The sequence below is a fragment of the Squalius cephalus genome (assembly GCF_949319135.1).
Source record: "Squalius cephalus genome assembly, chromosome: 1".
NCBI classification, from domain to species: domain Eukaryota; kingdom Metazoa; phylum Chordata; class Actinopteri; order Cypriniformes; family Leuciscidae; genus Squalius; species Squalius cephalus.
The window spans coordinates 52782638-52854726 of NC_137122.1; the positions used below are offsets into that span (position 1 = coordinate 52782638).

General features: G+C 38.5%; 2 protein-coding genes and 1 long non-coding RNA gene across 3 annotated transcripts in view; 2 read left to right on the forward strand and 1 right to left on the reverse strand.

The window, feature by feature from the left end:
- Positions 1-23370: 23370 nt before the first annotated feature.
- LOC307159184 (tripartite motif-containing protein 16-like) lies at positions 23371-48210 on the forward strand (the record flags this gene model as incomplete). The annotated part of the gene is made up of 6 exons (XM_079872400.1): positions 23371-23943; positions 25300-25395; positions 25481-25714; positions 46770-46929; positions 47332-47373; positions 47600-48210. 6 exons carry the CDS (start codon positions 23371-23373, stop codon positions 48118-48120), a joined length of 1626 nt encoding a protein of 541 aa, XP_079728526.1. The 3' UTR covers positions 48121-48210.
- Positions 30348-36809, forward strand: LOC307161571. The gene is made up of 5 exons (XR_013821752.1): positions 30348-30571; positions 30818-30927; positions 31023-31066; positions 32655-32719; positions 36132-36809. It is a non-coding gene; the product is annotated as an uncharacterized lncRNA (long non-coding RNA).
- A 17856-nt stretch (positions 48211-66066) lies between the features above and the next one.
- Positions 66067-72089, reverse strand: part of LOC307158805 (tripartite motif-containing protein 16-like) — a 9950-nt gene continuing 3927 nt past the window's right edge. The window contains exons 4-6 of the mRNA XM_079871734.1: positions 71264-71423; positions 66959-67006; positions 66067-66742 (exon numbers count right to left, since the gene is read on the reverse strand). Of these exons, the coding sequence (XP_079727860.1) occupies positions 66225-66742; positions 66959-67006; positions 71264-71423 (726 nt within the window). The 3' untranslated portion in view covers positions 66067-66224. The remainder of the gene's footprint in view (positions 66743-66958; positions 67007-71263; positions 71424-72089) is intronic.

The following is a 72089-nucleotide window of genomic DNA, read 5'->3' on the forward strand; positions in this document are numbered from 1 at the left end:
TAGATACAGTAATTTTATGTTTTTTTTGTCCCCCCCCCCCCTTTTTTTTTGCTGTTGTTTTTTTGTTCACAATGCTCTTGTGAGTTTAATGGATATTTTGTTCACTGTAAGCAATACTGTAAAACTTTTTCTGTTCTATCAAACCATGTTTCTACTGTACCTCCTGTAGTAAACAGTAAAGGAATAAAAACTGATTTGCTTTTTACTGGAATGCTTATGAATGTGACTGTACTGTACATGTGGACATACAGTTCCCAACCAAGAAATTTAGTGTAAAACGGTGAATTGCACGTTTTGCATGCAAATACCTGTAAAACTGAAACATAAAAGTCTATGCAGTTTTAGTAATGTCAACAATAGCCAGGATTTTGAAACCTGGTGTACTTTGATTGACTGCATGAACCTTGTGAAGTGAAAACAAGTGTTATTCTTTGACAGAATAATTTCATTTTGAGTCAGATTTCCAGTGTTTTGGTAAAGTTAGTGTGTGCGCAGAGAAACATGTGTTCTGTTTTGAAATGAAGAGTTAGTATATATTTAACAAAATGTGTTTTTGAGAAGACAATTAACCATTTGGCCAATTGTGTTTTGTAGGTGTGAGTCTGTGTTAAGAGTTTAGAAAAAGTATCTGAAGTATGGGTAAGCGCTTGTTAGCGATTGAAAAAAACTGTAATATAAATCTTCTTTACTATCACTTTTTATCAATTTAACACATCCTTGCTGAATAAAAGTATTGATTTATTTCATCAAAAAGAAAGAAAAAAATTTACTGACCCCAAATTACTGACCAGTAGAGTATATTGTTGTTACAAAGATTTCTATTTTTAAAAAATGTGCTTCTTTTTTCTATTTTTATTTTTATTTTTTTACTTTTTATTCATCAAAGTATCCTAAAAAAGTATCACAGGTTATGATAAAATATTAAGCAGCAGAACTGTTTCCAACTTTGATAATGAATCATCATATTAGAATGATTTCTAAAGGATCATTTGATAGACTGGAGTAATGATCCTGAAAATTCAGCTTTGCATCACAGAAATAAATGATCATTTAAAGTATAATAAATTGAAAACCAATTATTTTAAATTGTAATAATATATCACAATATTACATTTTTTTCTATATTTTTCGATCAAATAAATGCAGGCTTGATGAGCAGAAGAAACTTCTTTCAAAAACATTAAAAATAGTAATGTTTCCAAACTTTTGACCTGTACTGTATATAAATCACAGCTGATTCCCATCTAGGAAACACACTCAGGAGTTGAGGTTCTTTCAGTCGCATGACCATATGGTATACTGTAACCGTACATTCTATAAAGCACTCTGAGATGGGTCTTTTTTTAATTGATTCAAAAGAAACTGCAGTGCAAAACACAATCTATGATCAATACAATATACTGTCTGTTGTATAATGGCATACCTGACATATAAAATAATGCAGTTTCTGTCATTTCAGCTGATGATAGTGTTTTTATGACATTGTGCTGTGATTGACTACAGTTTTTTACGATTGCTATGACAGATTTTTCAATACTTTTAACAATTTTCCAAAACTCTTAACACAGTTAGCACTACATCTGTCTGTGTAAGCTATACTATTAACACATTTCCTGTTGCTTTAACACAAAATGCATACAATTAACACAAATTTAAAATGCTTGAACTTATTTTACACACAAGCTCAAACAAGACCAAAACAATGGATTTTTACTGCCAAATTTACCAATGCTTTAACACTGTATGTCAGAACAGATAACAGCATGTTCTAAACCTAACCTTGCAGGCTAAAGTCAAGGTAAACCGCTGCTTATATTGTGAACTGAAACACAAATATATCCCCTGTATTTTATTCTATTGTTACTGAGACACAGCTGATTGAAGTTATGCAAATATGGGACAATGTGGCATTCCACCATTCCCGTCTATAGTCATAGTCTGGTTTGACGCCCATCAGAGGATGATGTCCATTTTCCTTGCCCCTTACTTCCCTTTCCTCAACCCCATTGAGGAGTTTTCTCAGCCTGGAGATGAAAGGTTTTTGACCATAGTTCACAGGACCAAATGTCCCTCCTGTATGCAAAAGATGCTGCATACCAAGACATCACAGCTGAACACTACCAGGATAAGGCAAGCCAAAAGATTCTTCCCAAGATGCCTTGCCAGGAAAGATATCAGGTGTGATGTGGATGAGAACATGTGGACAAATGCAGAAGACCGGGCAGATTAGAAGATGGCCTTTTCTGTTTGTATATTTTGTATTTTCACATACAGTAATACTGTAAATGGCAGCTATATGCATATTTTTGTTATCTTGCAGAAATGTCCTGTTGCAAATAAAGCCATTACTGCAGCAATTCTGTTTCTGTCTTCTTTTTTCATAAACCACACATTCTATAAAGCTACTCTAAGAAGGGGCATTTATTTTGTTGTATTGAATTTCTGCTGCAAAAAAAAAAAAAAAACAACAACAACAAAATGCATGCATTTACATTACAAACAAAACAAAAATGTAGAGAGACTTCAGAGTTTAATTTACAATGTGTGATTTTGAGCATGAAATTAACTGTTTTGCCAATTGTGTGTTGTAGGTGTGTTGGTGCGTTAAGAGTTTAGGAAATTTGTTAAAAGTATTGAAAAAATTGTCATAACGATTGTAAAAAACTGTAAGTACACAAATACATTTTATCATAATAATAAATTGATTAATATAAATTAATACACATTGATTTACAGTTTTTTACAATCGCTATGACAGTTTTTTCAATACATTTAACAAGTTTCCTAAACTCTTAACGCACCAACACACCTAAAACACACATTTGGCAAAACGGTTAATTTCATGCTCAAAATCACACATTGTAAATTAAACTCCAAAACTAATTTTCAAAATACAATAATACACTAACACAATACACTATGTCTAACAAAACACTGCAAACATGTTTCAAAATCAAATAATTATTCAAAACACTAACACATGTTCTCTTCCAACAGGAACATTTAGTCAATCATAACACAATGACAAAACAACACTATCATCAGCTGAAATTACAGAAACTGCATTATTTTACACGTGTCAGGTCTGCCCTTATACAACAGACAGTATATTGTATTGATCATAGATTGTGTTTTGCAGGGGCGTCATGCAAGCCAAAATTCTGGGGGGGGCACAATCTGAGACGTTGCAATTGTTTTCTGATGGGTGATATGGATCATGTTAGGAGGGGTCAGGGGGAAAATTTTGAAATTTTTTAAATTCTGGCTGCTAAACATACCATTTCAATGCAGTTTGGGAGGGACAGAAATACCTTAATGGAGCTAGCAGCAACCCTCCTCTATCTGAGGACTAAGTTAAAGTATCTATTTTGTAAGTTTATGTAAAAGACAGGTTGATGAAAGAACTGTAAGCTCAAATTCAAAAGCTTTTGAAGTCTACTTCATTAAAGCATGTTTACACACACACTTACTGTCTTAGGCCTACTACACATGATTTTAAAAACAGTACCATTGCAGTTTTTATGTTATGATTTTAAATTGGTATGTAACCTAAGAACGATCTTACATTAAAGGTACATAAAGGTGCTGAGGTCTGACTTTGTGGTGCTCTGAAATTAAGTTATTTTAATATTAATATGTGATGAAGGACTTTGAAAGAAGTTTGACAGATTTCAGTGCTGAATAAGGTTAACACTACCCTGTTTATTTGAAAATGGTTCATATTTGACAGAAATGTAAAAAAGTAATCAAATGAAATGTAATATATAACATTACTTTAGTAAAATCATTGAAATACTGTAGTTACACTGCTCATTATTATATTTTAAATAAGGAACAGATGTTTCAAAACCGATCAGATAACGTTACTATGGCTTTGTATGGCAGTAACGTTAGCCAACTAGTTTACGGTTAGACTAGGCTAGCTATCGATAACATTACACTGACACAACTTACAGTTTTTTACAATCGCTATGACAGATTTTTCAATACATTTAACAAGTTTCCTAAACTCTTAACGCACCAACACACCTAAAACACACAATTGGCAAAACGGTTAATTTCATGCTCAAAATCACACATTATAAACTAAACTGCAAAACTAATTTTCAAAATACAATAATACTCTAACACAATACACCATGTCTACCAAAACATTAACACATGTTCTCTTACACCAGGAACATTTAGTCAATCATAGCACAATGTCATAAAAAACACTAACATCAGATGGAATTACAGAAACTGCATTATTTTATATGTCAGGTCTGCCCTTATACAACAGACATATTATTCTATAGATATATTATACTATATCTATTATATCTATAGATATTGTATTGATCATAGATTGTGTTTTGCACTGCAGTTTCTTTTGAAGTCTCTCTACATTTTTGTTTTCTTTGTAATGTAAATGCATGCATTTTGTTGTTGTTTTTTTTGCAGCAGAAATTCAATACAACAAAATAAATGACCCTTCTTAGAGTAGCTTTATGGAATGTATGGTTTATGAAAAAAAGATGACAGAGACAGAATTACTGCTGTAACGGCTTTATTTGCAACAGGACATTTCTGCAAGATAACAAAAATATGCATATAGCTGCCATTTACAGTATTACTGTATGTGAAAATACAAAATATACAAACAGAAAAGGCCATCTTCTAATCTGCCCGGTCTTCTGCATTTGTCCACATGTTCTCATCCGCATCACACCTGATATCTTCCCTGGCAAGGCATCTTGGGAAGAATCTTTTACAGTAACATGCCTTATCCACCCCTGGTGTTCAGCTGTGATGTCTTGTATGCAGCATCTTTTGCATACAGGAGGGACATTTGGTCCTGTGGACTATGGTCAAAAACCTTTCATCTCCAGGCTGAGAATACTCCTCAATGGGGTTGAGGAAAGGGAAGTAAGGGGCAAGGAAAATGGACATCATCCTGGGCGTCAAACCAGGCTGTGACTATAGACGGGAATGGTGGAATGCCACATTGTCCCATATTTGCATAACTTCAATGAGCTGTTTCTCACTAGCAATGGAATAATTTGAAAATACAAAATATACGAACAGAAAAAGCACCAGAAGAATAAAAAAAAAGAAAAAAAAAAAGAGTCATCTTCTAATTATTTGCATAATTCAATCAGCTGTTTCTCAGTAAGAATAGAATAAAATACAGGGGATATTTGTGTTTCAATTCACAATATAAGCATGTTTACCTTGACATTAGCCTGTTTAGAACATGGTGTTATCTGTTCTGACATACAGTGTTAAAGCATTGGTAAATTTGGCAGTAAAAATCCATTGTTTTGGTCTTGTTTGATCTTGTGTGTAAAAGAAGTTCAAGCATTTTAAATTTGTGTTAATTGTATGCATTTTGTGTTAAAGCAACAAGAAATGTGTTAATAGTATAGCTTACACAGGCGGATGTAGTGCTAACTGTGTTAAGAGTTTTGGAAAATTGTTAAAAGTATTGAAAAATCTGTCATAGCAATCGTAAAAAACTGTAAGTTAATGCTCTGAATTGGCAGCTAATATCAAATCCATAACTTTTTGATCAAGTTAAAATTTCCAGGTCAACCACAAATAATCCCACTACCTTTTACAGTTTTTCTCGATTGTTTACACACATTTTCTGGTACTTGAGACACAATGACCACAACATGTAACTCATTCACCAACCCCCTGAGCCAATTCTGCTAAACTACAAGCACAATTCCTGCTTTACACTCAAATTGCACTTCTAAAACACACTTTTTTCAAAACACTACACACAATTCTCTGCTTTTGGCACAATTTTCATGCAGAAAATCTCTTATTTTCACAAGGAACACACTGCCATTCAGATACACACACCAACTCTTCACATGGGCAGACACCCGTCACACAGTTTTACAATTAGCAATCAGAGCTTTAGCATAAAAGGGCAAAAGGTCAGCTCTTCAATGGAGCAATGGATGCCAACATTGGATTTTTTTTTTATTACTGTAACTGTATACAGTAAATTCTTCTGTTGTTTTGTATGTAGACCACTGTATGTACAACTTTGTGTTGGTTGGGATGTACACTGTGTACATTGTTTTTGTGGGAAAAATAAAATATATTCGTTACCGTGTATTTGTGTGTTCTGAGTATAAAAACAATATTCTCAGATATTTTACAACACACTTATGTATGTACTGTCTGTAGAAAGTGTAACACTGAACAAAAAAAGGCCTAAATCATTATGATGAATGGAGAAGAAGTGTTTTCCATTCATTAGTGTTTTACATTGAGCACATCAGTGTTCAACTGGTTCTTATAAATGTCTATTCATATGATGGTTTGTGTGTGTCATTTGAAAACAAAATACCATTTTGAGAAGAAATAACATTGTTTTGAATGTAAAGTTTCATTTTGCAGGAGAATTGAGGGGTTTTGCCCATTGTGTGTGTGTTTTTGGATTTGTGTGTAGAGTTCTGAGAATATGAGGCATGCTTTCAGAAAATGTGTGTAAACAATCGAGAAAAACTGTAATATTATCCGATAACTAATTCAATGCCGATTTGTTGCTTTGCCCACTTACCACTTCAAGACCATCTGTAAAACATTGCCAGCTCAACGTGCGAGACGAGTGAGTTTCTTGAACATACACAGCAAAGATTCTAGAGCGCTCTAGATTTGATATACACAGACACCATATTAGGAAAAAGGGGCGGGCTGATGCTGACCAATTTATTACACATCCAGAAGAATACATTTGAGTCGTTATAGGCTCTGGTATACTATGGAGCATAATAGGAATAAAGTTGTGACAAAAAAATTATCAGGGAGGAAAAATCTGAGGGGGCACGTGCCCCCTCACTTTGAATGGGCATGACGCCACTGGTGTTTTGCACTGCAGTTTCTTTTTTTTCTTTTTTTGAAGTCTCTCTACATTTTTGTTTTGTTTGTAATGTAAATTCATGCATTTTGTTGTTGTTGTTTTTTTGCAGCAGAAATTCAATACAACAAAATAAATGCCCCTTCTTAGAGTAGCTTTATAGAATGTGGTTTATGAAAAAAGAAGACAGAGACAGAATTGCTGCAGTAACGGCTTTATTTGCAACAGGACATTTCTGCAAGATAACAAAAATATGCATATAGCTGCCATTTACAGTATTACTGTATGTGAAAATACAAAATATACAAACAGAAAAAGGCCATCTTCTAATCTGCGCAGTCTTCTGCTTTTGGGCACATGTTCTCATCCACATCACACCTGATATCTTCCCTGGCAAGGCATCTTGGGAAGAATCTTTTGGCTTGCCTTATCCTGGCAGTGTTCAGCTGTGATGTCTTGGTATGCAGCATCTTTTGCATACAGGAGGGACATTTGGTCCTGTGGACTATGGTCAAAAACCTTTCATCTCCAGGCTGAGAAAACTCCTCAATGGGGTTGAGGAAAGGGAAGTAAGGAAAATGGACAGCATCCTCTGATGGGCGGCAAACCAGGCTGTGACTACGGGAATGGTGGAATGCCATGTCCCATACGGTATTTGCATAACTTCAATCAGCTGTTTCTCAGTAGCAATGGAATAAAATACAGGGGATATATTTGTGTTTCAATTCACAATATAAGCAGCTGTTTACCTTGACTTTAGCCTGTAAGGTTAGGTTTAGAACATGGTGTTATCTGTTCTGACATACAGTGTTAAAGCATTGGTAAATTTGACAGCAAAAATCCATTGTTTTGGTCTTGTTTGAGCTTGTGTGTAAAAGAAGTTCAAGCATTTTAAATTTGTGTTAATTGTATGCATTTTGTGTTAAAGCAACAAGAAATGTGTTAATAGTATAGCTTACACAGATGGATGTAGTGCTAACTGTGTTAAGAGTTTTGGAAAATTGTTAAAAGTATTGAAAAATCTGTCATAACAATCGTAAAAAACTGTAAACAAGCAATTAACTAACTAAATAATTAAACAAAAACATTTGATTAAAATAAATAGCATTTACACATTTAGTACATTTATATTTTTAATTTTCCACAGTATTAATTGGGTCTTTATTGTACTTTATTATACTGTGTGTGTGTGTGTGTGTGTGTGTGTGTGTGTGTGTGTGTGTGTGTGTGTGTGTGTGTTTGTGTGTGCGTGTGTGTGTGTAAATTTATACTTATGTAAATCTACACATGTATATTTATATATAATTATAAATATGAACATAAAAAGAGAAAAGAGCACAAAAATATCACATGCATAAAAAGTAAAAAGCTCAATAAATCTAAAAATTGCATTCACTTTAAAAAACGGAGTGCAAAAACTTGTAAAAGAAAAGTAAACTTGCGAGTTTTTGCACTCAGCTTCTACGGTTTTTCAGTGCATTTTTGTGTTGTCGTTGTTTTTCTTGAAAGCAAGTACAGACTCTGTGTGAATGTTCAGATGTCTGCAATAACGACAATAAGCAGCAGATGTCAGCATTTATCTTTTGTTTCTGTCCGAGTGCACCTGTCAGAGAGGACCGCTCGTGACGTCCCACACCTCACCTTATCCGTCCCGCCCCTGACGTCGCACACACACACACACACACACACACATATTGTAATTACCAGTAGCTACAAGCTAGTTAGATTAACTATACCCAATATGCTCAATATTAAAGGAACACACCATCCTTTTGGGGACTTTAGCTTATTCACCGTATCCCTCAGAGTTAGATAAGTCCATACATTCCCTTTTCATCTCCGTGCCTGACGTAACTCTGTCTGACGCACCCACCGCTAGCCTAGCTTAGCACAAAGACTGAAGGTAAACAGCTCATGTGACCTTGTTATTTGTGCACAGTGTGACTATACAAATCACAACATGTAAATAGGAAAATGTTGGCATTATCAGAGTTCTCAAGTTTTATCAAAATCTTGGAGTGAGATCACATGCTGTTGGGGGAGGAGCCCTAATGGAGCCCCGCCCCCACCTGTCCCCGCCCCCCAATTTTACCCATTGTTCATAATTAACCAGCACAAATTGAAATTATAACAATTGGTAAATCTGATAAATGACAGAGCAATTAATCACATCAAATATACTCTTTAATGTTATATTTCAAAATTACAATTAAGTTACTAAAATTACAAAAATATAACAAATTGCTCCAAACAGTTTGGAAAAACAAATATTTTTGCATTTTGAATGTGTCTAGTCGAAATGGTATAATGATTTATTGTGTGGTGGGACATTGAGAACAAATGACATATTAGAGTATTATTAAGGTATGTGTGTGTGTTTGTGTGTGTGTGTGTGTGTGTGTGTGTACACAAGAGTACACACTCCAGCTTATGAAATGTGTTTTGTGTTGCAAGTGTTTGAAAAATACAAATGCAATGGCAATCAATGATTAATGTAATGTTATGTTTTGACAGGATATAAAATATTACCCAGAGCACTCTGCTTTAATACGTATGTAGCCTTAATGTAACTAGAAATACTATTAATACAGTATAATATATAATATAATTTAAAATAAAATAAATACATTTAAATTGATTTAAAATAAAATGAAGAAATACATCTTCATTCCTTCCCATACCCACTAACATTTCCCTTAGTTTCAGATAACGTAAGCTAGCCAAACTGAGCCAAAGCTTCTGGCCTGGTTGCAAAGTAGTTGTAGAGTTTTTGACTGCATCAATAATAATGTATACGATGGGTTATATATTAAATGTTCTAGCCTTAAAATGTTAGACGAGCTTTCTTCCAACTTACCTTCTCCAACATCACGACGTGTGTTCGCGCGATGTTGTTGGTTACCTAGTAACGAACGTACGGTGGCCGAGAATGTTCCGTCAACTTCCGTGTGTTCGCGCATCTACGTTGCCTATTAACGAATGCAATCTGGCCAAGATACGTGCTGGCGGCAGGAATCTTCACTTTGTGTGCCCGCGCCTCATATACAACGTTATATATAAAGCTTGTAGGACAACTTGGTTGGCATTGCCTTTTCAGCGTGAGAAATACACGGTGTGGCGTGTGAGCGTGTGAACTGGTTGAATTGCGTGTGTCTCACGGCCAATGCGTGAGACTTGAGAACCCTGGCGTTATTTTGTCACTTATTGGGAGCAGTATGCTAGCTGGAGCCGTTTACCTCCAGTCTTTGTGCTAAGCTAGGCTAGCGGTGGGTGCGTCAGACAGAGTTACGGCACGCACAGAAAGTCCCAAAAAGCTAAAGTCCCAAAAAGTCGGCGTTTTCCTTTAATATTGAGCCCCATTTTAGAACCAGGATGGCATGTAGATAAAGTGATGTGACCTTTACTGTCAAAAAAAAACACATTAATAAATCTAGACTGTGTCAACATATTATGAGTTCATGAGTGCATTTATGTCTTTATTTATACCAATCTATAAAAATAGATCTTCTCTGCACTTTCAGATTGACAAGTCTGTGCTCTCTGTCATGACTGATGAGCAAATGGCAAAGTATATTAATTCATATGGTGATCGACTGGCTGTCCTCTCCTTCTGTCAACAAACAGCGTCCGGCTCACATAAAGAATCTCTGTTACAGAATTTGAGAGAGAAAACTGAAGCAGGGAAACTGGGATCAAAGTCAGTTAAAACTTTGAATGTTAAACCATGTGTCTTCCCTAAGCAAAAAAAAAAAAAGAAAAAAAAGTGCCTACGAAGAAAACATCCCCCACACCATTACACCACCACCACCAGCCTGCACAGTGGTAACAAGGCATGATGGATCCATGTTCTCATTATGTTTACGCCAAATTCTGACTCTACCATCTGAATGTCTCAACAGAAATCGAGACTCATCAGACCAGGCAACATTTTTCCAGTCTTCAACTGTCCAATTTTGGTGAGCTTGTGCAAATTGTAGCCTCTTTTTCCTATTTGTAGTGGAGATGAGTGGTACCCGGTGGGGTCTTCTGCTGTTGTAGCCCATCCGCCTCAAGGTTGTGCGTGTTGTGGCTTCACAAATGCTTTGCTGCATACCTCGGTTGTAATGAGTGGTTATTTCAGTCAAAGTTGCTCTTCTATCAGCTTGAATCAGTCGGCCCATTCTCCTCTGACCTCTAGAATCAACAAGGCATTTTCGCCAACAGGACTGCCACATACTGGATGTTTTTCCCTTTTCACACCATTCTTTGTAAACCCTAGAAATGGTTGTGATTGAAAATCCCAGTAACTGAGCAGATTGTGAAATACTCAGACCGGCCCGTCTGGCACCAACAACCATGCCACGCTCAAAATTGCTTAAATCACCTTTCTTTCCCATTTCTGACATTCAGTTTGGAGTTCAGGAGATTGTCTTGACCAGGACCACACCCCTAAATGCATTGAAGTAACTGCCATGTGATTGGTTGATTAGATAATTGCATTGATGAGAAATTGAACAGGTGTTCCTAATAATCCTTTAGGTGAGTGTATATAATAAAATATTTATGTATGTTATAAAAACACTTTTATTTTATTATTTTATTAATGCAAGGTTTGCGTTCTCGAGCCGCCAGGGCTGTTGTTGTGTGGGTGAGCGGGCCGGAGCACGTTAAGGGTTTTCTGTGAGAACGGTGTCGTGTTAGCGGCCCTTAAGTTCATAACTAATGATCATTGCGATGGAAGTGAATCAAAACTAACTTTAGCTGGACAATAACTTTATTCTAGAGCTGCTGTAAAGCCAAAACAATCTCTGTTACTTTAATTTCCTATTATCACTGTAAAGCTGGAGGTGGTTGAGGAGATTCCCCCTTCCATGTAAAGCACTTTGAGTGCCCAGAAAAGCGCTATATAAATGTAACGAATTATCAGTTTTGATGAACAAGCCAACTTATTGTTTTGAGGGGAATAAAAAAAAATAAAAAAAAGCCTTGTTCTAGATGGGTAGCGAAACGCCTTCAGCTCCAGAAGATTTGCCATCGCATTCAAGAAACCATCTTTCTCCTACAATTTCATCTGGAAACTCAGCAAATCCAAAAGATGTGCATGCTTTAACACACAGGGTAAAGGTTGTAGAAGATCTTTTGGCTGTGTTCATGGATACAGATTCATGGGATTTGTAAATGAGAATGCTGTAGATGATGCTGGAGTGTCCAGAGAAGTTTACACTGCATTCTGGAATCAGTTCCTTGAACAGTGTGAAGGGGAAGATGAGCGTGTTCCTAGACTAAGACCAGACTTCTCTGAAGCTGAATGGGAGGCAGAAGGAAGGATCTGGGTAAAAGGATTACTTGACCTCTGTGAACTGCCAGTGAGGCTTTCCAGTGCTTTCATTTTAGCATGCATGGAATTGACTCAGTCAGTGATGATGTCCTGATGTCATCTTTCCACAACTACCTCTCTTCAACTGAACGATCTGCTGTTGCAAAGGCTCATCAGGGCACACTGGAGGAATGTGATGAAGAGGATTTGCTTGACCTCTTCACAAGAATGGGCTCTCATTGCATCCCTCCAACAAACACCATGGAAGTTGCCATACAAACAATGGCTCATAAAGCAATTCTTCAAGAGCCCAAATATATAATAGATTGCTTATCCAAAACCATGCCATTGGCACTGCTGAATGTACCAGACCAGGAAAGTCTCCTGTCTCTCTATGGCACACAGAAGGCCACTGGCACAAAAGTGGCACAGCTTCTTCAAACAACACAGGTGATTCGCTCTCAGAAAGAACAGATGGTGTTTAATCCTCTCCAACGTTATGTCAGAAATGCTGACCAAAGCAAAGCAGAAAAATGTCTACGCTTTTGTTCTGGTTCTTCTGTCATATGTGTTGATCAAATCAAGGTAAGCTTCAGTGTTGAATCTGGCCTCAGCAGAAGACCAGTTGCTCATACTGGAGCTACTCTTGATTTACCATATACTTACAGTTCTTACCCAGACCTCCGCACAGAGATTGATCACATTCTGTCCAGTGAATACTTTGAAATGGACATCCTGTGAATTTGATGCTGCTCAGGAATAGTTCATAGTCATAATAATCACTTTTTTGGAACTTGACAGTCTGTAGTTATTATAAACTTGTTGGTAACAATCTATGTGATTATTTTGTGTGTTCCATGGGGAAAAGAACAGCATGCCGTCTTTGGATAACATTCCATTTAAATGGCCGCTATATTATTAATATGTTTTACATTTGATTTTCATAACATTGAATTTACTTTTCAAATAAATTTGCTGTTTTCCAATAAGTGGTCAGGTTTTCTCATTTAAAGCACATCACCAGAGCTGTTAGTACAGTTTTTTTGTTATTTGTTAGAGTCTTATTGTTGCATGCGTTTTGTTTACACAAAAGAAAATACATTTTATTATAATATTTTGAAATGTTCTCTACAGCTGCAAAGATGGCTGATCTGTTTTTCATCTTATGCAATATCACTTTTGTTATTAGTACAGAAATACTTACTCTGTACAGAAAGATTACTCTGAACAATCAACTTTTGCTGTTAATGACAGTAAATTCAACCACAGACATAGTAAGTGATCAGGTTTTTCTTTGAAAGTACATCCATTAATACTGATAAATTGTTATTTGATTTGTATGTTATTCAAGTCTTATATGTATTGTGTTTACACAAGAAAAAAGTGTAAAAGTGTTAGTGTAATGTTTTAATTAAAAAATATACTGGAAATGTTAACAAATGGCTGTAATGTTTTCCATGTAATACCACTTTGATTGTTGGTAAGGAAAGTTCTCTGAACCTCTTTGTTTATTCCATAAAGTTTAAATACAAAGTTTACATGATGTTATAGGTTCAAATTTGTCTGAAATAAACAGATTTCATCAGTAGCTTTTTTGTCCATTTATAAACAACTTTGTAAACAATAAACAATTTTGCACATGTTGGTTTCATTTTTTATGACATTCATGTATTATGAAATTCATGTATTGTAGTTCTTTATCAAAAAAAAACTTTCTACAACATTTCAGGATGCCCCTGGGGACAGTATTGTCTACAGTGTAAGCTCAATGCAATACAATACAATGTAAGTCAGACTATATAAACACGTTTTGGATAAAAAAAGGACCTTGTAGTTTTTACAGTAATGCCCTGATCACATCTCTTAAATGCATGTATAAGTTCACAGCTTGATATGGGTCACTTGGAAGGTTCAAATGAGAGTCAGAAATTATGATGTTGCACAGTTCATTTACATCTGGACCGCATGGTATGGGGCGTCGGAAAGTGCACTCATTCTTGCAAAATGTAATACTTTCTGTGTCAGCAGAGGTGAGGAAGTCTCTGGTGAGGTCGAGTTCAGTCCATACCTCACACTGGGCCGACCACTGGGGTTGCTGATGTTCTTTGATGGCCTAATGGTGTGTGCATTACAAACCTGTGCAGTGTCATCCAGCTCATCCTGTAAAACATTACAATAATAATAAAAGAAATTAATAGAATTATTTACCTAAAAAAATTATATTATGCCCTCATTTAGCCAGTGTCTCATTGTTTCAAACATCCAGACATCTGAGGAAAACAAGATGGTGGATTTTGCACTGAATATTACACAAAAAAAAGTTTAGTCATACTGTCTGTATGCGTTGTATGTGCACTGTTTGGAACAATGTGACACGAGTAATGACAGAATTTGGGTTCGGGCCAAATTCCTCCCCCGGACAGCACGCAGAATACGCATAATCTTTACTCAGTTTTATGAAGTGTGAATTCATGAAACTATAATGGTCAGTTACCTGAGCATTCTTTTATTCTGAGAATTCTATATTTATTTTTTTTGTTTTAGTGGATCACTGAGGGGTGCTGGCTGGAACATGGGTGTGGTCCCTTTGGTGGAAACCCTCCGTTGGTGCTGCATGTATTCTGTGGTGTGCACATCTTTTCTCTGTGTGTGTGTGAGTGCGTGTGGTGTGTGTTTGTCTCTTCTTTTTTAGGCACGTTTACTGGTGAATTTTGCAGGGGAAATAGAGTGGGCTCACGCCAGTGACCGGTCAGTCCTCCTCGAGTGTCCGCTAGGTTTTTGGGGGTTTGTATTTTTTCTTGTAGTTGGTGTTCGGTTCTCTTTTTAAGATTACAGCCCCATGTGTGATTACCCAGATGAAGATTTAAGGCTTATAATTGGGTGTCATTTTCTGTATATCTGCTAATAATTTGTGAATTTTGTCATATCTGAGAAGCGCGTCTCTGTTCCTTCTGTTGGTAAGGTAGACATTGAATCTGTGTTTATAACTCCACTTAACTTTCCCTGAGAGATTCAGGGTGGCGTAGACAGGCTGTATTTGATTGGGCATATTGATTGCCCATAGGGTTTATTGTGCCCCCAACATCTACTTAGTGAGGGAGGAGCTTTGTTTTAGTTCTCAATATTAGCACTGATCATTTATTACAGACATGAACCATTTATTTTATTAACCGTCTGCCATTTCCTAGCTTGTTCATGTCATGAAACAGAAGGATTCAGTAAATGTAAATGAGTAAATGATCACAACGATGGAAGCAGATGAGTAACTGATGAATAAGTGTTCAGGATGGATATCTGGATGAGTCTTTCTCTTTGGCTCTCAACGAAGGCGGTCACATTTTCTTACCCTCCTCTCCCTTATCTCCCCTGCTTTGCTCCTCTCGTCTTGTCTAGTCTACTTTCTTGTACTTTGAGAGACTCTCTCCGCACTGCTCTCCAAACTAAGAAATTATGGATTTGATAAACTGGTCTCTCAACGCAATTGACACCATCTTCTCAACGAGAAGCTTGGGTTCGGGGGAACCTGACTGCCCTGCCGGGACGTTCGCAGCTGGCTACACGATGGACGCGTGGGAGAGGTGGCGGGTCGTGTGTCTGGCGGCTCTTTCCGTGGAGGACATTGAAGATATCTACCTATTCGGAACCATGATAACAGGTTTTCTGCTGTTTGGATTGGGCATTGCCCTGGTTTATCGAGGAATTAAGAAGACGGTGACAGCTGTCCAAAACCCCACAAGGCTGCCCGTCATGATTGAAGCAGTGGGCAGAGCTGTCAGCACTCAGACTGTGACTTTGGTGACTATGAACCAAAATATTGATAACATCTTGGAGAAGCTTACAGCTTTGCAAAGGCAAATGGATCGTGGAGACCCAAATGGACCAGGAGCTGTGTAAATTGGAATGCGGCTACTCGTTCCAAGACCAAACAATCCCTATCTTATCTGCTTTCGGCCCCCCTCTACCAGCACTGGCCTTGGCCTTGGCTGCTGCTGCAACAACAACTCCTCCAGTAGAGCACTGCTGTGAGACGCTCTTGCGTTCCTTACCCCACTCCACAATGACACCTGCTGATTGTTGACTCTGTCTGGGACCTGATCAAGGTTGACTCCATGGCAACTGCTGTGTATCGCTATGACATCCTGCGGACTGAGGCACCTAGATTAGGATGTCAGGCGTAGCGACTCTCGAGGCCTACACATACACGGACTCTTACATATATACAGATATGCAATCACCCGCCCCACCCCCCATCCCTCGCCTTCGACGCTTTGTACCCCCAGTCTGACAGGCGGGTCTGTGACCAGCGCCAAGAATGGCTGCAGGACCGGATGGCTGCTTGCCTGTGCTGGGTTACCTCCACCCCCCACTCCCCTCCCCGGTTGCAAGTCTTGTGTGTTCATGTTGTGTACTGATTATGTGCTAATGTTGCTGAGGTTTTTTTACTGTTCCCAAACTGTACTCCTTACAGGAGCATAGTCTGGGGGTTGCCTTTTTTTTTCTCCTCACCTCTCCTCATGTTATGCTGTATTTTTTTCCTCAATGCTCTGTCTTCCTGTTCTGTCTACCCCCTTGTCATATTGTATGTATGTTTGTATGGACAGGTTGATGGCGGAATTTCGCTGGTACCTGTGACTAGTGACCAATAAAGCTATACTACTACTAAAGGTCTTATCTGTTGTAGGTTCAGAAATGGAGATCTAAGCAGATGACTGAAGACAAATCATAGTAGTAGGTATGTGCAGGTAAGGAGTCAGGTTAATGTTCTTTGAGGGAACGACGAGACCAGACAATGGTGAACTGCAGTGGGAAGAGTTATATAGTGCTGGGTGAAGATCAGTGAAGATTGGTGACAGGTGACGGTGATTAGTACTCTGGTGACTGGGAACGAGTGATGGAGTGTAGAGGTCTGGTGCTGTCGATGTTGTTGACTGTGACAGTTTAAACATTTTAATTATTTACAGAGCATTTCAGACTACCTCAAAGACTCTTTAAAGAATAATGAGGTGGTACATGCCAGGGACAGATGCGGTTGAAATATCACAAAGTAACCTTTCTGTGACCTTTAATTGCCATTTATTTTCTCTGCTTTAAATTCAGTGACATTCTGTTTGGATGGACGGGTGGCTGGTTACAGACAGAGTGATTTGTCATTAAATAAGAGAACTTATGATTTTCTGAAAATGTTCTATGAAGTTATAAAGATATAGTATTTGACACTAATATGTCTTTCACAAGTTCACACTTACAAATAAGTCAGATAGAATATAAGCGTATTTGGCGTGCTGTCCGAGGAGAGGCTCCGGGCTCGGTATTCGGCCCGAACCCAGAGTACTCCCCCCGTATTCCTGGCTGTGGAAGAATGAGCCAAGAGTGAAGAGTCGGGGTGGTGGAGGGATGCTGAAAAACTGTCAAGGAATGTTATGTGAGTTGACAGAATGAATATATATATTCTTGTCATGCTGATTAGGGTAGACATAATTGTTTGATGACAAGTAGATTGGATTAATTATTTGAACGTGCTCCTCCCGAACTTTGTTTATAAAACATCATTTATTACACTATACTGTATCTTTCTTGTCTTTTTTTCTCTGGCATTTCTCTTACATCCGTGATGGATATTGAATATTTTCCATCACAACTGAGGGCCTTTAACTGCCACCCGCGTCTTGATCCGATGACGTATGAATACTGTCAGAGCCTAGGGATTCTCCGTCGCCCAAGATACATACACCATTCGCCGTTCACCGTTCATGAGTTCCTTTTGTTCAAAGCCTGATGCTCCTCCATGCATCTGGACCAACAATAGACTAGCGTCCATACCTAGACAACTGCCTGCCGGTCCCACCATTCAGCACTCTCTGATCTATATCACTGATAGCGATCAGCAACATACATCTGATTTGAATCTCTTGCATCATCACTTTGCACTTTTGAACTGTCGATCAATTTCGGACAAAGCCCCTTATCTCAATGAAATGATCACTGACAATAAACTTGACATTTTTCTTCTCACTGAAACTTGGCAAGTTCCTGAAGATTTTCTACAGTTAAATCTACTTAGGCCAGATGGATATAAGTATCTGTCTAGACCGCGACTCCATGGTAAAGGGGGTGGTCTCGCTATCATCCATCGTGACACCAATACATTTGAGTACATGGTTTTGAAGGCTGACTCTCTCATAATTATTTTGCTCTATCGACCTCCTAGGTCCTGTCCAACTTCTTTTCTGAATTCAGTGAACTGTTGACCCTTGCCTGCTCATTGTCATTCCCCATTCTACTGCTTGGTGACTTTAATATTCATGTTGATGCTGTTTGCTCTAACACCAACCAGTTACTTTCTATCTTTGAATGTTTTAATCTGACTCAGCATGTTAATTTTCCTACTCACACGCGTGGTCATACCCTTGATTTGATCTGTACTTCAAGGGCCAATATCTCTTCCATCACTTCTACTGACACTGGCATTTCTGATCATAAATTTCTTGATTTTAGCTTAAGCCTGCCTACGCATAAGAAATGTTCAACAACTGTTATATCCTACCGCAATCTCAAAGCTGTTGATACTGCATTATTTTGTACCTCCATCTCCTCTTCTAATCTCTCTGATGTCTTTGATATCTCTTCTCCCTCCCTGATAGTATCTAACTATCCCTCCACAATCTCGGATATCTTAGATAAGCATGCTCCTGTTAAGACCAGAAGTGTCCCTTCCATTAAGAGGTTTTATAGTGAATTGTGGAGTAACTTTGTTTTAAAAAGTGGGTGGGACTAGCCTGGTTAAAACCAGACCATTCTCAGTAGTGTTGTAAAGTTTTCTTTCATCGAAGCAGAGACCAGGAGACAGTTGGGATCACGTTCAACAGACGTTATTCTTGATTGAGAACTCCGCTGTACGTGGCTGCAGGAATCCAACATAATCTAAAGTATATAATTGTTCATGGTGTCTTATAGGCATTTTAGGAGGAGGGACTTTTGAAGGTGGAGACAAATTCAAACAAAGCATGTAAATGAGTAGGAACACACCCTATTCAGAGAGCGCTACCAGTTTCAATTGAATATGCGTAACTATTCAAATGCTGATATTGGCCAGGAACTACGGTTCCACGCCATCCCAGAGCCATTAAAGACAAATGGTGAAAGTCTCACCTAAAGCTAATCCAATCAGCATAAAACAGGTCTGGCAGAAACTGTTGATACCATTCTCCTAACTTAATCTTAAAATGTTAACTTCAATGTACTCAACTTTTACTGTTGCAAACTAAATTAAACATTTAATAAAATTGTAATCCCACATTTCCCCCTTTGAGAGTTCTAATAACTCTCACATAATATACAAATTTATACAATTAAAAGTTCATTCTTGTAACTTGTGTAAGTTACAGGCACGTATAACTTATTCTGTGTTGTGTCCTTGATTTACATGAGTGTCATAGTTCTTCTCGAAACCATAACTGTTGACACCTGCGACGCAGGGTGTAAAATGTCATATAAACTACATGATTACACAGAAAACCATGTAGCATAAGAGTGGAAGTCTTGAAAGTCCATGGCGTCTGAATAGCTGTGAAGTCTGTTTCCTGTAGAGTCCATTTCCCACATAGAGTCGCTCTGATGACTTGTCCCTCATGAGGCTTGTTCATGGATATCTGAGGTGATGATTTACACCAGGTTTCCGCTTGCGAAGACATCAACACATACCTGTAACACAAGAAAACAAAGAAACGGCAGACCAGCAGTATTCATGCATAGACTTCATTCTTCCATAAGTCATTTGATCGTATAGTGGTTTTACGTCTAAAACTTCTGGTGACCATATAGTTTTTACATATAACTATATTACAGAAAACATTGTGATCGTATAGTGTTTTTTCTTTTCCTAATCTTAATTGATTCGACACCTATGGACCAGTGAGGTAAGGATGGACTAAATGGGGAAAGGCCTATGAGGTAGTGTCTTCACCCTGGGTTCACCCCTGAACGCCTGTTGCGTTCAGTTCTTCCCAGGGCACCTCACTTGTCCATGTCCTATTCTGTCCCTGTGTTGTGTACACACTGTACAGTGTGTGAGAAAATTGGCACATTTCCATTCTCCAGTGAAACATCAGTCCTACTAGACATCATTAAAAGAGGATGGTTGTCTGACTGCAATATTCTGTGGCATAACATTTAAGGCTGTGAGTATACTGAATGTCCCCCAAACAAAGGTTGTGACAGTCAATAAGTCTTTCATCTTTGTTGTAAGTTACTGGGGAGATTAAGCAATCACAGCCCAAATGGTTAACACCTCAAAAAGCTTACCCACGAGTCCAATGACGAGGGGAGGGGTTGCTTCAAAGTAGCAAACAAATGTAGTAAAATCTGCATAACATTGTTAACTTGTCTTAAGTTATTTTTGTTTTTTCTACATTCTTTTCCAAAATGTCCGTGCTTGCCACAGTAAGAACAACTGGCTTCTCTAGGACTTTTGCGTTTCTGTTTCTCTGAATTGACCTTAAAGGATGCTGCTGCAATTTTTACTCTTGCCTTGACATCAGAGTCTCTTTCCCAAGTAGCTAACTTGTCCAAGTTGTTTTGCAGGGTTCTACTGGACCATGTTAATTCTAAGTAAGGCAATGCATTTTTATGTTCTGACAGAAGACCCTGAAACCATGCGCGAACTAGGGGACCATTATCACCTAGCACCTTTTCTGGAGTGTCTGCAATTCCACTGTACACTGCAGCTACCTGACAGAACCTCTCAGTACATTCACTCACAGTTTCTTCTTTCTCTTGTACACAGCTAGTAACTCTCGACCAATCGATTTTGGGTCCTAAAATATTCTTTAGGATTTTCAAAACACCTTCTCTCAAATCGCCTTTACTGACATGTTGCAGTTCGGAAGTAACAGCAGACTCAAAATGGTTGAATTCAGATTCAGTTAGAATTTGTGACATCAGCTGTGTGACTTCCGGCAACGACATGTCGTAAAGATGCATTTTACTGAACAATGCTCTTCTAAATTCAGAAAAATTTCTTTGCACTGATGGCAAACTTTCAGCAATTCTCTCAATATCTTTAGGACCTAAAGATGTTTTGACAACAGTTTGTATTTGGACAACAGAAGAGTTGTGAGTAACACTTTCAGTTCCCTGAGATCTTCTCCTAGCCCCACAAACCTGCACTGAAGCAGACTGCTTTTCATCGAAGCAGAGACCAGGAGACAGTTGGGATCACGTTCAACAGACGTTATTCTTTATTGAGAACTCCGCTGTACGTGGCTGCAGGAATCCAACATAATCTAAAGTATATAATTGTTCATGGTGTCTTATAGGCATTTTAGGAGGAGGGACTTTTGAAGGTGGAGACAAATTCAAACAAAGCATGTAAATGAGTAGGAACACACCCTACTCAGAGAGCGCTACCAGTTTCAATTGAATATGCGTAACTATTCAAATGCTGATATTGGCCAGGAACTACGGTTCCACGCCATCCCAGAGCCATTAAAGACAAATGGTGAAAGTCTCACCTAAAGCTAATCCAATCAGCATAAAACAGGTCTGGCAGAAACTGTTGATACCATTCTCCTAACTTAACCTTAAAATGCTAACTTCAATGTACTCAACTTTTACTGTTGCAAACTAAATTAAACATTTAATAAAATTGTAATCCCACAGTAGTAACTGAGTTATGGTCTGGAAAAGCTTAATTAATAACTCATTTCCAAAGGGGCATCACCAACGGACGTCGCTCAAATGCCTCTGGCGCAATTGGATAGATCTAAAACCAATCAGAGCGATCGTCATCGTGTAAAGCCCGCCTCAACGTTTCTGATTGGTGCCTCGATTTGGACGGATTAGAAATCGGCTTGAATTGGCTCTTTGCCAGACTACTTGCAGAGCAAATCTAAATTTGCCGGAAGTTTGTCTGGGTTAGGCTAGGGTGGGACAGGAGTCCAGAAATCAATTTCAATAGAAGGCCTGGCTACATTGAGTTTAATGTATCAACATTCATTTATCGAAGTCATGCGAACGTGATAGTTTTATCCTTACATCTACTATAATACAATATATTGTTTGTCCCGAGATTCTTCGTGTTAGTGAATAAATATAAAGATTTGCATAAAGCGATCATGTGAAAGCAGGGTAGGTGATTTGTTCCCTCTCTGTGAAGTCCCTTCACATCCTGATAGCAATCACTAAGTTAAGTAGTCTAAACATATGTATATATATTATTGTATAGCCTACTGTATATCATCTGTGGAAGGCAGAGGACCATAAAATGATTGTCAAATCCTTCTTGCTAAAAAATGTATCTGTATGAAAAATCTAATTCAGGATTCAGGCCCCATCATGACTTTTAGCTTCTGACCAAGTCTGCATCTCAATACTAGTTTTACTTGATCTTAGTGCTGTGTTCAACACTATAAATAGATCATGACATACTCTTAAATGGATAACAAAATTACACTGGTATTCAGGGACAGGCATTAAAGTGGTTTAGATCGTACCTCTCTGAATGTTACCATTTTGTTTATTGAAACATCCAAGTTAACATCAGTAAAATATGGAGTGCCGCAGCCCGCAAGGGTCTGTTTTAGGCCCTCTGCTATTTTCAATACACATGCTGCCCCTCTGTAATATTATAAGAAAACATGGAATTAGTTTCCACTGTTATGCTGATGATACTTGGTTATATATTTCATCACGACCAGGTGAAATATCTATAAATTATCCAATTTGACAGATCTGTGTTATTGGATGACCAGTAATTTTCTTCTATTAAATTCTGTATTACTTATTGGACCAAAATTTTGTACACAAAATCTCTAAATTTTGAATCTAGAAGGATGTACTGTTACTTCAACCTCTACAGTTAAAATAAATGAATACATGATGTTAGCCCGATATTGATCTATATTATCTTAGAACTGTACATTTTTGACATATTGACATACTTTGACACAGAGATATGCATTCGTGAGTAGTCTTAATATTCGCTCTGTCATTCATGAGCTAATTTTCGTAATGTTCGACTCCACTTGAAGGACACATACAGTAAACACAGCAGTAAAGTGTGTGTGTGAACGAGGAAGCTGCTTTACAGACACTCCTATATTACACACGTCACTCAAACACAGAACCAGGAAACTATTTCAACTCCTCAGTTCAGAGAAACAGAAACTGAAGTGTTCTTGAGCTGTTGTGTGTTTGTGTCTCTCTGTATTCATGCAGTAAAATGGCAGAAGCCAGAATTTCTCAGGATGAGTTCATGTGTCCAGTGTGTCTGGATCTCCTAAAGGAACCAGTGGCCATTCCCTGTGGACACAGTTACTGTAAGATCTGTATTACAGACTGCTGGGATCAGGAGGATGAGAAGAGAGTCTACAGCTGCCCTCAGTGCAGACAGACCTTCAGTCCAAGACCTGCTTTAGCTAAAAACACCATTCTGGCTGAAGTGGTGGAGAAACTGAAGAAGACTAAACTTCCTGCTGACTGTTACGCTGGATCTGGAGACGTGGAGTGTGACGTCTGTACTGGAAGAAAATACAAAGCGGTCAAGTCCTGTCTGGTGTGTCAGGAATCTTACTGTCAAACTCATTTTGACCGTCATGAGGAATATCACTCTCGTAAACCACACAAAGTGATTGATGCCACTGGACGACTGCAGGACATGATCTGCTGTAAACATGATAAAGAGCTAGAAATGTTCTGTGTCACTGATCAAGAATGCATTTGTTTGCGGTGTAAAGAGTATGAACATAAAAACCACAAAACTGTATCAACTGCAGCACAGAGGACAGAGAAACAGGTATGAACTGAGAGGGATTGATCACGCAGAAATGAAAGTGTCTTCATTTACTCACTCATTTACTCATGTTGTCCCAAACCGGATTGACTCACTTTCTTCTGTAGATTGTAATCAATGGGGTACAAAAGTTTCAAGCTCCAAAAAGGATAAAAAAAACATAAAAGTAATCTTAACAACTAGCCTAGTGGTTTAAAAAAGAAGTGTGATTAATTGTATTAACTTGCACTTGTAGTGTACTTCAAATTAAAAGTATATTTAAAATAAAAACTGTACTTGCAGAAAATATAATATTAATGAAATGAAAGGCCATTTAAGTGCACTTAAAGAGAGTAAATGTTCATGACTTTCACTTAGCCTAATAAATACAATTTGTAAAAATGTCAAATTAAAAGTTTTACTTTAAAATGCATTTTAATAATATTTAATATTTCAATGTGACTCTTTTTTCATGCTTTAAAGAAGTGCACTTATTTTGATGTGTTGACTGACTGACCACAGTACTTGATTATAATTACAACTGTAGTGTGTTATTCGATATATTTAAAGTTAATATATTTTTAATGTACAACTTCATTATTACAGTATATTTTAGTCGGTACAGATGACAGCACACTTTAACTATATTTTAAAAACAATAGAAGTAATGATGAAATTACATATGAAGAAGTACTTAGAAATCACTAATAAGTTCAGCTAATTGCTTTAAATATGAATTTAAACTATAATACATTTTCATTTAATGGCAATTAACATGCAACTACGTGTCTGTAAACATTACATTCAGTTCACACTTAAGTATATTCTTTTAAAGTATATTATTTACATGCACTTTTTTTAAAGGAATGCTACTTTTAAAAGTGCTTTTTTTTTTTTTTTATCAATTTTGATTCACAAATCAAATCAAATCATTGATCAACTCATGTACGCAGAGCCCAAATCAAAGATGATGACATCAAAAACATCAAACTTCACTGATGCTTGTGTGATGACGTCATGATGTTTAGTCATGTGACATGCAAGAACCAATGAGATTGTGTTGTCATATTTTATTTGGCCTCTGTAAACAGCTGAGACATTCTTCAAAATATCTTCTGCTGTGTCTGACAATAGACAGAAAGTCATACAGGTTTGAAATGACATGAGGGAGAGTAAATGATGACAGAAGTATTCATATAAAACTAGGCACTGATGAAATACTGCTGACATTTCAGTTTCATATTCATTCATAATCTCATTTCAGGAAACTATGAATCAGTGGTTTGAACCTACAGTATAAACTTGCCATGCTAGATCTTTAACCCTTATTGTGTGACAGTAGTTTTATGTGTCATTTGCTGTCATTGGTTTGTCCTCCAGAAACAGCTGAAGGAGACGCAGATGAAGATCCGTCAGAGAATCCAGCAGAGACAGAAAGATCTTCATCAGCTGAGAGAGGCTGTGGAGTCTCATAAGGTGAGTCTGGAGAAGAAGAGAAGTGTGAGACGTCTCAGTTTGGACTCACTGAACTCACTGTGTGATTGTGATGTGTGTGTAACAGCGCTCTGCACACACAGCAGTGGAGGACAGTGAGAAGATCTTCACTGAGATCATCCGCTCCATTGAGAGAAGCCGCTCTGAGGCGACACAGCTGATCAGAGATCAGGAAAAGACTGCAGTGAGTCGAGCTGAAGGACGACTGGAGCGACTGGAGCAGGAGATCAATGATCTGAGGAGGAGAGACGCTGAGCTGGAGCAGCTTTCACACACACACCATCACATCCAGTTCCTGCAGGTAACAGAGATCCCAGCTAGCAGGGAACGTTCTCAGAACTTTCGCTAACATTCCCTACAAGTTTGGTTAATGTTCTAAAGAAAACATTTGAATGTAATGTTTACCGAACATTTTAAGGATGTTTTCTCATTTTAAAAAATGTTCCTATAACGTTATATGAAAACTAAGATATAACATTTTAACTGCAACATTCAAAAGATGTTTTGGGAATGTTTCTGAAATAACAAGTTGTACTATGATCTCAAAATATCATTGTCCCTATGTTTCATTATAACGAAAGAAGAACATTCTCTCTGTCACGTTAGGAAAACGTTTTGAGGATATCATTGAGAGATGAGATGTTTGTTGTTCTTTATAAAACGTTCTTTTAATGTGACAAGTTAACAAAATTATAACATTTTATTTGCAACATTTTGAGAATATTTTTGGAATGTTGCTAAAGTTAAAGTTTGTACAATGATCTCAAAATAACGTTGTCTTAATGTTTTGTCATAACAAAAGAAGAACGTTCTCTCTGTCACGTTAGGAAAATGTTTTGAGGATATCATTGAGAGATGAGGTGTTGAATGTTCTTTATAAAACGTTCTTCTAATGTGATGAGTTAACACAATTAGAACATTTTACCTGCAACATTTTGAGAATATTTTGGGAATGTTGTTAAAGTTAAAGTTTGGACAATGATCTCAATATAACATTGTCCCAATGTTTCATGATAACAAAAGAAGAACATTCTACTTGCAACATTTTGAGGATATTTTGGGAATGTTATTAAAGTTAAAGTTTGTACAATGATCTCAATATAACATTGTCCCAATGTTTCATAAAACCAAAAGAAGAACATTCTCTCTGTCACATTAGGAAAATGTTTTGAGGATATCATTGAGAGATGAGATGTTTATTGTTCTTTATAAAACGTTCTTTTAATGTGACGAGTTAACAAAATTATAACATTTTATTTGCAATATTTTGAGAATATTTTGGGAATGTTGTTTAAGTTAAAGTTTGTACAATGATCTCAAAATAACATTGTCTTAATGTTTTGTCATAACAAAAGAAGAACATTCTCTCTGTCACGTTAGGAAAATGTTTTGAGGATATCATTGAGAGATGAGATGTTGAATGTTCTTTATAAAACGTTCTTCTAATGTGATGAGTTAACACAATTAGAACATTTTACCTGCAACATTTTGAGAATATTTTGGGAATGTTGTTAAAGTTAAAGTTTGTACAATGATCTCAATATAACATTGTCCCAATGTTTCATGATAACAAAAGAAGAACATTCTACTTGCAACATTTTGAGCATATTTTGGGAATGTTGTTAAAGTTAAAGTTTGTACAATGATCTCAATATAACATTGTCCCAATGTTTCATAAAAACAAAAGAGGAACAGTCTCTCTGTCACATTAGGAAAATGTTTTGAGGATATCATTGAGAGATGAGATGTTGAATGTTCTTTATAAAACGTTCTTCTAATGTGATGAGTTAACACAATTAGAACATTTTACTTGCAACATTTTGAGCATATTTTGGGAATGTTGTTAAAGTTAAAGTTTGGACAATGATCTTAAAATAACATTGTCCCAATGTTTCATGATAACAAAAGAAGAACATTCTACTTGCAACATTTTGAGGATATTTTGGGAATGTTGTTTAAGTTAAAGTTTGTACAATGATCTCAAAATAACGTTGTCTTAATGTTTTGTCATAACAAAAGAAGAACATTCTCTCTGTCACGTTAGGAAAATGTTTTGAGGATACCATTGAGAGATGAGATGTTTATTGTTCTTTATAAAACGTTCTTCTAATGTGATGAGTTAACACAATTAGAACATTTTACTTGCAACATTTTGAGCATATTTTGGGAATGTTGTTAAAGTTAAAGTTTGGACAATGATCTTAAAATAACATTGTCCCAATGTTTCATGATAACAAAAGAAGAACATTCTACTTGCAACATTTTGAGGATATTTTGGGAATGTTGTTTAAGTTAAAGTTTGTACAATGATCTCAAAATAACGTTGTCTTAATGTTTTGTCATAACAAAAGAAGAACATTCTCTCTGTCACGTTAGGAAAATGTTTTGAGGATACCATTGAGAGATGAGATGTTGAATGTTCTTTATAAAACGTTCTTCTAATGTGACGAGTTAACACAATTAGAACATTTTACTTGCAACATTTTGAGCATATTTTGGGAATGTTGCTAAAGTTAAAGTTTGTACAATGATCTCAAAATAACTTTGTCCCAATGTTTCATAAAAACAAAAGAAGAACATTCTCTCTGTCACATTTGTAGAATGTTTTGAGGATACCATTGAGAGATGAGATGTTTATTGTTCTTTATAAAATGTTCTTCTAATGTGACGAGTTAACACAATTAGAACATTTTACCTGCAACATTTTGAGGATATTTTGGGAATGTTGCTAAAGTTAAAGTTGTACAATGATCTCAATATAACATTGTCCCAATGTTTCATGATAACAAAAGAAGAACATTCTACTTGCAACATTTTGAGCATATTTTGGGAATGTTGTTAAAGTTAAAGTTTGTACAATGATCTCAAAATAACATTATCCCAATGTTTCATGATAAAAAAGAAGAACATTCTACTTGCAATATTTTGAGGATATTTTGGGAATGTTGTTAAAGTTAAAGTTTGTACAATGATCTCAATATAGCATTGTCCCAATGTTTTGTCATAACAAAAGAAGAACATTCTCTCTGTCACATTAGGAAAATGTTTTGAGGATATCATTGAGAGATGAGATGTTGAATGTTCTTTATAAAACGTTCTTGTAATGTTATGTGTTAGCACAATTAGAACATTTTACTTGCAACATTTTAAGGATGTTTTGAGGATGTTGTTGAGATAACAGATTATATAATGTTCTCAGTAAAACATTGGCACAATGTTCCATAATAACAGAGGAGGAACATTATCAAATCAACGTTCGTAAAATGTTTTGAGTATATCACTGAGACCTGAGATGATGAGTGTTTTTAAAAAAAATTCTTGTAATGTGACGTGTTAACAAAACTAGAACATTTTAAATGTAACATTTAGCAATCAAACTACACAATTATTGTTAAATTGAGCTTGCTGGTCAGACAGCAGGCCAACAGGGTTCACGATGGAACATATGGTGCATTTAAGTCCTCCTGGGAAGTTTGTATTCATGAGGTTTTACAATTTTGTTTAATGTTTTAAATTAATGAAGCCACTGTAAACTTTATCATCACATATTATACTGTTACATATTAATGCTATCATATTTTGTGCAGGCATTAGCTTACTTCATTGTCACTGCTGAATACCTAAGTATAGTGGTATCCCACAATGTTTCCCACTGACACACCCCTAACTCTTCAAGATCGGGGTTAAAGAAAATCCTGAGCTTCCTACTCATATTCTCATCATTGTGGTGGCGTTCAACTTGTAAATACGATCTTTATGACATGACTTGAATGCACCAATAGCTCTAGCTTAATTAGGGACAATCCATACAAACACTCTTGTTAAAATACATTACAGACTGTCACAGTGAGAAGTTATTTGTCCTGTATCAACGCTAAAGGCCTAACCACTGCAGTCAACACCTTGGAGTCTATCCATGCTGTTAAATAAAAGTCTGTAGACAAGGGTTAGGGTTAGAGTTAGGGTTAGGGTTAACCTTAACCCTTAATTTCTAACCCAGACCCGGTTTCACAGAGTTTAGATTAAGCCAGGATTAGGCCTTAGTGCATTTAATTAGCTTTTAAAAATGTGCCTTAGAAAAAAGAAAAAGAAACATTACTGGTGTGCATCTTGAGACAAAACAATGGCACTGACATTTAAGATATGTCAGTGCAAGTTGCTTTCAGGTAAAACAGCTCAAACGTGCATTTTAGTCTGGGACTACAGGCTTAAACCATGCCTGTGAAATCTGGGGTATATGTTGCAACTTGTATAGAATTATGCCAATGTTAGCAAAGTGTTGTGTTGGACAGAGGATTAACCCTAAACCAAAAGGTTGTGTAACTGTGCCACACAGGGTGAAAAGCAAGTTGACATTATTAGGCATAAGAGTGTTTCTAAAGGAAAGGTCAATATTTTGTTAAAGTGCAAAAGGATTATTATGGGTCACATGAATGTAACTCTAATGTTACCATGATACCAATCCATTAGTTTTTCATGTAGGTAGGTATACAGAATTGTATATGAATAGCCTACATATGCAATGTTTGCTCTGTTTAATATATAATATGTTTGCTCTTTTAAACTGCTGTTTGGCAGAGCAGTGGTAAATATATGTTGTTATACATGGTATATATTATTTGTGTAATTTATTATTATTATTTATATGTTATTGTAAGTTTATTTTTTTTATCATGCACTGCAATGAAGACACCATTTAACCAATTGATTAAATATAACAGCCAGCTTACAAATACAACTAAATAAATAGCCGTGCACATTTTTTTCATATTCTTTCTTTTAAAACATGTAATTTTTTCCTGTAATTGCAATGTTACCACATTATTGGCTGTCTCTTCGAGTTGTTTTGAGCATGATTGGCTATTCAGACTGTCATCCAGGAATCTGGCCAATAGCAGCTATGCGCGCCTTTTACTGGTCAAGTTTGAAGTTTGAATATTCGTCTGTTAGAGTGAGTGTGTGTGTGCGCGCTGCTGCTGCTCGGGAGGATCTTCAGTACTAGCCTCCTTCGGTTCTGTGGCTTTTACATTGTTTAAAACATGGATTATTTTGCATCGTACTGTTACATTTTTATTTTGAGCGAGTTGCGGGATGTAAATGGACAACGAATTTTAACAACGTAGCCTACGTGTAACGGACATATTGCAATCTGCGGAAGGTAAATAACTTTATTTTATATAAAAATACATTCTGCTATATCAAAATATAGTGTGTTAAATTGAGAAGCTAATTTTAAATGCGATTAGAGCAATATCGATATAATGTCAATGTTTCAGGCTGCATGTGTAACGTTAGGCTAAATATTGTCAGCTAAGTTAGTTTTTGATAAAAATAAATAAAAATAAACCTCAGCATAGTCTGAGCTTTACAATGAGTGAACTGAGAACATTGTGTCTTTATACAGAGAGGAACTCGAACCACACTATGAAAACTAGGCTTTTGAATGATCGCGGGATATCGGCCTAACGTTACCGTCAAAATGATGAGTCATCATCATAATATGTTTTTGAGCTGGTGAGTAAAATTTTGCAAGCTTTTTATGTCTCTTTTAGTAAGTAAATACAAATAGCTAATAATATTGCTGTGTGTGTGTGTTTCCCATTATCCAGGAATTTTGGGAATAAATTATCCAGCCACATGATCTTCAGTTGCGGTGAGTATTGTCATAGTAAAATACACGTGAAATAGAGGCAGAACATGTAAACTCTGCTCAAAGGCACACTGGTCCAAACCCTCCAGTCAAAATTGTACCTGTCTTCTTGATATGAGTTTTTACGGGCCAAGCTGACCCAAACATAAATGTCCTTTCAAAATGAAATTATTTTCAAACCTGTATGACTTCTGTGAAACACAAGAATGTTGGGAATAAAACAACATTGGAACCCATTTTATGGAAAAAAACAAAACAGCGAAGTCATTTCTCAAGATATCTTAATTAAGGTTGTACAAAATAAATTCATACAGTTTTAAAACAACATGGAGTACCGGTAAATAACGAGAGAACTCTATTTTTTGGATGAGCTGTTCTTTTTAGGACATGTTCCCAGGGTCCTTTGCTAAATTAACCATGTTTTTTTATTATAGTAAAGTGTAGAAACAATGTTTTTATGGTGGATTGATTACAATAATTTATTGCCATTTAGTTAGTGTAGCAAAACCATGGTTAATGTTAGTAAGAGTTCTCCAGATTTATATAGCCTAACACTTAAGAAAAACATAAAAAATGGTCCTATGTCACCCAGATCAATAGTCTGTTAACACACATTAACATTGTCCCAATGTTTCATGATAACAAAAGAAGAACATTCTACTTGCAACATTTTGAGGATATTTTGGGAATGTTGTTAAAGTTAAAGTTTGTACAATGATCTCAATATAACATTGTCCCAATGTTTCATGATAACAAAAGAAGAACATTCTACTTGCAACATTTTGAGCATATTTTGGGAATGTTGCTAAAGTTAAAGTTTGTACAATGATCTCAATATAACATTGTCCCAATGTTTCATGATAACAAAAGAAGAACATTCTCTCTGTCACGTTAGGGAAATGTTTTGAGGATATCATTGAGAGATGAGATGTTGAATGTTCTTCATAAAACGTTCTTCTAATGTGACGAGTTAACACAATTAGAACATTTTACTTGCAACATTTTGAAAAAATAAAATAAAATAAACCTCAGAATAGGAGCTTTACAATGAGGGAACTGAGAACATTGTGTCTTTATACATAACATAAATGTCCTTTCAAAATGAAATTATTTTCAAACCTGTATGACTTACTTCTCTGAAACACAAGAATGTTGGGAATAAAACAACATTGGAACCCATTTTATGAAAAAAAAAAAAAAAAAAAAACAGCGAAGTCATTTCTCAAGATATCTTAATTAAGGTTATACAAAATAAATTCATACAGTTTTGGAACAACATGGAGTACCGGTAAATAACGAGAGAACTCTATTTTTTGGATGAGCTGTTCTTTTTAGGACATGTTCCCAGGGTCCTTTGCTAAATTAACCATGGTTTTTATTATAGTAAAGTGTAGAAACAATATTTTTATGGTGGATTGATTACAATAATTTATTACCATTTAGTTAGTGTAGCAAAACCATGGTTAATGTTAGTAAGGGTTCTCCAGATTTATATAGCCTAACACTTAAGAAAAACATAAAAAATGGTCCTATGTCACCCAGATCAATAGTCTGTTAACACACATTAACACACTTTTTACATTTTCTTAAGATCAAGCATTGGACCAATGTTTACGGAGCAGAACAGGCACCAACAGAGAAACAAGTCCATCACTAGTAAGTATCCACTGCATTTTATAAAACCGTAGTCAATTTTAAACGCACAATGCACTCCAAAATAAAAATGATCTATTTTTTTCTCCCTCGTGCCAGATTTATATCTGTCCCAGATTTATATCTGACTTTCTTTCCACAGAGATTTTTAGAAAAATTATCATTAAAGAGAATCATATAAAGAGAAATGTGGGAGGAGCTTGAATTTATTGCCTAGCCCTGTTTGTTTGAACCGCAAGAGCCGTCAAAGCTTATGCTACTCCTATGTCATGCACCGACAAGAGCCTTTTATAGTCAACACGTCGGACGCAAGCAACTTGCAGTTTTGCCCCCACCAACAACGCATAGTATTGCATACAACGGTGCGTCGCGTATCAAAAACTGGGACGACACACATAGACGCATATGGCGGCCGAAGTGTAGTGATGCGTAGCCTTGCAGGCGCATATGCGTATCGATGCGTTGACTCTATAACTCTTTGGGCGTAATTTGACTTGCATATGGCTGTCTGCTGGAAGCTAGTTATTTAAGTCGATAAAATTATAAATATGGTAGGGCTGGGGGAATTAACACGTTAATCTTCGCGATTAATTTGAGATGCTTAACGAGTTTATAAAAAAAATGCAATTAACGCAGCACTTTCTTTTGCCTCATTTTAATGACTTCCTGTTGCGGAAAAGGCTGCAAAATATGCCGTCCCGCCCCTCCGTGTTTGGCGATCAGGTTTTATTCTCGCGCAGCTTTCATGAGCGGGTCTTTTCCGCGCCGTGCTCTCCATTCCGTGTGTGTGTGTCGGCGCACTGACACACACACACAACACTGAGCAAACATTGAGCTCTTTGCTCAATGTTAACGGCCCAAACGCTCCAATCATGTACCGATCATGCACTGGAAAAGCAAAGTCAAATAACGTGAAATTTCTCAGTAGTAGACTTCTGTGAAATAGCCCTACTGAGCTGGTATAGTCATGCTGACAACAATGGTAAAATTACCTGCTCTGATCACATGCTCTTGTAATAGGCTAATAGCTTTGTAGGACTATGTTTTATTTTGATAATTAGTAAAAAAAAAAAATTATAATAATAAATTGTTAAATTTATTATGTTGATTGATTATTGAAAATAATAATATATTGATATATTGATGTTTAATATTATTTTAATACAGGGCTATTTTCTGTTCCTTTTTTTCCTTTTTGTTGTTTAATTAGGTTATTCTAAGTTTAAATATTGATGATTACAAGCTTGGGGGAAATGCAATTAATTGCATATAATTACAGCAAATTGTGTAAATAATCAGTTACTTTTTTTAATCAATTCCCAGCCCTAAAATATAAAATATGGATATGTTTCTTACACAAACGCATCACTTCGCTTCACCTTTCGCCTTTATTAACCTGCCAGAGCCGTGTGGAGTACTTTTATCATGGATGGATGCATTTTTATGGACTTGTCAAAAAAATCCCACAGGGAGCTACAGAATAAGAAATCTTTGAAGTCCACTTTTTTAACTGTCTGTTTCCATCAGTAAAATTACAGGTTTTTTTTTCTCTCAGAATTGTGAGGCAAGAACACACAATTGCAAGAAAATATCAGAATTGTGAGCTGTCTTTTTTACTCCCCTCAGAATTCACCCTTCGAGGGAGTTTGATTGACAGGTATTTTTTACATTTTTATTTTACCAAAAATATTTTTTTCTTTGTTTCAACTTTCATATCAAAAGTAACCTGCTCTGTCTTGTCTCTGCGTTTAAACGTTTCAGCGTTTTTTCTGTGATCCGCAATGTATTTTTCATTGCGTGACAACATGATGTGTGGCGTGAGAGCGCCATGGCTTGTTGGACATAGCAACAGTAACTAAAGGGGGCGGGTCTTTGCAAATTGCATTAACCATGGCTGCCTGTTAATTATCACTGGACTACTTCGCTCTCGCATCTCCCAAAAGTTAATTTTTTTTTGTTTTCTTGATTCCATTTGAATGGTTTAATTAAATTGCTATAACCAATTATTTAAAATGTAATGATTTAAGCAAAACGTTCTTCAAAGGTTAAACCAAACTTTTATTTGACGGATTGCCGTGTAGACCTTTGAGTTTCTCTGTGTTTTATGATATGATGATAGTTTTTCTCAAATGAAGCTAAAATGCTGCTGAAGTGACTCTCAGAGCGGCTGTATTGATGAAGTGCATTAATGTTCTCATATAGAAAAGACAGCAAAAAAAAAATAAGCCAGAATTGCTTTTTTTTCTCAGGTTTCACTAATTTATCCTGTGATTCTGACTTTCAAACGGCCAATTGCGAGTTTATATCTCGCACTTCTGAGAAAAAAAAGTTTGAATTGTGATTCGCAATTACCTTTTTTAAAAATTGTATTCCATGGCGGAAACAAGCTTTCATATGCACAGACAGTAGCTCACATTTAACATGCAGATTGTGCGCACACAGAAACCTACTGGAGCACAAAAAGTTAGTGTCAACACTGTCCTGTGATTTCTCAATAAGAAACAGAATTTATAGCATATTTTTCTTTCTGCTTTTGAAGTAACTAAAACTTACAGCTTAGCTAATAGCAAAGAGACGATTCACAGGTATGATTAAATCACACTAGAAATTGTTCTATCTCAAATGCAGTACTACATTATCTGTATCTGATTTAAAACAAGCAGAAATCTGTAAGAAATGTAACAATCCATAGACAATATAACTGATGAAAATGAGCTGTTACATCAGAGCAAAAGCATCGTGGGCAGTGCTGTGACATGCTGCAGCTGTGCTCAAGGCTACCTGAGTTCGAGGTTCACACTTCTCAAGCCAAGTTTGTAGTTTGTTAAAATAATTTAGCCTCTAGTTGTGTTATTAAAGGGATACTCCACTTTTTTTGGAAATAGGCTCATTTTACAACTCCCCCAGAGTTAAACAGTTGAGTTTTACCGTTTTCGAATCCATTCAGCCGAGTTTCTGATATTTGGAAGAATATCAGTAACCAGACAGTTTCTGGTCTCATTGACTTCCATAGTAGGAAAAAATATATACTATGGAAGTCAATGAGACCAGAAACTGTCTGGTTACTGACATTCTTCTAAATATCAGAAACTCGGCTGAATGGATTAGAAAACGGTAAAACTCAACTGTTTAACTCTGGGGGAGTTGTAAAATGAGCCTATTTCCAAAAAAAGTGGAGTATCCCTTTAACATGTATATAATGGATTAAGTATATGTTTTAAATTACAGAAACAAAATAGATACTCATAAGGTATCATATTTATACTTTTAAATAAACTAATCTAATTAATTTCTGATTAATAATTAGGCTGGTTAATTTTGAAAGTTTTCAAAGTCAATATTGCTTGTGATCTTAATATGTAATATGTATTTGTATTATTTTTTGTTTACACTGTTGCATGATCTTCTTTTATAGGCTATGAGGAAAAACTCTACCATGCACACAGAGAATGGAGCTCAATTCTGCTAACTGGGATAGCAGCTGAAAAAGAAGAGAAGAACAGTAGAACACCTATTAATGCAGATGACTTTATTCTTTTTCTGCAAGAACCAAGACAACCAAAGACTGATGATGAGCGCTCTGAGCAAACAGCAGTCAAGACGTGTGATTGCACATTGGACTTTACTGAGTTCTTCATTTAATGTTGGGCATCTACTGTACGCAGAACTTCTAATAATTTATGTGAATGCCATTCATAAACCTGTTAGATTTTTGTTTTATTTAGAGATTAATAAAATTGTATGTTTTAACAATGTTATAGCTAAGCATTTTTTATGTTTAAGAGAACATTTTGGGAACAAAAATAAAACTTCCCACTAAAAAAATTATTAGAATGTTAAGTAGTATTTTTAAGAGTATTTTTAGGGAATGTTATCCTAACTTTTAGAAGAACGTTCTAAGAATAAAAATAAAACTTCCTGCTAAAAACTTTATAAGAATAAAGGGATAATGTTCTAAAAATGTTATGATTAAACATTTATAGAAGGTCATCATCACAAAACATTTTTAGAGTGTTCTTAGAGAATGTTATCCTACCTTTTAGGAGAAATAATGTTCTAACAATATTATCATTAAACATTTTTATAATGTTGTAAAAAAAAAATGTTATCTGAACTTTTAAAAGAACATTCTGGGAACAAAAATAAAAACACCCCCTGAAAACTTTCTAAGAACGTTAGAGAATAATGTTGTAAGAATGGTACACCTAAACATTTTAATAATGTTTTTAAATAATGTTATCCGAACATCTAAAAGAACATTCTGGGAACAAAAATAAAACTATCCGCTTACAACATTATAAGAACGTTAGAGAATAATGTTATAAGAATGTTATTACTAAACATTTTAATAATGTTTTTAGAAAATGTTCTCTAAACATTTAAAAAAACATTCTGGGAACAAAAATAAAACTACCCGCTGAAAACGTTCTATGAACGTTAGAGAATAATGTTATAAGAACGTTATTACTAAACATTTTAATAATGTTTTTAAAAAAAAGTTATACGAACATTTATAAGAACATTCTGGGAACAAAAATAAAACTACACGCTAAAAACATTATAAGAATGTCAGAGAATAATGTTATAAAAATGTTACTACTAAACATTTTAATAATGTTTTTAGAAAATGTTCTCTAAACATTTAAAAAAACATTCTGGGAACACAAATAAAACTACCCGCTGAAAACGTTCTGAGAAAATTAGAGAATAATGTTAAAAGAATGTTACTACTAAACATTTTAATAATGTTTTTAAAGAATGTTCTCCAAACTTTTAAAAGAACATTCTGGGAACAAAACTAAAACTAGCCGCTGAAAACTTTCTAAGAACGTTAGAGAATAATGTTAAAAGAATGTTACTACTAAACATTTTAATAATGTTTTTAAAGAATGTTCTCCAAACTTTTAAAAGAACATTCTGGGAACAAAACTAAAACTAGCCGCTGAAAACTTTCTAAGAATGTTAGAGAATAATGTTAAAAGAATGTTACTACTAAACATTTTAATAATGTTTTTAAAGAATGTTCTCCAAATTTTTAAAAGAACATTCTGAGAACAAAACTAAAACTAGCCGCTGAAAACATTTATAGAACAATACATGCTAATGTTCTTAGAACATTTTTAGAACAAAAAATTTCTAGCTGGGATCTAGAAGAAATGGATCATAGTGGACTTGAGCAAGAGACTCACAGAGAAACATTTCATGAGAGCAGAATGAGACTAACTTAAGCAGGACAAAAAAACACTCTAAAGCTCAGCTATTTGCATTTAATAAAAACATTAAACTATTCCACATTCATTTAACCCCCTGAGGTCGGCTATCGCGCCGGCGCGATAGGCTCGTTTTTTTCCGTATGAGTGCAAAAATAAAATAAAAAAAAAATATTAATTTTTATCTTATATGCTTGTGTTATACATTACAGTTTTTTTCAATCGCTAACAAGCGCTTACCCATACTTCAGATAATTTTTCTAAACTCTTAACACAGACTCACACCTACAAAACACAATTGGCCAAATGGTTAATTGTCTTCTCAAAAACACATTTTGTTAAATATACACTAACTCTTCATTTCAAAACAGAACACATGTTTCTCTGTGCACACACTAACTTTACCAAAACACTGGAAATCTGACTCAAAATGAAATTATTCTGTCAAAGAATAACACTTGTTTTCACTTCACAAGGTACATGCAGTCAATCAAAGTACACCAGGTTTCAAAATACTGGCTATTGTTGACATTACTAAAACTGCATAGACTTTTATGTTTCAGTTTTACAGGTATCTGCATGCAAAACATGCAATCCACCGTTTTACACTAAATTTCTTGGTTGGGAACTGTATGTCCACATGTACAGTACTGTTCACATTCATAAACATTCCAGTAAAAAGCAAATCAGTTTTTATTCCTTTACTGTTTACTACAGGAGGTACAGTAGAAAAATATCCATGAAACACACAAGAGCATTCTGAACAAAAAAACAACAGCAAAAACATTACATTTTGTCCAGGTCGACGCCTTTTGGCCAGATTGAATCCTGCCTCATCTATGTATATGAATTCATGAGGGGCCTGGTTGGCCTCCAATTCCATAACTCTCAAAACAAAGTTTATGTAAATCATATCATCACTGTATACTATACTGTACTGTAACATATTACTGTGTAGGTTACCTACTTGCAAAGTGCAAAGCTTATAGAACTGGACATTGAATTGAATATACAGTACACTATATCTGGACATATTGTCGTTGTAGCTCCTTGACTCTCTCACTGATATATTGTTTTTGAACTGATATCATTGCAGAAGCAGAGTTTTTTTTAAAAAAAACTTTCATATTGTAAAATATTAGTACAATTTGAAATAACTGATTTCTTTTTAAAAATATGTATGTCATGTGTAAAATGTAATTTACAGTATTCCTGTGATGAAAAGCTGGATTTTCATCATCATTACAGGAAGATTGTCACGGTTCATGAATCGGCTGTCTCTCACTGATGTGTCTGCGTGAGTGTAATTGTGTGGGTGTGGTTACTCGTTGTGTTAATTAGTGTCACCAGCTGTCATCAATCCCAGGTTCCTTTATATGCCCAGTAACTTCACTCTCATGTTGTCAGATCGTTGTGGTTGTTTCCCGGTGTGTGTCCTGTGCTCGTGCCTCGTCTACAAGGTTCCTCGTCTGGATTTCGTCAGTTCTTCGTGTCGTCTGGATTTCGTCAGTTCCTCGTGTCGTCTGGATGTTCCACGGTTCCTGGGTTTCACTCGAGCACGCTTACCACTGCACCACCACCGGATCGCCATCTCGTCCCTGCTTCAACAGCCACCTGAGTGTTTGTCCCCGACCTGTGTGTTTACATCTTACCACCAACAATAAACTGAGTTTTACTTGCATCTTGCATCCTCCTATTATTTCCTCACAGAACGATCTGACCAATCATGGACGCAGCAAGCACAACTCAACTCAACGATTTCATCGCTCAATGCATCACACGTATGGACCAACAAGAGGAGAACGTCTCGGGCACAGGTCGTGCGGTACAAGCACTCATGAAGCAGGTGTCCGAGCTCTCCCAACAGGTACAACAGCTACGGATTCCCACTGCGCCCCCCACACCGCCCGTTCCCCCACCACCAGCGCCCGCAGCAGCGGAAGGACCGGAGCCACGCCTACCTACACCTGAGGGGTATTCCGGTGAGCCTGAATATTGCAGAGCATTCCTCACGAGATGTTCCATGCATTTTGCCTTGCAGCCACGCACTTTCCAGAGTGAACATGCAAAGGTGGCATTTGTATTGACCCTGCTGTCAGGGAAAGCAGCGCTTTGGGGAACGGCGGTGTGGGAGAACGGAAACAACTGCTGCACCTCGTTCCAGGCACTCTCCGAGGAGATGAGGAGAGTGTTCGATCGTGCAGTGGCGGGTAAGGAGGCGGCCAGATTACTCGCCGAACTGCGACAGGGGGAAGGCTCGGTGGCGGACTATTCCATTCAGTTCCGCACCCTGGCCGCAGAGTGCCGTTGGAACGAGGAGGCGCAGTGGGATATGTTCCTGCATGGGCTGGCTGACCGCGTTCAAAAGGAGATATATACTTTGGACTTACCTGAGTCATTGAACGGACTGGTGGATCTTGCTCTGAGAGTGGACGCTCGACTGAATCGTGTGACCAGATTGACGCATCCCAGCCGTCCACAGCCCGACACGGGGGACCACCAGCCCGGTGGTGTGAGCGCGGTCAGCCCCGCATTCGACCACGAGCCCATGCAGGTGGGGAGAGCTCGGCTTTCCCGGGAGGAGAGGGAAAGGCGGAGATCCCAAGGACTCTGCCTATACTGTGGCCGGGCGGGCCATTTCATCCACTCCTGCCCGGCAAAAGAAGCAAGCCCGGTAGTAAGTATGAGGCTACTATCGGGTGGGATCTCCGCCGAAAAGACCTCATCACCATCATCGACCCTCCTCCCGGTAAGACTGAGATGGCGAACGTCGACGCACTGCACCAATGCACTACTGGATTCGGGAGCGGAGGGTAATTTCATGGACTCCAAACTTGCACTTAAACTTCAGATTCCCGTCACTCCCCTCCCGCACCAGATTATCGTCAACGCACTCAATGGACAGGAACTTCCCCGGATTACGCATTCTACTGAAAACATCACCCTCATCACTTCTGGCAATCACACAGAACTCATCTCATTTTTACTCATGGACTCACCACTTGCACCAGTGGTTTTGGGACACCCGTGGCTTTCAAGACACAACCCCCGTGTCGACTGGTGCACTAATACTGTTTCCACATGGAGTAACCACTGTCATGAGTCCTGTTTAGTGTCTGCCTGTCCCTCTGTGTCTGGTTCTGTGTTTCAGGGTGAGGCAGCGGATTTGTCTAACGTGCCCGCGGAGTACCTCGACCTGAAGGAAGTGTTCAGTAAGTCTCGTGCTGCTTCTCTCCCTCCGCATCGTTCCTATGACTGTGCGATAGATCTACTGCCAGGTAAATCTCCGCCTAAGGGCAAACTTTACTCTCTTTCTGTTCCCGAGAGGGAGGCCATGGAGAAATATATTTCTGATTCTCTAGCCTCTGGATTCATCCAGCCTTCCTCTTCTCCTGCGGGGGCGGGGTTCTTTTTCGTTGGGAAGAAGGATGGTTCTCTGCGGCCTTGCATTGATTACCGAGAGCTGAACAACATCACGGTAAAGAATTCTTATCCTTTGCCGTTGATGTCTTCAGCTTTCGAGAGGTTGCAGGGAGCATCCATTTTCACGAAACTGGACTTACGCAATGCATATCATTTGGTTCGCATCAGGAAGGGGGATGAATGGAAAACCGCTTTTAATACCCCCAGGGGGCACTTTGAATATTTGGTTATGCCTTTCGGGCTTTCCAACAGCCCAGCGGTTTTCCAGGCACTCGTGAATGACGTGTTGAGAGACATGGTAGATCAGTTCATATATGTTTACCTGGATGACATATTGATTTTTTCTTCGTCTCTCCAGGAACACGTTCAACACGTCAGACGAGTGCTCCAGAGACTGTTAGAGAATGGGCTTTTTGTCAAGGCGGAGAAATGCGCGTTTCATGCACAGTCTGTTCCCTTCCTAGGGTACATCATCTCTTCTGAGGGAGTGCGCATGGATCCTGACAAGGTTAAGGCTGTGGTTGATTGGCCAAGTCCAGATTCCCGTAAGGCCCTACAGCGGTTTCTGGGGTTCGCCAATTTTTACCGGCGTTTCATTCGCAATTTCAGCCAACTAGTCGCACCTCTGACTGCCTTGACCTCCCCCCGAACGACGTTCAGGTGGTCGAACACTGCCGAGGCAGTGTTCACCAACCTCAAGAGTCGCTTCGTTTCGGCTCCAATTCTTGTCACCCCTGATCCCACACGTCAGTTCGTGGTGGAGGTCGACGCGTCAGAGGTGGGAGTAGGAGCAGTGCTTTCACAACGCGCTTCCTCAGACGACAAGATGCATCCCTGCGCGTTTTTTTCTCATCGACTATCGCCTGCCGAACGTAATTATGACATTGGTAACAGAGAGTTGTTGGCGGTCAAGTTAGCGTTGGAGGAGTGGCGTCATCGGTTAGAGGGTTCGGGGGTACCCTTTATCGTTTGGACCGATCACAAGAATCTTGAATACATCAGATCTGCTAAAAGACTCAACTCCAGGCAAGCTCGGTGGGCTCTTTTTTTCGGACGTTTTGATTTTGTTCTCTCGTACCGCCCGGGTTCCAAGAACATCAAACCCGACTCTTTATCTCGTATTTTTGATCCATCCGAACGCCCGGTGACTCCCGAGTGTATTTTACCTGAGAAGGTTGTCATCTCCACTCTGGTATGGGAGGTCGAATCGAGGGTCAAGACAGCCCTAGAAGGGGTAACGCCTCCGCCTGGTTGCCCACCGAGTCGTTTGTTTGTTCCGGAGGGGTTACGGTCCGACGTTATTCGATGGGGTCATTGCTCCAACGTGGCGTGTCATCCAGGAGTGACTCGCACGAGTTTTCTAGTTAAGCAACGATTCTGGTGGCCATTAATGGCTCGCGACATTCACGATTTTGTTTTGGCTTGCTCAGTCTGTGCCACTGGTAAGACATCTAACCAACCCCCAGACGGGTTACTTCGACCGCTGCCTGTCCCTTCGAGACCCTGGTCCCATATCGCTCTAGATTTTGTCACCGCCCTCCCGCCCTCCAAAGGCATGACGGTTGTTTTAACCGTAGTGGACCGGTTCTCGAAGGCGGCACATTTCATCCCCTTGCCCAAATTACCTTCAGCCAAGGAGACAGCGGTCACAGTCATAGATCACGTCTTTCGGTTACATGGCCTCCCGATGGACGTGGTCTCTGACAGAGGTTCCCAATTCGTATCCAAATTTTGGCGAGAATTTTGTAAGTTACTGGGGGCCACGGTCAGTCTGTCCTCGGGCTATCATCCACAGAGCAATGGTCAGTCTGAACGAGCCAACCAGGACCTCGAGAGAATGTTGCGATGTTTGGTTGCCAAGAATCCGTCGTCCTGGAGCCAACAGCTTTCTATGGTGGAGTACGCCCACAATTCATTACCAGTGTCATCCACGGGCCTTTCGCCATTTAAGTGTAGTTTAGGTTACCAGCCACCAATTTTTCCGAGTCTGGAATCCGAGGTCGCGGTCCCCTCCGCTCACGCATTCGTCCAGAGGTGCCGCCGTACTTGGACTAGAGCCCGTGAGACTCTACTCCAAGCGGGGGGGCGCATGAAGGCCAAGGCCGATCGCCACCGGTCAAAGCCTCCCGTCTACGTCGTGGGTCAAAAAGTGTGGCTTTCTACCAAGAATATTCCGCTCCGCTCCGTGTCTAACAAGTTAGCTCCCAAATTCATTGGCCCGTTTCCTGTCACCAAGATTATTAGTCCGGTGACAGTCCGACTCAAACTCCCTCCTGCGTACAGGAGAATTCACCCCGCCTTCCATGTGTCTAAAGTCAAGCCCGTGTTTTATTCTCACTTTAATCCGCCTGCCCCGGTTCCCCCCCCGCCGCGACTCGTAGATGGGGAACCTACGTATTTGGTACACCGTATTCTGGACTCGAGACGGAGGGGACGCGGATTTCAGTACTTGGTGGACTGGGAGGGTTACGGTCCGGAGGAGAGAAGTTGGGTACCTGCTAGAGACATTCTGGATCACTCCCTTATCGATGATTACAATCGACAGGTAAGGTTGTCTGGGAACGCCAGGAGGCGTTCCTAGGGAGGGGGGTACTGTCACGGTTCATGAATCGGCTGTCTCTCACTGATGTGTCTGCGTGAGTGTAATTGTGTGGGTGTGGTTACTCGTTGTGTTAATTAGTGTCACCAGCTGTCATCAATCCCAGGTTCCTTTATATGCCCAGTAACTTCACTCTCATGTTGTCAGATCGTTGTGGTTGTTTCCCGGTGTGTGTCCTGTGCTCGTGCCTCGTCTACAAGGTTCCTCGTCTGGATTTCGTCAGTTCTTCGTGTCGTCTGGATTTCGTCAGTTCCTCGTGTCGTCTGGATGTTCCACGGTTCCTGGGTTTCACTCGAGCACGCTTACCACTGCACCACCACCGGATCGCCATCTCGTCCCTGCTTCAACAGCCACCTGAGTGTTTGTCCCCGACCTGTGTGTTTACATCTTACCACCAACAATAAACTGAGTTTTACTTGCATCTTGCATCCTCCTATTATTTCCTCACAAAGATGCATATGGACTCGAAAAGCTTGTTTCTTCATGACATTGTTCAAAAGCAACACATTTTGCTAGCAATCAAAATCACATTTTGCTAAAATCATGAAATTTACAAAAATGGTAAAAGTTTCATGTAAATGGTAAATAAATGCAGTCCATACTGTATCTAAGGTTTGGAATATTGTTTTTGCTGTTGTGGGATGTTGTGTGTTAACATTTGTAAATACTACAAAAACACTCTATAATTTTGTTGGGAGGTATAGCTTGTCTGTTAAGAAAATTTAAGCATTATGGAAATGTGTTCACTGACTGCATATTGTGTGAAAAATACAAGAAATATGTGAATGGTATGGCCACAAAAGACTGATGCTGTGCTAATTGTGTTTAGAGTTTTGAAAATGTGAACACTGGTTGGACAAACGCTTGTTAGCGACTGAAAAAAACTGTAATCGATCCTGTTTAGTGTGTATTTTTTTTGTGTATGCTCATAATAAAAACAAAGTGTTGTGCTTTTCGCCAAATAAAGAAAAATAAACATGATGCGAGTTCTGCCTACTCTCCGTCAGTGAAGTCAATTCTGAAACGCGTCCGAAAATGAACTGTAACTCAGCGAATACTCAGTCAAACAGGCATACAGTCACACAGGCATGAAGCTTGAATTCTCTTCTTTCAAATGAAGTAATTTTTATAAAAAACAAATATTCACAGTTTATATAATATGTATGTAAAGAGAGAGATGTCAGTCGTTCTCATCTCAGCTAATTAAGTTTTAATGTGACTCCGCCTACGGAGACCGCGCTATTCAAACGCAAATGTGAGGCGATCCATACAAACCTGTGAAACGCCCACATCCGCTGGATAAGGCCGGTGAAACACTGGATGCGTGACGTAAGCGTCTCAGCTGCGTGGCGTGTCCGTTTTTATTTCGGCTCCCATCCATGTTAACAGTTTAGAGTTTGCATACTGCCTGTGTGAGACGCGCGTCTCAGGCGCGGCACGAGCCGCGTGGAAAACGCGTGCATTCTAGAAATAGAACCGACGCCTATTTTTCACGTGACACGCAAGCGTCTTGGAAGCGTTTCCATGCAAAATTGAATAGGAAAATCTGTTTATTTGTCATTTTGACACGAATACATATTAATAAATGTCCTTTTGATGTTTAAAAGTGTCTAGGTTTTGACATAAATGTAAATATAAATGTAATTTTACAAAATATGATCGATTTTCAAATACTGCTGTATTGAATGAACAGCTTTTAGCAAACTCTATTGCTATACTGAGATGAGGAATATATACTGTATGTGTTTTGTCAAAAATAAAGTCATCAACTAACTAATGAATCCTTTACTTTGAAATACGTATGATAAAATGTATACTTTAGTTTTGAAAGACGTTGACTAGTTTTGAAAAGATTATAAAGTATGTATGTGCATGCATATATATATGTGTGTGTGTATATATGAAGAGTTCAGATGCAAAAGCCTCTAAATGCCATCTGCAATTTTCTCCTAGAATGATCATTTTTATGAAGCTTGTATATTTAAGTTAGCTATAGGTGACACACCTGAATGAATGGCTCATTAAGTATGCAGGGACGTAGTCTCACCAGGTGTGAACTACTAAATATGCATGATGCTGTTGGAGCGTTTACGCCCCATCCGCATATTGGCTTTCCAAACTAAAAGTGTTTCACAAAACTAAAATCAATGTATCGTTTTTTTGTGAATGATTAGGCAGGATGATTTTCATATCATTTTGAAGAAAAAACACTAGGCGATGACATCCATTAGTCAAAAGTCTTATTGCCACATATTTAGTATGTGTTTTGTGGCCTTATTTCAGAAACTTTAATTTTTAGTTTTTTCGATAACCATCCATAAACATTATTCTCTCAAAAATGAAAACATGTACATACATGTGGCTCACATATTATTGAAGTCCTGTTTGTGCTATATAGAGTGAATTTACACCTTTGCCATTAATATGTTTATAAGCAACTGAAAAAAGCACAAATGTCAGGGCATGTCAGAACATCTCAAGGACCCCAAAAACACCCCAGACCCCAGAGGGTTAACTGCAAATAACATGCAATTAAGTTTCTGAAAACATTACAGCCAATCTGCACTTGTATATGTTTAAAGTATATTATTTCTGTTACAAGTACGGTACTTTCTTTTTCACAAGGAGTGTAAGTGTGAAATCCTAGAGTTTGTAGCATTAAATGATGAATATGAGAAGAATGTGCTGATTGTGTGAAAGTGCTGGATTGAAGCGAGTCACTGAAGAGAAGTGAAGTCAACAAGAGCCGCTCAGATCTGATATAGTGCAGGTTATTGGCTGAAGTGTGGAGATGATGAGTTTTGATTTCTGTTTTCTGTAGAGTTTCCAGTCTCTCTCAGCACCTCCTGAATCTACAGACGAACCCGACGTTTCCTTCAGTTCTCTCTCCTCTTTTGATGGCGTGAGAGAATCTGTCCGTCAGCTGAGAGACAAACTGGAGGATTTCTGTGAAGAGGAGCTCAAGAAGATCTCTGATAGAGGTAAAGTCCTGCGCCTCGTTTATACAGACGTGTGGAGAATGATCCGAAATATGAACGTACAACAGTTTCTAAAATGTTCCTATGATTTATAAAACATGCGCACAAATAAAATCCCCTTTATAAATCACAGTTCATCTTTAATTCAAGTGCATCAACTCTACAGAACAGCCACAAACATCCCTTGATGGTTTAGAAGTAATAAATACTTATGTATATATTGAAATTTAAATCCATTGAAATTTAGGATTGAATCCGATACGTGTGTTTTATATATGAGGCATCTGGAGATTCTTCTGTTCTCAGAAATGAGTCCTGCATCATCTAATATCAGATTAGAAACGTCTTAGAAATGGATGTATTTTATCTTGTCATTTCTCTTCACACTGTTCATGTCTGTTTATTTCACCAACATGAATCCCAAGACCAGGAACGACTTCCTACAATGTAAGTCACTGAGAAACAAGCAGAAAAACTCACTGAATGTGTTCATGTTCTTCCTGTAGAAGGAGAAATAAACATGATAGAAGAGTTTATAATTGATCATGTAAATGATGATTTGCACAGGATATCTGATCAGCTGTACTGAGACACTGATGATACATTGTTCAGATACATTAAAAGATCAGACAGATTCACAATTCCTGATTCTGATGTGTTTTCTCTCCATCAGATTCCCATCAGCTGACTCTGGATCTGAACACAGTGAATAAACGCCTCAGTCTGTCTGAGAGGAACAGAGTGATTACTGTCCCTTACACACAACAGTCGTATCCTGATCATCCAGACAGATTTGATTGGTGGCTTCAGGTGTTGTGTAGAGAGAGTGTGTGTGGACGCTGTTACTGGGAGATTGAGTGCAGTGGTGAATATGTGTCTATATCAGTGTCATATAAGAGCATCAGCAGAAAGGGATCGGGTATTAAGTGTTGTTTTGGACGTAATGATCAGTCCTGGAGTCTGTTCTGCTCTTCCTCCAGATACTCATTCATACACAATAACATAGAGACTGTTCTCCCTGTAAAGCCCATCAGCAGAAGAATAGGAGTGTATGTGGATCACAGTGCAGGAACTCTGTCCTTCTACAGCGTCTCTGACACAATGAGCCTCATCCACACAGTCCAGACCACATTCACTCAGACGCTCTATCCTGGGTTTTATGTTGATTCTGGATCATCAGTGAAACTGTGTTGATGTTTCAGAATAGACTGTAGAGAGATTTTACCCATAATGCTTTGAGCTGCACGATAAATCAGTAACAGTGAGATGTTACAGAGACTCTTGTTTTCTCTTAAATTTTCACATGATTTTTGGAAACCTCAAAATGTGAGTAAACAAGATGCAACAATGTTAGGCTATTTTGTTCTAATGTTAACAAATTCACAAGATTTTGTTGCTCTTAAGATTTATATAATCCAAGTAGCCAGAATATAATATTACTAAAACAACTTGTCTTTTCTATTCTTGACAAACCATATGCAAATTCATAAGTCGAAACATTGCTGAGTATTTTCTCCTTAAAACTGCAGTGAATCAAAGACAGTCTCAAAAACACGGTTTGAAATCGCAGGTGTTTCTGACATCTCAAACTACCTTGTAACCAATCACATCAACATACAGCCAGGCTTTAGCATATCATTAACTATTCTCTGAAGCTGGGGAGTCTCAAGAGATGCCATGTCATCCCGGTATATTTTTCAGTTGATATGAAAAATCGGGTACATTTAGAAATATAGCGGGTGAATGATGAACTATGCCTTTCTCCATTGACGTTCTGAGTTACTGAACGAGTGGATCTCTGAGCTGGTGCGAGTGAGTGGAGGTGGGGCTAATTTGCATATTCATAGCACCGCATATACTAAATTAGGCAAAGGTGTACACTCTCAGAAAAAAAGGTACGAAAGCTGTTCCTTTTAGGTACTAATTTGTACCATTAAGGTACCAATATGCACCCTTTAGGTACAAAAATGTACCTTTTAAAAAGGTACATCCCCAGTGACAGCTTTCGTACCTTTTTTTCTGAGAGTGTAGAGTTACATTCAAGCTATTTTAAGGCATGAAGATTTTTTTTTTCAAGGAAAAAAGCGTTTAAATGTGTAAATTTGGTGATCAAAGATGAGTTTTAAGGGATAAAATGATTGACTACAGGGGGACTTTAACTCTTTTCAGACAGATTACTGTGTGATAATGCAGCTGTTTTATTCACATATTCATCAAATCAAGTCAAGTCACCTTTATTTATATAATGCTTTTTACGATACAGATTGTTTCAAAGCAGCAGTGATAATATATAATATAATTATAATAAAATAATGCAACAAAGTTTGTTTTGGCTGGACAGCACCCAATACACATTCATAAACATATGAATATGAATATATGTCAGGCCACAAATCCACAATAAAACTATGCATGGGTGTTTGCTTTGGTGTTGCCACCCCTCGCAAGATGTTTCAAAAACACAAACATAAAAGTTAATATATTTGAGTGTGTGTTTCTCTCTCTCTCTCTGTGTGTGTGTGTGTGTGTGTGAATATTATGTAAATTTACACATGCATATTGATATATAATTACAAATATGAACATAAAAAGAGAACAGTGCACAAAAATGTCATATTGTGCATAAAAAGTAAAAAGCTCAATAAATCGGAAAAAAAAATTGCATTCATTTAAAAAAAAAACGGAGTGCAAAAACTTGTAAAAGAAAAGTAAACTTGTTTTTGCACTCAGCTTCTACTGTTTTTCAGTGCATTTTTGTGTTGTCGTTGTTTTTCTTGAAAGCAAGTACAGACTCTGTGTGAATGTTCAGATGTCTGCAATAACGACAATAAGCAGCAGATGTCAGCATTTATCTTTTGTTTCTGTCCGAGTGCACCTGTCAGAGAGGACCGCTCGTGACGTCCCACACCTCACCTTATCCGTCCCGCCCCTGACGTCGCACACACACACACACACACACATTCATTCACGCGCTCATAAGACTGAAAAAGCCTCGACTCTCAGCTCAACTCTACAGAAGGGACATGGTGGTGGAAAAAAATTGGGATTTTAATAAATCTAGACTGTGTTAACATATTATGAGTTCATGAGTGCATTTATGTTCTTTCAAGAACCAATCTATAAAAATAGATCTTCTCTGCACTTTCAGATTGACAAGTCTGTGCTCTCTGTCATGACTGATGAGCAAATGGCAAAGTATATTAATTCATATGGTGATCGACTGGCTTTCCTCTCCTTCTGTCAGCAAACAGCGTCCTGCTCACATGAAGAATCTCTGTTACAGAATTTGAGAGAGAAAACTGAAGCCGCGAAACTGGGATCAAAGTCAGCTAAAACTTTGAATGTTAAACCATGTGTCTTCCCTAAGCAAAAATAATAATTTATTGGCAAGACACAAAAATGTATGAATTGAAATAGGATGGCTTCACTTCTGCTGTAATGGAGACCAACAAGTGAGGACCAGTAATGGTGGTGGCACTAGACATGTGACGGCTGAAAAAAAAAAAACTGTTTTACAAATCATGGAAATGAGAAATAACCTTTTTTTCCCAAGTGGACAGTCACCAAAAGGTCCAGAAACAGACTTCACTTTTCATGTTTGTGATTTTAAAAGAACCAAATTCCTTTGGATAGCACTGTTGGATATCTGTATGAACAAACAAACTGAAAATGTTGAGATTTTACATTCGCACTAAACAGGAGGTGTGTGTCACAGACGTAGAGTCTTTATCTGATGGAGAAAAAGAGGAATGTAATGAACACTCAACACTTGGATTAGACAGTGATACTGAGAGACCTGCTGAAAACTGTTATCGCATGGATGTGACAGTGATTCTGAGGATTCAATCACACATATTGGATGACGGACGTTCATCTAAAAGAGACACCAAGTGTTAATAAAATCACCAAGACTTTGACTTTAAGTAATTTAAATGTATGCTGGGCTTCATTTTTAAATACAGTGACAGAATTGTTGTAAATGTGTTTAATTTAGCTGAGTGGCTATTAATATCAGTAGAGTACTAATTAATATTAGTAGAGACACCCAGCACTTCACACAGCTTCATTTCATCACCAAATGTTACCAAAAGAACCGGCACAGTCCAAAGACTCACAAGCGCCTCAAGTGACGAGGAGACTGATGAACTGTGGACTCAAAGTGTGTAGCAACCGAAGAGTCCACAGCATTCACATGATATACAACGAGGCTGTGAATGTGTTGACTTGACCGATCAGATTCCTCCACAACACAACAACATATCTGAAACCCTTGGAGATGATGATAAGGAAGACTCAGCTAAGTGGAATGAAGGTGATGAACTTGGACAAATACATGAAGACCAAACAATTGTGATGACATGGAATCTGAACGAGAACATCATACTGGTAAATGTGGTCCTAATGTACCAAATGTCTCAGTATAGATGTGAAAAAAGGAAATATTCAGACTAAAAGAGTTATAAAATAACCTTAAAACTATAATGTATATCCTAATTATAAAAAATAAATCCAGGGGGCTTTTAAGGTCACAGTACATACGATGTCCCCAGCTTTGTGCTTCTCACTCATCATAGGCAACTGTTACATTATCTACAGTGACACTTTTTTATGTTTTTGTAACAATGTGTCTCACTTTCATGTTTTGCATGTTTCATTTCATTCATACAGTACATTTATCTGTAAATGTACCTAAAAAGCTCAGTGTGATACACAAGAACATTCAGCGAGACAAAACTGACATTATTGTATAGTATATCAATGACAATAAAAAATAGATAGAAATATATATATAGGCTACTGTACTGTATATAATAAAATATTTATGTATGTTATAAAAACACTTTTATTTTATTATTTTATTAATGCAAGGTTTGCGTTCTCGAGCCGCCAGGGCTGTTGTTGTGCGGGTGAGCGGGCCGGAGCACGTTAAGGGTTTTCTGTGAGAACGGTGTCGTGTTAGCGGCCCTTAAGTTCATAACTAATGATCATTGTGACGGAAGTGAAACAAAACTAACTTTAGCTGGACAATAACTTTATTCTAGAGCTGCTGTAAAGCCAAAACAATCTCTGTTACTTTAATTTCCTATTATCACTGTAAAGCTGGAGGTGGTTGAGGAGATTCCCCCTTCCATGTAAAGCACTTTGAGTGCCCAGAAAAGCGCTATATAAATGTAACCAATTATCACTTTTGATGAACAAGCCAAAAAATAGTCTAATTTGAGAATTGAGGCAAAGCGATTGAGAAAACCTGTAAATGTTTTGGGTTAGTAACTACATTTTGCAGACATGCAATATACTGTAGAGTTCTGATGGTCCGGCAAACAGTAATGACAATTGAAATTACAGTTCTGAGAATGTTGAGTCTGTTTTGTGCCAAAGCGATTGAGAACAAGTGTAATTATAATTTTGATACACAGTATATTTTAAAAGTTGATTACTTTGTAATTTGTCGTAATTATATATAAATGTGCCACTTTACAGTGACACAAAAGAAAATATTGGTTTGAAAATGTAATAATACAAATAATAGTTCTAAATGTTTTTTTACCTTTTTCTAGATGGGTAGTGAAACGCCTTCAGCTCCAGAAGATTTGCCATCGCATTCAAGAAACCATCTTTCTCCTACAATTTCATCTGGAAACTCAGCAAATCCAAAAGATGTGCATGCTTTAATACACAGGGTAAAGGTTGTAGAAGATCTTTTGGCTGTGTTCATGGATACAGATTCATGGGATTTGTAAATGAGAATGCTGTAGATGATGCTGGAGTGTCCAGAGAAGTTTACACTGCATTCTGGGATCAGTTCCTTGAACAGTGTGAAGGGGAAGATGAGCGTGTTCCTAGACTAAGACCAGACTTCTCTGAAGCTGAATGAGAGGCAGAAGGAAGGATCTGGGTAAAAGGATTACTTGACCTCGGTGAACTGCCAGTGAGGCTTTCCAGTGCTTTCATTTTAGCATGCATGGAATTGACTCAGTCAGTGATGATGTCCTGATGTCATCTTTCCACAACTACCTCTCTTCAACTGAACGATCTGCTGTTGCAGAGGCTCATCAGGGCACACTGGAGGAATGTGATGAAGAGGATTTGCTTGACCTCTTCACAAGAATGGGCTCTCATTGCATCCCTCCAACAAACACCATGGAAGTTGCCAGACAAACAATGGCTCATAAAGCAATTCTTGAAGAGCCCAAATATATAATAGATTGATTCTCCAAAACCATGCCATTAACACTGCTGAATGTGCCAGACCAGGAAAGTCTCCTGTCTCTCTATGGCACAAAGAAGGCCACGGGCAAAAAAAAGTGGCACAGCTGCTTCAAACAACACAGGTGATTCGCTCTCAGAAAGAACAGATGGTATTCAATCCTCTGCAATGTTATGTCAGAAACGCTGACCAAAGCAAAGCAGAAAAATGTCTCCGCTTCTGTTCTGGTTCTTCTGTCATACACTGTAAAAATTTCTAACCCTCCCAAATCAAAAATTTCAAGTGACCGATAACATCTAATTTTTTCACTTGGCCCAAGTGAAATTCTGTAAATTATCAAATTAAATTCACAGATTTTCACTTGGGCCAATTGAAAAATTTAGATGTTATCGGTCACTTGAAATTTTTGATTTGGGAGGGTTAGAAATGTTTTACAGTGTGTCTTACATCCACATGAGCCAAAAATACATTTTCTGGCTTTTCTCAGTTTAGAAAGCTCCAAATTAAAAAATGTATTCACATTTCTTCTACATAAATGACCAATTTTAAATACACATTCATCTTTCCAGAGGTGAAGTATCCCTTTAACATGCCAATCACTGCAACAACTCCCAGAATGCACTTGCTTCGCTGCCCTAGGAGGCCACGCCTACCGGTTAGAGAGCGCAGTTGAAAACAACAAGGTTAGGCTACCAGTGAGTCTCCGTGACGAGTCTGCCTGGGATTTCGAGATCGCCCAAAATGTCCGGGATTCGGCTTTTGCGTTCTACAGTCGCCATTCATCATGTTTACTGTGGCGAGCAGGACGAGGCTGACGGCCGCGGGAGAACGACACGAGGCCGGTGGCGTCATTACTGAGACACGTCGGTCTCGTATCTCTCACGGAGGTGCGGGAATTTTCTTAGCAATGTTAAAACGCACATCAACCGATCACTTGTTTAGCGTTCATGTAAACACTACATTCAGATTCACCAATCGGAATTAATTCAGTTAGATTGAAACAAGAGGTGTGCATGTAAACAATGAATGGCGACCGCAGAACGCAAAAGCCGAATCCCGGACATTTTGAACGATCTCGCCCGCCGGACAAGTCCGGGAAAAGGAGGATGGTAACCCCTACTACTCAGCTTTCTCCTACTACTCAGCTTTCTGCACAGAACAAGAGCCTGCAAGCTTAGCTTCCAAAGAAAGACGGCTGACTGTGTGTACATTCTGTGAGTGAGATCCCACCCTCTATGGGCGGGTTGAACAAATGCGGAATAGCCCCTACTACTGGCTGTAGTCTTTAGCCTCTGGCCAGAAAATCCTCCGATGACGCAAAATGACGATTTTTGCGTCATCTGAGGATTTTTTTCAGACAAAAAATACATAAATCTCTCCTCTCAGGGGGATATGAGGGTGGAAAGCACGGTCACTCGAGAATACTACAGGTTTTCTACTAATACAAAGCTTAATGCTAAATCCTGAAGTATCCCTTTAAATCCCACACCTGGGCCACCTGTGTGTGTGTGTGTGTGTGTGTGTGTGTGTGTGTGTGTGTGTGTGTGTGTGTGTGTGTGTGTGTGTGTGTGTGTGTGTGTGTGTTTCTTTGGAGGGTGTGGTTGTCAGGTAGGGGAGGGGGGCCCATGAGCTTCAGTGCCCAGGGGCCCCTGGGGGTACTAATCCAGCCTTGGGTATGGGGCGTCGGAAAGTGCACTCATTCTTGAGTGCAGAATGTAATACTTTCTGTGTCAGCAGAGGTGAGGAAGTCTCTGGTGAGGTGGAGTTCAGGCAGTCCATACCTTACACTGGGCCGTACCACTGGGGTTGCTGATGTTCTTTGATGGCCTAATGGTGTGTGCATTACAAACCTGTGCAGTGTCATCCAGCTCATCCTGTAGAACATTACAATAATAATAAAATAAATTAATAGAATTATTTACTTTAAAAAAATTATATTATGCCCTCATTTAGTCAGTGTCTCATTGTTTCAAACATCCAGACATCTGAGGAAAACAAGATGGTGGATTTTGCACTGAATATTACACAAAAAAAAGTTTAGTCATACTGTATGCGTTGTATGTGCACTGTTTGGAACAATGTGACACGAGTAATGACAGAATTTGGGTTCGGGCCAAATTCCTCTCCCGGACAGCACGCAGAATACGCATAATCTTTACTCAGTTTTATGAAGTGTGAATTCATGAAACTATAATGGTCAGTTACCTGAGCATTCTTTTATTCTGAGAATTCTATATTTATTTTTTTTGTTTTAGCGGATCACTGAGGGGTGCTGGCTGGAACATGGGTGTGGTCCCTGTGGTGGAGACCCTCCGTTGGTGCTGCATGTATACTGTGGTGTGCACATCTTTTCTCTCTGTGTGTGTGTGCGTGTGGTGTGTGTTTGTCTCTTCTTTTTTAGGCACATTTACTGGTGAATTTTGCAGGGGAAATAGAGTGGGCTCACGCCACTGGCCGGTCAGTCCTCCTCGAGTGTCCGCTAGGTTTTTGGGGGTTTGTATTGTTTCTTGTAGTTGGTGTTCGGTTCTCTCTTAAGATTACAGCCCCATGTGTGATTACCCAGATGAAGATTTAAGGCTTATAATTGGGTGTGTCATTTTCTGTATGTCTGCTAATAATTTGTTAATTTTGTTATATCTGAGAAGCGCGTCTCTGTTCCTTCTGTTGGTAAGGTACACACTGAATCTGTGTTTATAACTCCACTTAACTTTCCCTGAGAGATTCAGGGTGGCGTAGTCAGGCTGTATTTGATTGGGCATATTGATTGCCCATAGGGTTTATAGTGCCCTCACCCAACATCTACTTAGTGAGGGAGGAGCTTTGATCGGCTGCTTCGTTTCAGCTCTCAATATTGGCACTGATCATTTATTACAGACATAAGCCATTTATTTTATTAACCGTCTGCCATTTCCCAGCTTGTTTATGTCATGAAACAGTAGGATTCACACAGAATAAGTAATCAACAGGTTTATTTGCAGAAGTAAATGATCACAACGATGGAAGCAGGCGAGTAACTGATGAATACATGTTCAGGATGGATATCTGGATGAGTAAAGGTCTTATCTGTTGTAGGTTCAGAAATGGAGATCTAAGCAGATGACTGAAGACAAATCATAGTAGTAGGTATTGTGCAGGTAAGGAGTCAGGTTAATGTTCTTTGAGGGAACGACGAGACCAGACAATGGTGAACTGCAGTGGGGAGAGTTATATAGTGCTGTGTGATGATCAGTGAAGATTGGTGACAGGTGACGGTGATCAGTACTCTGGTGACTGGGAACGAGTGATGGAGTGTAGAGGTCTGGTGCTGTCGATGTTGTTGACTGTGACAGTTTAAACATTTTAATTCTTTACAGAGCATTTCAGACTGCCTCAAAGACTCTTTAAAGAATAATGAGGTGGTACATGCCAGGGACAGATGCGGTTGAAATATCACAAAGTAACCTTTCTGTGACCTTTAATTGCCATTTATTTTCTCTGCTTTAAATTCAGTGACATTCTGTTTGGATGGACGGGTGGCTGGTTACAGACAGAGTGATTTGTCATTAAATAAGAGAACTTATGATTTTCTGAAAATGTTCTATGAAGTTATAAAGATATAGTATTTGACACTAATATGTCTTTCACGAGTTCACACTTACAAATAAGTCAGATAGAATAGAAGCGTATTTGGCGTGCTGTCCGAGGAGAGGCTCCAGGCTCGGTATTCGGCCCGAACCCAGAGTACTCCCCCCGTATTCCTGGCTGTGGAAGAATGAGCCAAGAGTGAAGAGTCGGTGGAGGGATGCTGAAAAACTGTCAAGGAATGTTAGGTGAGTTGACAGAGTGAATATATATATTCTTGTCATGCTGATTAGGGTAGACATAATTGTTTGATGACAAGTAGATTGGATTAATTATTTGAACGTGCGGTAACACTTTAGAATACTGTTCCTTCATTAATGAATAACTACACAGGAACAAATGAGTAATGCATTAGTAACACTCTAGTAACTACTATTAACTAACAAAAAACTCTGATTAACGAATTAGTAAGTAATAGCGCTCAGACGGATGTGGTAGTTAAATATTAGCTAATCAATAACTACTATTTTTCATACCTCACTGAAGACTATAAGAACTACTGGTAACACTTTAGAATACTGTATCTTACTTACTGCATAACTTATAAGGAATTATTGAAGAACTAATAGATAATTCTTCATTAACTAGTTATTCACTAATGTTAACTACTAAGGAAGATGTGTTAACTAATCAGTATGTAAAATAATTTTATGATTGTGTTAAGTAACAGTTAGTTAATCAATAACTAATTAACTCTGTCATACCGCCTGAAGAACTACTATTAATTATCTACTAATTAAGGTTCAAGAAGAATAATTAAGAAGTAACTAATGAACAGTCATACAAACTACATTGAGTTGTGACCTTCCTTATTTACTAATGTTATTAATAGAAGTAGTATTATGAAAATACAATTTTAACAAATGCATACAATGTTAAAGAGGTTTTTACCTGTGTGGTTTTTTGAGTGTGTTCTGTAAGAAATCAACTTCAGAAAGGAACCCCACTCAACTTACCTCAGATTAGTTTTTTATATTTTATATACCTGTAAAGTACTGTGTGTGTCTGTTTTCCTCAGCATATATGCCATTGAGTAAATTCATGTATTTGAGGCAACGACTGAGGGAAACTGAAAGGGAGCTTATTAGTAATTCATAAATAATTGTCAAATAATTCTGCAGGAATTACCTGATTAGTAATTAATAAAGAACTATCAAATAATTATCCAAGAATTAGGCTACTTTTAACCTGATACAGTATTCTAAAGTGAAAATATAGGGAACCCATTAGTAATTAATAAAGAACTATCAAATAATTTTCCAGGAATTAGGCAACTTTTAACCTGAAACCGTATTCTAAAGTGAAAATATAGGGAACTTATTAGTAATTAAAAAATAATTATTAGATAATTCTTCAGGAATTACTTAGAACCTGATACAGTATTCTAAAGTGAAAATATAGGGAACTCATTAGTAATTAATAAAGAATTACAAGACCGCCGCCCTGCATTTCACTCATAGCCAAAATATGCTGTTACTGACTCCATAACCTGCCCATAAACAAACAGTGCACAGCTCTAAGAACATATTTTAACATCTGATGTTTTAGGATCTTTAGAAATAAAAACATTTGTTTTATGCAAGGAATCAGGCGTTTCCATCACGCAAAAAAGACAGACTCGTTAGCTAGCTAACTGATATTGTGTCCTTGTATGTTGCCTTGCATAAAATAACATGATTTACAGCACAGTAATGATTTTATAGATTCAATAAAACGTACACAAACCTGTATTTCGCTGAAGAAATGCACCATATCGGCATTGTATGTTAGTTACTTCTTAGTTATTTTTCTTGAACCTTAATTAGTAGATAATTAATAATAGCTCATAGGGAGGTATGACAGAATTCATTAGTTATTGATTAACTAACTGTTACTTAACACAACAATAAAATTATATTACATACTGATTAGTTAACACAACTTCCTTAGTAGTTAACAATAGTGAAGAAGTAGTTAATGAAGAATTACCTATTAGTACTTCAATAATTCCTTATAAGTTATGCAGTAAGTAAGATACAGTATTCTAAAGTGTTACCGAGTATTCTCATGAAACAAGATAAGAGGAAGTAGAGGCTTCGACCCGGAAACAGTATTAAGGTGCAGTAAAATTATCTGTTGTTCTGTGAATGTTCACTGGTGAATTCCAGTCATTTCAATAAGAATCCACACGATCAGCAATTTCGTTTGTGGTCAAAAATGTCACTATTGGACCAAGTTGGTGTGAGGTACTTAAAGAGTTAGAAAAGTGAAAAGGTACAGCAGATTCATTTTCCGTTTGTTTTTCCTCTTTTCTGGTGGATGGTCCAGGCACTTCAATGATTTTCAGGTCTACAGAAGGATTTTTATTCTTGTCCAAACTTGTATTTCAGCTTACCGAGATCCCTGCAAAGTACAAAATTGACTGTTAGTAAGGTTATTAAAGTGATAGTTGTGAAATTTAAATAATTTCCTCAGCCTTGTGACGTTCCAAACCTGTTTGACTTTCTGTCTGTGGAACCCAAAAGCAGATCTCAGGCATAATGCAACCCCAGTCACCATTCGCTTTCACTGCATGATACACGAACAGAATTTTTTTTTGTAAATCATTCATGAAACCATTCTTATGTACACTTGTCTAGTTCAATTCAATGCAACAATTTATGTAAAAATGGTTAAGCTCCAAAAATGTCCCAGAAAAGATCCTAAAAATAATCAATGAGTTCACAACTCATGTGTTATGGGGCTGTGTTGTAAGTCTTCTGAAGCCATGTAATAGATTTTTCCCTTTTTTTTGTGGAAAAAGACTAAACTTGAAGTTATAATTCAGAGTTAAAATGTCTTATATTCAAATGCAAATGATAAAGATATAAGAAAAAATGCATAGCATTATTGGCGCCAAACCTGTAATATTATTTTTCTGAGTAACATGAATGAGATTTGAGAGCATGAGGGAAGATTTTCAGAGAATAACTGATTAAAAAACACAAGTACACAGTCAAACAATACAATTTCACACAGAGAAAGTTCATAGTAATAAAGTACTTTCATGTGGTGCAGGTAACTTACTGTAACTCAATTCAATGTTGCCACTGAAATGATGTTGTTCTGGGGAAACAAAAGAATAAAGCTGATTATTCACAACATAATATTTATTGACCAGTAAATGGCTTTAAAATGGTATTTGAGAGAATGAGGGCACCTGTAGTAAGTAAAGTTAGGCTAAACAAAAACAGACCAAACTATATGAACCTGCTTTTGTTATTCATAACAAACGCCAATGACGACAGCAGGAATCAGCTAAATTAGTTAGGCTATATCAGCAATTTGAAGACACAGTTGTACAGAATATGTTGAATTGAATGACTAAATCAATCTAAGACAATAAGTCAATAATTTCCATTTGTTCATTAGATCAACGTAGTTAGCATCGCGGCTAAAACCTTCATAACAGATACTGTGCAATAAACGAGTGGTAAACACTGTAAAAACGTAGTAATGTATAATAAATGTAGTTTATGTGTTTGAATATATAGTGAGTAGACTCTGTATTTGGCGAGTTTACAAACCTAGTAATGGAGAGCCGAACAAACAAAAGTTACTTTCAAACCCGATGACGTCGATCAGCTGAGCTTTGTTGCGCGCGAGCAGCGCGAGAATCACTGAAGCGACGACAGCAGAGGAATAGCAGCAGTTTCGTGACAGAATAAAACTTCTCTCCTCCTGGTTCTTCTTCTTCATATTATTAATATTATTTGTATTTAGTGTTGTTGTTTAAGGTTTAAATTACTTAATAAAATAGGCCTGTACTTAAATAAATGTAAGCTACCCAGGTGAAAAAGACGTAGGCTAAATGTATTAAAAATGCATTAAAGTATATTTGTATTGTAGGTCTACTAAAAACACACTCAAGTACATTTTTTATACATTTAATAGTACGTCTTTTTCACCTGTATGTATACTGAATCAAACTTAAGTAGCCTATAATAATAATAATAGGATAATAATAATCTTATTCTGGCCTCACTGAACCATTGGGCTTCTCCAGATGCTGGCTTTAACATAAGAGATCTTCCAGGAACCACTTAAATGTTAAAAGATCTTCCAATAACCCTTTTATCGCATTCAAGTACCTCTATTTTCCCCCAAAGCACTTCAAGGTCTCATGGTAATGAAAAGGTGACTCCAGAACCTCTGAACTAAATACAAAGTGCTTAAAGGATCCCATAAGTTCCAGCAAGAATCTCAAAGATTGTCAATGCTCCTCCAGTAACCCTATAGGAGAAAGAGCTTTGAGGCACCTACATTACATTTTGAAGTTCCTTGAGTATCCGACAGGATATTTGAGGCTCCTTTAGTTTTTACAGTGCTTGACAGGTCTAGCTGCTACTTTTAACTTTACCATAGAAACGCACAAAAAAAGAGCTGCCTTTAATTTTAAGCATGTCACTTAGACAAAATCATTAAAAATGCCTTCAGAGTGAAGGGGTTAATATTATAAAAGGACAGATGTCATTTTTGTGTGGAAAAAAGACAGTCCGTCAATTTTATGACCGTTTATTAGTTTAACCTGGCTGTTTACTGAACGATTCTCCTCTGAAAAAGAAAAACGAGTTCCCCTCATGTCTAAAATAACTCACTGAAAATATTTAATACGAGAACATATAACAGTCAGTTAACAACAACTAACCAAGTCTAAAAACACGTAGCGTTAACGTTAATCCTCCGGCGCCAATTTCTGTCATCCGTTTATCGAAAACATTTCTCAGAAAACTCGACGTTTTTCTAACAAAATAATATTTTTCAATAAAAAAATAAGTAGGCTACACAAAACAAAATGAACACATACTGGCCTGAAAATTGTGTGTTTGAAATGGATAAACATACCTGATCACAAGAGAGTCCGTTGAGTACTACCGAGGCGATGCTTCTGTGTAGACTTGATCATGCGCATAAAAACGTGCACGCGCCACCTAACGGTAGATCTAGTAGGCAGCAGCATTTGTGGAAAAAAAAAGAAAAGAAAAAAAGAAGCGGGATCGGCAAAATGTTTCCTCACGGTTCCTCCGCCGATCTCCGGAGTGTGCATGAATTGGAGTGGCTGTAGACTCATCCCGCCAATGGTTTACCCACCTAAGTTTTTTTGGTGTGCAGGGGAAAAACCCCTTCCGATACTTTGCCGCTGGTGCCCTCCAATTGCCAACGTTGGTAAGACGGAACGTGCTGTCTGGGTAATGACATAATTTTCATTTTTGGGTGAACTAACCCTTTAAGCAAGCCACTGTGAACTCAACAGGTGAATAATATTGGTGTTTTTTTCCTGAGGCAAGCAAGCGTCATTTCTCTCACCTTGTAAGTGCTCTCGGTCAGTTTGTTCACCTCGGTCAGTTTGGTCGCGCGACATTCTTCTGCCCCTCTCAAGTCGAGAGCGCGCACTCAAATGTCGACAAAGACTCTCCTCTCAGTCGAAAATTACTCCAAAATAACTCGGACAGGACAGCACGCTTATCGTCTCCCGAAAGTCCTCATAGCAAGACGGTCAATAACAAGAGCTGTGCTATAGATTTCCTTAAAGGTGCTGTATGTAGTTTTTCTACTAATACAAATCCTTTTTTTTTTTGCGTGTGTGTGAAGGGGTTGTAATCTCACATTAAAATGATCCACTTTGCAGGTTTTGCTATTACCTCGGAAAGCAAGTATTCTTATTTTTGTGTGAAGGTGCCGGGTCGGCAGTGACGTGACTGAGACCTGCATGCGCGCTCCCGAGCCTCTCGCCTCTACTGACCTTGCACTCAAGAGGGAGCAACGACACTGACACATGCAACTTATGACATGTCTGATAACACTAATAAACGACCTGCTCCCAGCACAACACAGACTCCAACACAAACTCCACATATTGATAAAAAACAAAAACAAAAGTTTTATCTGCTGAAGCTCGTAGGCCAGACGTGAATCGGAACAACTTAGGACGAAAATACAGATCAACATCGGCAAGGCATTTGAATCATGGAGAAACTTCCGCTTTGAAATAGCAACGTAAATTACAACATATATGAGACATGAAATGAATACAAAAGACTGTTCCAGGATAACACAAAGTAAGTGCTTCAGAATGTTACTTTTATTTTATGTATTAAATCTCCTGTCTAACGTTTGTCATCCCACTACTATTATATTGTTTATACTACACAATTCCAGACACATTCAGTACAGTAATGTTACTTACTACGGTCTTACTGTTATACATAGTTCCCACAGGCGAATTAATGTCACGTGACCTCACCGGAGACGTCATCTTTGATGTCATAAGTTTTACAAGCAAATTTTGAATATTTCTTTGTTTATAATGTTACGAAAGTCATGAAGAGACAAAGTGACAGAGATTATAAAGAGACTCTATTAACACAAGACAGAGAGAGGTACAATGCAAAAATTTCAGTCATAAATGGTGTGGATTTATGCTCTAACGAAGGAAGCACTGAGCACTGATTATGCAGCTTTGCCTCAGATACAGTATTATCATGTGTACCATTATCTGGTATTGGCTTAGCCTGGGAAAACCCAGACTACTTCCGGCGAATTTTAATTCTCTCTCCAGGATAGTCTGGAGAAGAGCCCATTCAAACTCATTTCTGTGCCGCCGAAATCGCGGCACCAATCAGAAACGTTTGGGGAGGGATTTACATGATGACGACAGCGCAGCGATGCTGAAGGAGATTTCATTACAAAGATGGATGCCGCCGTGGAACATCACTCGTTCGAATCATAGACAGTATATAAACGAATCAGTTATCGCGTCTGTTTTGAGCGATTTAAACTTACCGTTTTCGTTAAAACCGGAGCAAAGAACAACACTCGAAGCATACGTCATCTCCTTCATCGATCTGATTGGTTTTAAGACTATCCAATTGCGCCCAGAGGAATTTGAGTTACGTCGGTTGGTGACGCCCTTTTGGAAATGATTTGTCTACATAGCTTCGCCAGACCCTACACTCAGTTTCAACTGAGAAGGGTCTGGTTTTAACCAGGCTAGTATTGGCTAGGAGTTTTTACACATGTGAGCAATTCCGAGCCTGGAAGTCACTGGAGGCGTACAATCAGTTTGCTCAAGTGCAATCAATGGAAAAGTAGCATGAATATACACGGTATAAAAATAAATAAAACTTGCGTGCAAATTAATTAATGGAATGCGGAACTACTTTATACGCGGGTTCTTTAGGGACATAATCTGAGATTGCAATGCTGGAATGTGTGTGTGTGTCTGTCTGTCTGTGTGTGTGTGTGTGTGTGTGTGTGTGTGTGTGTGTGTGTGTGTGTGTGTGAGAGAGAGTGAGAGAGAGAGAGGCGCGGGCGCGATCGAACAGTGGAAACAATGTTGTTTTGTATGTTTTTAGTACCTCGTCATTTTGAATACGTGACATCATTCAAGTTTCTTTCCTGTTTATCCTCGCCAGCCATAACCTCCGTCGTTGTTCTGACTTCTCACATTCATGAAGTCTAATGACGGGTAACTTATACTGTAAAATCCAAATTTAACTGAACCTCCGGCACGATTTGAACATCCATTGACCCAGCAGGAGATGACCATTTTCACTTTTTATCACGAAATTAACTTGTTTCAGCTTCTTCTTCTAATGTTCTGCCCACAGCATGCCCACAGAAATGGCGCCGGGTCGGCAAATGCCCGTATGTTGTGACGTCATGTAGGAACTATGTATACTGAAATTGTTCAGTGTAGTTCACTAACCATTTTCGTTATCTTACCGTAAATTTACCTAGTAACACCACATTACATAGGCTAAATGCAGTCAATGTAACGTTTTCATGGTACGAGCATAGAGCATTAGTTCAACGTCAAGCTGATAAAAGTAGCCTATTATTGTAACGTTGCAGTGGGAGTTTACCTGAGTTTCCAGCATGTTGTGTGATGCGACGTCAGGGGCGGTACGGATAAGGTGAGGTGTGGGACATCACGCGCGGTCCTCTCTGACAGGTGCACTCGGACAGAAACAAAAGATAAATGCTGACATCTGCTGCTTATTGTCGTTATTGCAGACATCTGGACATTCACACAGAGTCTGTACTTGCTTTCAAGAAAAACAACGACAACACAAAAATGCACTGAAAAACAGTAGAAGCTGAGAGCAAAAACTCGGAAGTTTACTTTTCTTTTACAAGTTTTTGCACTCAGTTTTTTTTTAAAGTGAATGCAATATTTAGATTTATTGAGCTTTTTACTTTTTAGACACGTGACATTTTTGTGCACTTTTCTCTTTTAATATTCATATTTATAATTATATATAAATATGCATGTGTAGATTTAAATAAGTATAAATTTACACACACACACACACACACACACACACACACAGTATAAAATATACAAGTATAGTTTCAATAAAGACCTAATTAATACTGTGGAAAATTAGGAATATAAATGTGTTGAATTATTTTAATAAAAAAATATTATTTTGATCAAATGTATTTGTGTACTTAATTAATTTAATATTTTTTATTATAATTTTTATTAATATTGTTTAGTGCTGTCAAATTAATTAATCGCAATTAAAGTTTGTACTATATATATATATACATACACATACACACACACACACACACACACACACACATACGTGTATTGGGTGCTGTCCAGCCAAAACAAACTTTGTTGCATTATTTTACTATAATTATATTTATATATTTATAATATTATCACTGCTGCTTTGAAACAATCTGTATCGTAAAAATAAAGGTGACTTGACTTGATTTGATGAATATGTGAATAAAACAGCTGCATTATCACATAGTAATCTGTCTGAAAAGAGTTAAAGTCCCCCTGTAGTCAATCATTTTATCCCTTAAAACTCACATTTGATCACCAAATTGACACATTTAAATGTTTCTTTCCTTAGAAAAAAACTGATTCATGCCTTAAAATAGCTTGAATGTTTTTGAGACTGTCTTTGGTTCACTGCAGTTTTAAGGAGAAAATACTAAGCAATGGTGTCGACTTATGAATTTGCACATGTTTTGTCTTAAAGCATATTAAAAACAGGACATAGACATAAAAACTACATTAAAAGCTTGATTTTCACCACAGGGGGACTTTAAAAATAAATAACAAAATGTCAGTATCCAGAACACCAAGTCGAGACACTCTGTGTACTGTACATCAAAAACATCAAAAGATTATAAATGTCTCTGAGCTTGTATCATTACTTCATAGAAAAGACAAGTTGTTTTAGTAATATTATATTCTGGCTACTTGGATTATATAAATCTAAAGAGCAACAAAATATTGTAAATTTGTTAACATTAGAATGAAATAGCCTAACATTTTTGCATCTTGTTTACTAACATTTTGAGATTTCCAAAAATCATGTGATAATGTAAGAGAAAATAAGAGACTCTGTAACATCTCACTGTCACTGATTTATTGTGCAGCTCAAAGCATTATGGGTAAAATCTCTCTACAGTCTATTCTGAAACATCAACACAGTTTCACTGATGACCCAGAAGCAACATTAAACCCAGGATAGAGCGTCTGAGTGAATGTGGTCTGGACTGTGTGGATGAGGCTCATTGTGTCAGAGACGCTGTAGAAGGACAGAGTTCCTGCACTGTGATCCACATACACTCCTATTCTTCTGCTGATGGGCTTTACAGGGAGAACAGTCTTTATGTTATTGTGCCAGAATGAGTAACTGGAGGAAGAGCAGATCAAACTCCAGGACTGATCATTATATCCAAATCCACACTCATTACCAAATCCCTTCCTGCTGATGCTCTTATATGACACTGATATATCAACATCACCACTGCACTCAATCTCCCAGTAACAGCGTCCACACACACTCTCTCTACACAACACCTGAGGCCACCAATCAAATCTGTCTGGATGATCAGGATACGACTGTTGTGTGCCAGTGACAGTAATCACTCTGTTCCTCTCAGACAGACTGAGGTATTCATTCACTGTGTTCAGATCCAGAGTCAGCTGATGGGAATCTGATGGAGAGAAAACACATCAGAAACAGGAATTATGAATCTGTCTGATCTTTTAATGTATCATCAGTGTCTCAGTACAGCTGATCAGATATACTGTGCAAATCATCATTTACATGATCAATTATAAAACTCTTCTATCATGTTTATTTCTCCTTCTACAGGAAGAACATGAACACATTCAGTGAGTTTCATTCTGCTTGTTTCTTAGTGACTCACATTGTAGGAAGTTGTTCCTGGTCTTGGGATTCATGTTGGTGAATGTGACTGTGGAAATAAACAGACATGAACAGTGTGAAGAGAAATGACAAGGTAAAACACATCCATTTCTAAGACGTTTCTAATCTGATATTAGATGATGCAGGACTCATTTCTGAGAACAGAGGAATCTCCAGATGCCTCATATATACTGTGGGGCAAAAAAGTTGAGTCTGGCTCTCACAGACCTGTAACAACTTCTTTAAGAGGCTCCTCTGTCCTCCACTCGTTACCTGTATTAATGGCACCTGTTTGAACTCGTTATCAGTATAAAATACACCTGTCCACAACCTCAAACAGTCACACTCCAAACTCCACTATGGCCAAGACCAAAGAGCTGTCAAAGGACACCAGAAACAAAATTGTAGACCTGAACCAGGCTGGGAAGACTAAATCTGCAATAGGTAAGCAGCTTGGTGTGAAGAAATCAACTGTGGGAGCAATTATTAGAAAATGGAAGACATACAAGACCACTGATAATCTCCCTCGATCTGGGGCTCCACGCAAGATCTCACCCCGTGGGGTCAAAATGATCACAAGAACGGTGAGCAAAAATCCCAGAACCACACGGGAGGACCTATTGAATGACCTGCAGAGAGCTGGGACTAAAGTAACAAAGGCTACCATCAGTAACACACTACACCGCCAGGGATTCAAATCCTGCAATGCCAGACGTGTCCCCCTGCTTAAGCCAGTACATGTCCAAGCCTGTCTAAAGTTTGCTAGAGAGCATTTGGATGATCCAGAAGAGGATTGGGAGAATGTCATATGGTGTCACGGGGACACACAGGAAAGTAAGTAGATCCAAATGCAGTATGGCAGTAATTGTTTATTAAAGTGTAATCCATCTCGTAGTCATCCAGACAAGGTTCAAAATCCATGATAGCAGTCCAATAAACACAATAAACAAAACAAGAAACAGGCAAGAACGCAGACCAGAATTGTAGTGACGATTAACAATGACTCCGTGACAAGGACTAAAACAGACAGGGTATTTATACACAGAAACTAAACAATGTAATGGGAAACAGCTGCATGCAATGATGAGTGATGAGAACAGACAAAGGAATCGTGGGAAATGCAGTTCCAGAATGAATGGTGACAGTAAGGGGAAGAGACCTCTAGTGGACACCCGGGGAAACACAAACCAGACACTGTGACATAACCCCCCCCCTCTACGGAACGGCTACCAGATTCTCCAAGACCCACAAAAAACAACCAAAACAAGAGTCCAGGAGGGAGGTGGAACAGTGGAGGATCAGGGGGAGGGATGGAGGGCCAGGTCCATGAAAGGGAACAGGAACAGGAGGTGACGGCTTAGCCGGCGGCCAGGGCGAAGCAGACGACCCATCGGGCGGCCAGGGCGGAGACTTTCCCTCAGGCGGCCAGGGCGGAGACTTTCCCTCAGGCGGCCAGGGCGGAGCAGATAGTCCATCGGGCGGCCACGGCGGAGACTTCCGCTCAGGCGGCCAGGGTGAAGCAGACAGTCCATCGGGCAGCCAGGGTGGAGACAACCCTTCAGGCAGCCAGGGCGGAGCAGACAGTCCATCGGGTGGCCAGGGCGAAGACGACCCTTCAGGCGGCCCAGGCGGAGCAGACAGTCCATCGGGCGGCCAGGGAGGAGATGACCCTTCAGGCAGCCATGGCGAAGACGATCCCTCAGGTGGCCACGGCGGAGACGACCCCTCGGGCGGCCACGGGGGAGAGGACCCCTCGGGCAGCCATGGTGGAGACAACCCCTTGGGTGGCCACGGCGGAGACGACCCCTCGGGCGGCCACGGGGGAGAGGACCCCTCGGGCGGCCATGGTAGAGACAACCCCTCGGGCAGCCACGGAACAGGAACAGGAACAGGCACCGGCTCAGGAACAGACACAGACACCGGCTCAGGAACAGACACAGACACCGGCTCAGGAACAGGAACAGATACAGACACCTGCTCAGGAACAGATACCGGCTCAGGAACAAACACCGGCTCAGGATCAGACACCGGCTCAGGATCAGACACCGGCTCAGGATCAGACACCGGCTCAGGATCAGACACCGGCTCAGGCACAGGAACAGATACAGGCTTGGCGGCGGCCATCTTGTCAGGAGACACAGGCTCGGCGGCGGCCATCTTGTCCGGAGACACAGGCTCAGCGGCGGCCATCTTGTCCGGAGACACTGGCTCCGCAGACGTGACCTGAACAGTCTCTGGATCGGCAGATTGCATCGGTGGAACCGGTAGGGTGAAGCACTGGGATGGCGCTGGCAGAGCGAGGCGCTGGGGCGGTGCTGGCAAGGCAAGCCGCTGGAGCGGTGCCGGCAGGGCGAGATATCGGAGCGGTGTCGGCAGGGCAAGATGCTGGGGCGGCTCCGGCAGGGCGAGGCGCTGGAGAGGTGCCGTCAGGGCAAGCAGCTTGGGGACGGCCTCCGGGACGACAGCGGGCTGTACGGGGACTACCTCCAGAACCACAGTGGGCTGCATGGGGACGACCTCCGTAACCACCACGGGCTGCACGGGGAGGACCTCCGGAATCACAGTGGGCTGCACGGGGAGGACCTCCGGGACGACAGCGGGCTGCACGGGGACGGCCTCCGGGACATTAGGGAGACGGGAAGTCTTCTTCTTCCTCCTTGTCCGTGAGCGACTGGGTGCTGTTCTCTCCCCGGAATTAACCGGGAGCGCAGCAATCTCCTCCCTGATACGAGCACACAAAGCATAACACTCAACTAACGTCATGCGTGGCTCCTCCTCTTCAGCTTGATGATTGCCATTCCGCTGTCTCCTCTCCCTTCTTGTGATTAAGGAAAAATCACGAAAACTCATACCGCTGGATCTATATGGTGACGGAGTCATTCTGTCACAGGGACACACAGGAAAGTAAGTAGATCCAAATGCAGTATGGCAGTAATTGTTTATTAAAGTGTAATCCATCTCGTAGTCATCCAGACAAGGTTCAAAATCCATGATAGCAGTCCAATAAACACAATAAACAAAACAAGAAACAGCCAAGAACGTAGACCAGAATTCTAGTGACGATTAACAATGACTCCGTGACAAGGACTAAAACAGACAGGGTATTTATACACAGAAACTAAACAATGTAATGGGAAACAGCTGCGTGCAATGATGAGTGATGAGAACAGACAAAGGGATAGTGGGAAATGCAGTTCCAGAATGAATGGTGACAGTAAGGGGAAGAGACCTCTAGTGGACACCCGGGGAAACACAAACCAGACACTGACATATGGTCAGATGAACGTTTTGGTAAAAACTCAATTTGTCGTGTTTGGAGGAGAAAGAATGCTGAGTTGCATCCAAAGAACACCAAACCTACTGTGAAGCATGGGGGTGGAAACATGCTTTGGGGCTGTTTTTCTGCAAAGGGACCAGGACCACTGATCCTTGTAAAGGAAAGAATGAATGGGGCCATGTATCATGAGATTTTGAGTGAAAACCTCCTTCCATCAGCAAGGGCATTGAAGATGAAACGTGGCTGGGTCTTTCAGCATGACAATGATCCCAAACACACCACCCGGGCAACGAAGGAGTGGCTTCGTAAGAAGCATTTCAAGGTCCTGGAGACTCCAGATCTCAACCCCATAGAAAATCTTCGGAGGGAGTTTAAAGTCCGTGTTGCCCAGCGACAGCCCCAAAACATCACTGCTCTAGAGGAGATCTGCATGGAGGAATGGGCCAAAATACCAGCAACAGTGTGTGAAAAACTTGTGAAGACTTACAGAAAACGTTTGACGTTTGTCATTGCCAACAAATGGTATATAACAAAGTATTGAGATGAACTTTTGTTATTGACCAAATACTTATTTTCCACCATAATTTGCAAATAAATTCTTTAAAAATCAGACAATGTGATTTTCTGGATTTTTTTTCTCATTTTGTCTCTCATAGTTGAGGTTTACCGGTGATGAAAATTACAGGCCTCTCTCATCTTTTTAAGTGGGAGAACTTGCACAATTGGTGGCTGACTAACTACTTTTTTGCCCCAATGTAAAACACACGTCTCGGATTCAATCCTAAATTTCAATGGATTTCAATTTAACTTCAAAGTATTTATTACTTCTAAACCATCAAGGGATGTTTGTGGCTGTTCTGTAGAGTTGATGCACTTGAATTAAAGATGAACTATGATTTATAAAGTGGGATGCGTTTAGGACAATTATTTGTATGTTTTATAAATCATATGAACATTTCAGAAACTGCTGTACGTTCACATTTCGGATCATTCTCCGCACGTCTGTATAAACGAGGCGCAGGACTTTACCTCTATCAGAGATCTTCTTGAGCTCCTCTTTGCAGAAATCCTCCAGTTTGTCTCTCAGCTGACGGACAGATTCTCTTATGTCATCAAAAGAGGAGAGAGAACTGAAGGAAACGTCGGGTTCGTCTGTAGATTCAGGAGGTGCTGAGAGAGACTGGAAACTCTACAGAAAACAGAAATCAAAACTCATCATCTCCACACTTCAGCCAATAACCTGCACTATATCAGATCTGAGCGGCTCTTGTTGACTTCACTTCTCTTCAGTGACTCGCTTCAATCCAGCACTTTCACACAATCGGCACATTCTTCTCATATTCATCATTTAATGCTACAAACTTTAGTATTTGACACTCACACTCTTTGTGAAAAAGAGAGTATTTTTTTTATTTGATTTGATTTATTAGACAGTAAAAAAATAAATGTATAACAAAAAGTCATCACTGTGACATTATACATTAATCAGAACTGTCGAGGATAACACAAAAAAGTTAGAAACTTATTTCCATTGTGGTCCTCGTTGGCCGCCTCCAGTACCGTACTTGTAACAGAAATAATATACTTTAAAAATATATATGTGCAGATTGGCTGTAATGTTTTCAGAAACGTAATTGCATGTTATTTGCAGTTAAATGAATGTGGTGTATAGACCCCTTTTCAGTTGGTAAACATGGTGACTTTTTTTGTGGGCGGAGCTTAGTTGGAGGCAGAACGATCCCCTTGGCCGCTTCACTAACGTTAGTGTGCAAGTTTTGTTAGCTTGTTTTTTAACAATGACTGGAGAAAATCCGATTTTATCTTAATTGCAAGGTCACTCACTGTCCAGGACCGC